This window comes from Lutra lutra, chromosome 5 (genome assembly GCF_902655055.1).
Source record: "Lutra lutra chromosome 5, mLutLut1.2, whole genome shotgun sequence".
Classification (NCBI taxonomy): Eukaryota; Metazoa; Chordata; class Mammalia; order Carnivora; family Mustelidae; genus Lutra; species Lutra lutra.
Genome location: NC_062282.1, coordinates 148,244,256 through 148,316,344, shown reverse-complemented (window position 1 = coordinate 148,316,344; position 72,089 = coordinate 148,244,256). Strand labels below are relative to the sequence as shown.

The window sequence follows — 72,089 nt, the reverse complement described above, 5'->3', positions numbered from 1 at the left end:
AAAAAAAGTTAAATTAAAAACTTCAGAGTAACTCACTCTTTCTCCTTCACCTGCACCAAGAAGGCAAGCAACCAGATTTTTTTAAGTTACTATGAGCTCAAAAAGTAGAAACATTAGTTATGGACTAAACCAAAATGATGTCACAACTATTATAGATTTAACCAAAAATTGTAGAATCACTGTAGGAAGGACTGAGAAGGAAGATGGTAGAAGGAAACCAGAGCTGAAACTCCTGTTCTGGGAGTCTGTGGACAAGGTTAAATTGATATGTTCAAAAATATCGGTACACCTGAAACTAAGAGAACACTGCAGGTTAACTAACTGGAATTAAAATAAAAACTTAATATCAAAACAAAACAAATGAAAAGAGCAATAAATGTGTATCAACGATACTTCAGTAAAAAGGTTGTAAAAAGTACACTGAAATTAAAATAGCAGTAAAAACTTAGTATTTATAAATATGGAGACAAATATCAAAAGAAACTATTAGAAGAGTAGAATGTAATGGTCTCTAGGTTGAGTCCAGGAGATGGTGAAGGATGGGAAACTGATTTTTTTTTTTTTAAGGATTCATTTATTTGAGAGAGAGAGAGAGAACGTGCAGGCACACACATGCAAGAGGGAGAGGGAGAAGCAGACTCCCCACCAAGCAGGGAGCCCAATGTGGGGCTCAATCCGAAGACCCCAGGATCATAACCTGAGCAAAAGGCAGACACCTAACCGACTGGGCTGCCCAGAGACCCTGATCTTTTTCTTTATAAAACTGACTGTACTATATTATTCTTTTTTTAAAATTAACACATAACGTATTATTTGTTTCAATGGTACAGGTCTGTACCATATTATTCTTAAGTTATGTGCACATGTTACTCTGGTAAGTATTTTTTCAAGGTTTTTTTTTTGTTTTTTGTTTTTTGTTTTTTGTTTTGAGAGAGAGTGCACCAGCAGAGGGAGGAGCAGGGCTCAGGGCGGGGCGGAGGGCGGGGAGGCTGGCGAGACTCCCCACCTAGCAGAGAGTCACAAGGACACAGGGCTCATTTTCATGACCCTGAAATCACGACCAAAGAGTCAGTTGCTTAACCAAGTGAGCCAGCCAGGCACCCCTGATAAATATTTTTAAAACTGAAATAGACAAGGAATGGAGGGGGGATTTAAAAAAAAAATAAAATAGATAAGGAGTTTCAATGTGGAGAGACAAAGGTCTGGAGATGGACAGTGGTGATGGTTGTCCAAAAATGTGAGCGTACTTAATGACGCTGTGTTTATCCCTATTACCTAAAAATGGTTAAAAAGATTAATTTCAGGGATGCCTGGGTGGCTCAGTGGGTTAAGCTGCTGCCTTTGGCTTGGGTAATGATACCAGGGTCCTGGGATCGGGCCCCACATCGGGCTCTTGGCTCAGCAGGGAACCTGCTTCCCACCCCCCACCGCCCGACTCTCTGCCTACTTGTGATCTCTCTCTCTGTCAAATAAATTAAATATATAAATAAATAGATTAACTTTAGGTTTTGTATGTTTTCCCACAATAAAAAAAAATTTTTTAATCAAAATAGCATTTAGCAATGATATCGGGGATCACTAAAGAGTCAACCATGAGTAGCCACGTATCCTGTGTGACAAGGCAAAGTGGTTTCTCTTCTATCCATAGACTCACAGGTTCAAGCTGGTGATCAATAACGTTTGTTAATTTCACTCAAACGTTGTCCCATGATGGGACACGTCCAGAACCGAAAATGACAAGGGCAACAGAACACGATTTTGATCTCAGAGAGTGTTGAACTAAACAGAGACGGAAAGGATATCAAGGATTCAGATGGAAGAATCTAAAAGAGTGTGAGAACACATGTAGGCGGTGCCTTATAGCGACCGCTCCCCAAGTGCTTGTCCAGGCTGAGTCAGAACAGCAAGCCGATAACCACTCTGGTCTGAGTGGCTCACGATTCATGCAAGCTCAATTCACCCAAAGCACAGGAGCAGACCCTCCCAAGAAGATGCCTTTTTTTTTTTTATATAAACATATATTTTTATCCCCAGGGGTACAGGTCTGCGATCGCCAGGTTTACACAATTCACAGCCCTCACCATAGCACATACCCTCCCCAATGTCCATAACCCCACCACCGATCTCCCAACCCCCCTTCCCCCAGCAACCCTCAGTTTGTTTTGTGAGATTAAGAGTCACTTATGGTTTGTCTCCCTCCCAATCCCATCTTGTTTCATTTACTCTTCTCCTACCCCCTTAACCCCCCATGTTGCATCTCCTCTCCCTCATATCAGGGAGATCATATGATAGTTGTCTTTCTCCGATTGACTTATTTCGCTAAGCATGATACCCTCTAGTTCCATCCACGTCGTCGCAAATGGCAAGATTTCATTTCTTTTGATGGCTGCATAGTATTCCATTGTGTATATATACCACATCTTCTTTATCCATTCGTCTGTTGATGGACATCTAGGTTCTTTCCATAGTTTGGCTATTGTGGACATTGCTGCTATAAACATTCGGGTGCACGTGCCCCTTCGGATCACTACGTTTGTATCTTTAGGGTAAATACCCAGCAGTGCAATTGCTGGGTCATAGGGTAGTTCTATTTTCAACATTTTGAGGAACCTCCATGCTGTTTTCCAGAGTGGTTGCACCAGCTTGCATTCCCACCAACAGTGTAGGAGGGTTCCCCTTTCTCCGCATCCTCGCCAGCATCTGTCATTTCCTGACTTGTTAATTTTAGCCATTCTGACTTGTGTGAGGTGATATCTCATGGTGGTTTTGATTTGTATTTCCCTGATGCCGAGTGATGTGGAGCACTTTTTCATGTGTCTGTTGACCATCTGGATGTCTTCTTTGCAGAAATGTCTGTTCATGTCTTCTGCCCATTTCTTGATTGGATTATTTGTTCTTTGGGTGTTGAGTTTGCTAAGTTCTTTATAGATTTTGGACACTAGCCCTTTATCTGATATGTCGTTTGCAAATATCTTCTCCCATTCTGTCAGTTGTCTTTTGGTTTTGTTAACTGTTCCCTTTGCTGTGCAAAAGCTTTTGATCTTGATGAAATCCCAATAGTTCATTTTTGCCCTTGCTTCCCTTGCCTTTGGCGATGTTCCTAGGAAGATGTTGCTGCGGCTGAGGTCGAAGAGGTTGCTGCCTGTGTTCTCCTCAAGGATTTTGATGGATTCCTTTCTCACATTGAGGTCCTTCATCCATTTTGAGTCTATTTTCGTGTGTGGTGTAAGGAAATGGTCCAATTTCATTTTTCTGCACATGGCTGTCCAATTTTCCCAACACCATTTATTGAAGAGGCTGTCTTTTTTCCATTGGACATTCTTTCCTGCTTTGTCGAAGATGAGTTGACCATAGAGTTGAGGGTCTATTTCTGGGCTCTCTATTCTGTTCCATTGATCTATGTGTCTGTTTTTGTGCCAGTACCATGCTTTCTTGATGATGACAGCTTTGTAATAGAGCTTGAAGTCTGGAATTGTGATGCCACCAACTCTGGCTTTCTTTTTCAATATTCCTTTGGCTATTCGAGGTCTTTTCTGGTTCCATATAAATTTTAGGATTATTTGTTCCATTTCTTTGAAAAAAATGGATGGTCCTTTGATAGGAATTACATTAAATGTGTAGATTGCTTTAGGTAGCATAGACATTTTCACAATATTTATTCTTCCAATCCAGGAGCATGGAACATTTTTCCATTTCTTTGTGTCTTCCTCAATTTCTTTCATGAGTACTTTATAGTTTTCTGTATATAGATTCTTAGCCTCTTTGGTTAGGTTTATTCCTAGGTATCTTATAGTTTTGGGTGCAATTGTAAATGGGATGGACTCCTTAATTTCTCTTTCTTCTGTCTTGTTGTTGGTGTAGAGAAATGCAACTGATTTCTGTGCATTGATTTTATATCCTGACACTTTACTGAATTCCTGTACAAGTTCTAGCAGTTTTGGAGTGGAGTCTTTTGGGTTTTCCACATATAGTATCATATCATCTGTGAAGAGTGATAGTTTGACTTCTTCTTTGCCGATTTGGATGCCTTTAATTTCCTTTTGTTGTCTGATTGCTGAGGCTAGGACTTCTAGTACTATGTTGAATAGCAGTGGTGATAACGGACATCCCTGCCATGCTCCTGACCTTAGCGGAAAAGCTTTCAGTTTTTCTCCATTGAGAATGATATTTGCGGTGGGTTTTTCATAGATGGCTTTGATAATATTGAGGTATGTGCCGTCTATCCCTACACTTTGAAGAGTTTTGATCAGGAAGGGATGCTGTACTTTGTCAAATGCTTTTTCAGCATCTATGGAGAGCATCATATGGTTCTTGTTCTTTCTTTTATTAATGTGTTGTATCACATTGATTGATTTGTGGATGTTGAACCAACCTTGCAGCCCTGGAATAAATCCCACTTGGTCATGGTGAATAATCCTTTTAATGTACTGTTGGATCCTATTGGCTAGTATTTTGGTGAGAATTTTTGCATCTGTGTTCATCAAGGATATTGGTCTGTAGTTCTCTTTTTTGATGGGATCTTTGTCTGGTTTTGGGATCAAGGTGATGCTGGCCTCATAAAATGAGTTTGGAAGTTTTCCTTCTATTTCTATTTTTTGGAACAGTTTCAGGAGAATAGGAATTAGTTCTTCTTTAAATGTTTGGTAGAATTCCCCCGGGAAGCCGTCTGGCCCTGGGCTAGACAGAGATCACAGGCAGGCAGAGAGGCAGGCAGAGAGAGAGAGAGAGAGGAAGGGAAGCAGGCTCCCTGCTGAGCAGAGAGCCTGATGTGGGGCTCGATCCCAGGACCCTGAGATCATGACCTGAGCTGAAGGCAGAGGCTTTAACCCACTGAGCCACCCAGGTGCCCATATTTACCAGCTTTTTGAAATTCGTAAGTTGCACCATTCATTTTCTCATCCCAAACACTTCTTTCCATGCCTACTTTTGCTTCCTAATTTGATATTCATTTTCCTACAGAGGCTACCCCACCCAAAAAACAAAACAAGCAAACAAACAAACAAAAAAACCTATAGAAGCTTCAGGTCCACAATGTCCACACCAGGCCTGAATGGAGGGCATGAAAGCCAGAATGGATCACGTTCAAGAAACAGCGGGGAGAACCAAGGAAATAGCAAGTATGGGAGCTCCTTAGTGGCTTGTTCTAGAATTAAGAGTAAGGGTGGAAAAGTTCAATCAAAGAGGGGCACGGGAAATCCAGAGCATGTTTCCCATAACTGTCTGCACATCCTCGGCTGTCCCATCTGGCAGGATTCTGTGATGGGTGAGGCAGCAGTGAGGAGCTTGGGAAACGCACCAAATACGACGGAACCACACAGAGGAACTTGTGTCTCAGCATCTCTTCCCGTGCCAGCCTTCCACTCTGCCCCCACATGGGCACCAGAGATAAAGAGAGGTTTGCATTTTTTTTAAGATGTATTTATTTATTTTAAGAGAGAGAAAGAGAGCACGAGCAGGAGGAGCAGAGGGAGAGAGAATCCCAAGCAGACTCCGGACTGAGCATGGAGCCCGACTCAGGACTCAATCTCAGGACCTTGAGATCAGGACCCTGAGATCAGAACCTGAGCCAAAGCCAAGAGCTGGGGGCTTATGTGAGGGTGCCAGCCAGGGTTTCTGAGGGAGGTTTGCATTTTAATGACCTATTCACCTATATGCTTTCCGTTAAATGACATTTGTCTTTTAGGTGGAAGAGACTGTTCAATCAAAATCCAATTGGCATACCCAGTGTGTATCACAGATACATACCTAGATTTGGTGTCTAGGGAGAGCTGGTTCCTGGTTCCTAAACAGCCCAGCTGTGTCTTCCCATGAAGGAGAGAGGGAGCTGGGGCAGCAGGGGTGGCGGGTCGGGGGGTTACGGCGGGTATTTCTTCAATGAAAGCACTCCTATCATCCATGAAGTTTCTGTCCTCATGACCTAGTCACCTCCCAAAGGCTCTCCCTGCTCATCTGCTAATACCATCATCAACAATGCATCTTCGGGGGTGGGGGGAGACCACAAATTCAGTCTAGAGCAATCCCTTTCCTACATCATGCCCTCCAGCCTTAGTGAAGTCATCATCCCCCAAATAATTTTAATTTCCTACACCTCCTATGTCTTCCCCACTTCCCAAAGAGTCTCCCACACCCTGTCTCCGCCAGGGGACTCCCATGGCCAAGGTTACTGATTCATCTCGGGGGCTCTTCTCCCCATGAACTAGGAGGTAGATATCCCAGAATGCTTTATTCACAGTGTGTCCTCAGTCCCCAGCACCCACAGCTTAGCAGCGACAAGGACAGTGGTTATATTGGCAGATAGTGGATCCCTCTGAATGCTCTGTACTTTTTTTTAAAGATTTTATTTATTTGACAGACAGAGATCACAAGTAGGCATAGAGGCAGGCAGAGAGAGAGAGGAGGAAGCAGGCTCCCCGCTGAGCAGAGAGCCCGATGTGGGGCTCGATTCCAGGACCCTGGGATCATGACCTAAGCCGAAGGCAGAGGCTTTAACCCACTGAGCCACCCAGGTGCCCCAATGCTCTGTACTTTTGAAAGGCATAGAAAACATTGTGGGTCTGTAGCCAACTTATGGACTCAGGAATCCCAACCACTGCCCAGTCGACCACCCGCACCACCAAGAGAGAAAGGGAGCTGTGTTTTGCCTTTGCCTGCTGACACAGTGTGAAAGTCTGTCAGTAGAGGGCGTGGGAGGAACGCTGGCTGAGGCAGAGTTTTCTTCCAGGCTCCTCAGTGCTCCCCAGCAATCTCCTTAATGGACCCACAGATGCCAGGACTCCCTGCTCAGGGGGCATAGGGGGCAGGGGGCAGGCAGACAGCAGCAGCTCCCTGTCGGCTTCCTTAGACACCCTCTTTGGTTGGCAAGCAAGGCACCTCCTTTGGAACAGCTTCTCTGAGCACCCCCAGAAGACCTATTTCTAGCAAGTTCCACCAAGGTGGCCCTTCAATGATTTCTCCACCAGGGAATGGGTCATAGCTGCACACTCTCCGATGAGGTCTGGAACTCTGCCCAGAGACCAGACAAAGAGCGGGGTCGGGTGGGGGGCTTGGGGGCAGGGGAGTCTCTTTGATTTGCTCTCTCCTTGAGTGTTCTCTCAGCCCTGGCAGCACCGGCTGGTCCCTAGAGCTGCTTTTCCTGTATCCTTTAACATTTTCTTTAGTCCTACTAGCCAAGTTCCCTGTTACCTTGGTCCCTGGGAAGAGTTAATATTTAGGCTTAACATTTCCTTTTCAAATTACTGTCTCCTGGTCTCCTGGTTGGACCCTGACTGATAAGATGAAGCCCTTTTAACACACTCCCTCTTCCTGTTAATAAAACCCAGATACACCTTTTGTCTGCCTTGTTTGCCAAGTTAAAAACACTGAATTCAATATCCTGAGCTTGTATACAGAATAGAACACCAACGATATTTAATACAAGGAACATAAAGATTATAAGATTATCTTCCAAGAAGGACAAAAGGTTCTAAATTCTAGAGGCAAGATTCACACAGCCATCAACCACTTATCCCAAAAGTGGAAAAAAAAAAAAATCCTGTGAGTCAAAACTTGTCACGGAAATGAGCGGCTACATCTAAAGGTGCCCCCATCTCCACCTTATACTTACAGAAAATTACAGTCCCTGGAACCACTCATGTTTGCTTTCCAACCAGTACCCAAAAGGGCAAGTTACTGTTAACTGCAGGTTTCTATGATACTGTGTAACTACCATTAATTCTTTTAAGAACCCACAAACAGATGGCACATCAGGGCAAGAGTCTAGCTCTTCTGGTCAAAATGTTCAACTGAGGTTCTAAGCTGGGACATGCTCCTGGCTAAGCTACATTCCAGCACCGGGGGGCGATGTCCTCATTGAGAATCTACTTGCCACGGACTCATAACCAATTGTTGCTGGTGCTCTAGTCCTCCCGATGACATCTGCCCCCTTAAAGAAAAGAATCCAAAGAGTACATAAAAGAAACTGACATGCCATTTGGAATTAATCTGGGCACTGCATGCGAAGGACCTGCTCTCCAACTGTCTTAAAAACCCCAGGAATAGTCACTTAATTAATCTGCTTTTTTACCTGCACTTTTAAAACTCGCGATTTCCCATGTGAAGGACTCTGGAAGCAAAAAACCCGAGGTCCCTATCAGCCTCTGCTGTCACTGGCTGATCACCTAACCATTAAAACAAAACTGGTTTGGGGCACCTGGGTGGCTCAGTGGGTTAAAGCCTCTGCCTTCGGCTCAGGTCATGATCCCAGGGTCCTGGGATCGAGCCCCACATCGGGCTCTCTGCTCAGCGGGGAGCCTGCTTCCTCCTCTCTCTCTCTGCCTGCCTCTCTGCTTACTTGTAATCTCTGTCTGTCAAATAAATAAATAAAATCTTAAAAAAAAAAAAAAAAAACTGGTTTGCTTTTTACCCCCAAGCCCAGGCACTGTGAATTCAAAAACTGAGTGAAGTGAAATTTCTCCCTGACTTCATTAAATAGAATCACTCCACAGTACAGAAGGATGGAAGTCAGGGAGTTTATTAACTAAGCTTCGTTACAGTAACTGCAAATCAAGTAAACCTACATGCCCCCATTGTTTGGGGAACACGTTCCCCTTTCTCTGGAGCAGCGGACCCTCCCTCAGGTCTAAAACTGCATAAAATACGGGTTTCTGGGCACACTACTGACCAAGGCAAGGTCGCTCTTGAGGAAACCTCTATCTTCAAGACTGATTACGACATTCATGGAAAAGGCAAAAATTCATGATACCAGGATCTACCCAGTTCTCCAGTAAAATGATTAACGTTTCTTCAGCATTTATGTTTCTGCAAAACGTGTCACTCATTTTACTGTCAAAGCAACCCGAAATTCCTGGACGTAGTAACTTGCTCAAGGTCCATTCGAGGGAAGGGAGTAGAGCTAAGCCTGCCACCCAAACTCGCATGTTGATCTCTGTATTGGGCTCCCATCAGGACGTCTTAAGAGTCAGAGAATTTTCCAAGAAGAGCTTTAGGGTGTCACCCTGCCCGGTGGAAAACCATGTCTTCAAATGAATTCTCATACAGAATTATATATATATATATATATATATATATATATATATATATATACACATTTTTAAAGATTTTATTTATTTATTTATTTATTTATTTGACAGAGAGAGTGAGCGAGAGACGAGAGAGCACAAGCCAGGGGAGGGGCAGAGCAGGGAGCCAGATGCAGGGCCTGATTCCAGGACATCAAGATCATGACCAGAGCTGAAGGCAGATACTTAGCTGACTGAGCCACCCAGGCACCCCTAGAATTCTGTATTTTAGAAAAAATTTGGAAGGTAATGTGGGGTGATGTGGGGTGAAGTGAGTGGGTTGGGAGGGGTGGACTTCAGCATGGCCCCAACCTCATCACGTCCCATCCTGCTAACAGGAGCACCCTCATTCCCACACAGCAAAGTACACGCACACAGGTCCAGTTCCACTCTGATTTGAAAGATGAGGAAACTGTGGGGCCCCAGGGTGGCTTTGTTAAGCATCCAACTCTTGGTTTCGGCTCAGGTCATGATTTGGGGGTCATGAGATAGAGTCCCATGAGGGCTCTGCTCTCAACAGGGAGTCTGCTTGACAGTCTCTCTCCCTCTGCCTCTGCCCCTCCCCTCTATGTGCTCTCTAAATAAATAAATATTTAAAAAAAAAAAAAAAGGAGGAAACTGAAAAACAGAGAACTGCTATTCACATCCTCCAGATCCAACTTGGAGACCGAAGCCAGGGATCAGAAGGATCCCCATTCATCACTCTTTCCAATAACACTGTATTTTAAAACACAGTAGGAGGGGCACCTGGCTGGCTCGGTCAGTAGAGCACGTGAGTCTCGATCTTGGAGTTCTAAGTTTGAGCCCCACATTGGGTGGTTATTGAAATTTTTTTTTTTTTAAATACCACCGCAGTAGGGTCAAGCAAAGATGCTTCCTGTGGGTGGTGTAAAAAAACTTCTCTGGGGACACCTGGATGGCTCAATTGGTTAAGTGCCTTCCTCAGGCCATGGTCCCAGGGTCCCAGAATCAAGTCCCCTGTCGGGGTCCTTCCCCAGTGGGGAGCCTGCTTCTCCCTCTCCCTCTGCCTGCTGCTCCCCTGCTTGTGCTCGCTCGCTCTCTCTCTCTCTCCCCCCATCTGGCAAATAAAATCTTTTAAAAAATTTAAAGTTAAAAAACTTCTTGGGCTGGGGGGGCACCGTTAGTTAAGCATCTGCCTTGGGTTCAGGTCATGATTCCGGGTTCCTGGGATCAAGCCCCCCATCGGGATTCTTGCTCAGCAGGTGTCTCCTTGACTCTCTCTCTCTTCCCACCCCTGCTTGTCAGCATGCTCTCTCAAATCTTTTTTTCAAAAATATAAAAAAATAAAATAAAAGAATTAAAACTCAAAGAGGAGAGTTGAGCTCTGCTCAGGGGCTGCCTAGCTTGTTTTTCCAGAGGACAGGGATTTGGGTCTGCATTGTGGCAGTCACAGGAAACATCTACTGCATGCCAACCGCCAAGTTGGGGGCAGAGTTCCCCAACTTATCTACAGAAGAGCAGTACTCAGCGCCAGGGGGTGAGGTGGGGCCAGAACTCAGCCACTGAGTATACGTGACACACAGTATGATGCCAGTTTGGGGCACACAGCACTGGGACTCAGCATTTCTAGATGTGACAAAGTGATCATCACAGTAGTTCGTTACCAGCGGTCAGCACATGAAGTCGTTACAATATGAACTATATTCCCCAGGCTGCCTCATGCATCCCGTCTTATTTATTTTATAACTAAAAATTTGTATGTTTTAATCCCCTTCCCCTGTTTCACCCATCCCTGCTCCCCCCTCCCCCCACGCCTCTTCCTAAATCAACACAATGCCGCCATTGCTCACCGGGCTGGGTACCCTGCCCAGGCAGGGTCTGTGAGGAGGATGCCTTTTCTCACTCACACAAAAGCACCACATGGGCGAGCTGAGCCCTGGCGGTGAACATGAATTATACATGGCTTATCTTGTTTAATCCTCATTTAATCTCTCCCACCCTGTGGGGTGACTCCTGTCATGCCCACTTTACGGCTGAGGAAACTGTCTACTTCCAGAATACCCTTATCACGCAGCCAGTGGATGTTAAAGAAGGAACCCAACTGGGACGCCTGGGTGGCTGAGTCATTAAGCATCTGCCTCCAGCTCAGGTCATGAGGTCATGATCTCAGGGTTCTGGGATTGAACCCCACATCTGGCTCCCTGCTCAGCAGGAAGTCTGCTTCTCCCTCTGCCTCTGCTGCTCTGCCTGCTTGTCCTCTCTCTCTGTCCCCACCTGTACCTTTCTCTCACCTGTGCTCCAAAATAAGGATATAAAAAGGAAACCAAATAAACTCGAAGACTGTTACGTTAGTTCTTTCGCTATGAAATATTACCTATGAGAAACACACATAAAACAGAAGTACAGTTTAAGGAGTGAACTCAAGGGGGCGCTCCTAAAACCACCACCCCCTTGGAGAAATTTCCAGCCCTTCCGAAGACACCTCCCCTGCCATCCCTTCCCCCTCCTTTCTCCCTCCTCCCTGCAGGGAACCCTCTCCCGACGTTTATGGTAATGGTTCCTCTGTATCTTTTGTAACCACATATGTATCCCTACACAACAAAGTCAAGGTTATTCAATACTCACTAGCATCTAATATGTGCTCCTCTCTGTTCTAAGCCCTTGGAAAAACAGTAATAAAGATCCTTCCCCTCATGTAGTTATGTTCTGGTAAATGCAGGTTGAATCTGGTTTTGAACTTGATACAAACGCCAGACAGACAGAGCACCATATTTCTTTGGCCCAACGTTGTACGATTCACTTACTTTGTTGTATGTAGTTGAAGTTAATTTCCACGACTCTCTGTAGTATTCCATTGTACAAATGTTTCATTATTTTTTTTAAGATTTTTATTTATTTGACAGAGATCACAAGTAGGCAGAGAGGCAGGCAGAGGGGGCGGGGGGACGCAGGCTCCCTGCTGAACAGAGAGCCTGATGTGGGGCTCGATCCCAGTACTTTGGGATCATGACCTGAGCCAAAGGCAGAGGCTTAACCCACTGAGTCACCCAGGCGCCCCAATGTTTCATTATTTATTTATTCTGCTCCTGAGGAAAATCTGGGTTGTTTCCAGGTCAGGATGATGAGCTTTGTTTTTTGTTTTTTGGGGTTTTTTGAAGATTTATTTATTTATTTGAGAGAGAAAGAGCTTGCGCATGTGTGGGGGAGGAGCAGAGGGAGAGGGAGAATCTCAAGCAGACGCCCCACTGGGCACAGAGCCCCACATGGGGACTGATCCCAGGACGCGGAGATCATGACCTGAGCTGAAACCAAGAGTCAGACGCTTAACCAATTGAGCCACCCAGGCGCCCCACGATGAGCTTTCCAGTACCTGTATCCCGATGGACATGAGCATGAAATCTCTAGGACATATACCTATGAGGAGAACAGCTAGGTTGTTGGATACACAGATCTTCAGATTATTATCCACAAAAGGTTGTACCAATTTGCCCTCCCACTAGCTATGTACAAGTTCCTACTGGTCCATAGACTTGCAAATACTTTTTATTATCAGGCTTTTTTTTTTAAGATTTTATTTATTTATTGGACAGAGAGAGAGAGCTCAAGCAGAGAGAGGCAGAGGGAGAAGGAGAAACAGAATCTCTGCAAGTAAGGAGCCCAACACGGGACTCGATCCCAGGACCCTAGGATCATGACCTCAGCCAAAGGCAGATGCTTAACCGACTAAGCCCCCCAGGTGTCCCTATTATCAGACTTCAAGTTTTTGGTCAATCTAATGTGTGATATATCAATGTTGTTTTTCCCTATCCCCAAATACGTACGGGTCTTTTGGATTTTCTCTCTCATGTCTATTCAAGTCTTCCTTGCACTGACAGCAGAGGGAGTTTGGGATACAAGTGTACCCAAACCTGATCCTGAGTCTCTGTCTGATACTTTCGGAGGCTGCCAGGCTCTAAGTCTGGAGTTGCTGCCATGCAGATGTTAACATGAGCATGGGGATCTGACCAGGCCGGGAATTTGCTGAGCACCTACTGTATGCCCATGCCAGGCAAGCTATGGAAGGAACTCATCTCAACACGTCCTTCAAGGCCACTGTTTGTAAAAGCAAGACAGCAATCTAAGAGTGACTTTCTACTACCCCATCCCATAGACTGGTCCAGCTCAAAAAATAAAATGGTTCAATGACCAGAAGAAAATCCTTTTTATCCTTCAAACATATTCTCTATTAACACAACACTTAGCACCAGACAAGAAGCGAAACAGGAGGAGGAAAAAAAAATCTTATTTCCCAAACCTACCAAGATCAAAGAAACGCCCGTGTCACTGAATAGAGCTGAGACGTAAATTCTGCTGGGTGACAGAATTGGAAAGAATCTTCTAGAGAAACTGGGGCTTTGTGAAGCTAACATTCATCAAGTACTTACATACACTAGGCAGACATTACTTCAAAACCCTACCCATTTTTGGATGAGGAATCCAGCTTTGAGGGGTCATGAAATTGTGCCAAGGTCACCCCCGGGTGGCAACATGTCTGCTGTTTGAGCTCAAGCTTCCCTCACTCCAGACAGGATCCCCAGGGGGTGGATCCAAAAAGTGCATCAAATGAAAACACAGTTGGCAAAAATCCAGGAGAGCGACTGAGGCAGGAATTAAGTGGCACTGAGTGAGGAGGGTGGAGAGAATTTACCAGAGAAGCCATCAACCTTTATCTATAACTTATGAGGCTTCCAGAAGTGGTATAGAGATTTGCTGACAAAAGCTTCTGGTGCACTTGGGAAGAGGGATTGAAGACAGCAAATGGATGTTCTAGATAAGCTCTCTGCTACACTCTTTTTTTTTTTTTTTTAAGATTTTATTCATTCACTTGACAGAGAGAGACAGAGCGTGCACAAGCAGAGGGAACCGCATGAGGAGAGAGAAAAGCTGAGCAGAGAGCTGGACATGGGGCTCGATCCCAGAACCCGGGACCATGACCTGAGCCAGACACTTAACCAACTGAGGCACCCAGGCACCCCTGCACTATTCTATCTTGTAAAAGATTTGTAATAGGGGCACCTGGGTGGCTCAGTCAGCCAAGCCTCCAACTCTTGATCTCAGCTCAGGTCTTGATCCCAGGAATGTAAGGTCAAGCCCCCAAATTGGGCCCTGCATTGGAGCCTACTTAATAATAAAAGATTTTTTTATAGCTTATCTTTTGATAAGAATCGCCTACTTGGCATGGGTTAAAAGCCCTGAGATAATGCACTTTGTGAGGTCCCACTGAGCCACACACATGTCCTTGAAATGGTCTACACCCAATTCCAGTGTGGGGGGAGGGGCTCTTCACACATCCAAGAGATTCTCTGGATAATAGCTGGGTGTCCCCCAATTCGACTCAATTTTGACACTACCCCCCAGACAAAGCATCAAATTCCAGAGCTGAAAGAGTTAAAAACAAAACAATAAAGATTAAAAAAAAAAAAAAACCCAGAGGCCCAAAGTGGTGTCACTTAGACCCGAGTTCCCATAATGTAATTGCATTTTTTACCTCCCCCAGAAATGTAGTCTTAATGTGCCCGAGTCAGGAATTATCTTTAACTAGTGTCAATGAGTCTGCCACTCAGGCCCTCTCCATGCCCCCAAAGAAGAGAAGAGGCCATCTGTGGGGGCAGGAGCCCCTGCTCCTCCCCCTAGAATCTTTCCCCTAGAAAGCAGCCTCACCTAGAACATTCCTTCTCTTCTGTGAATAATTTCCATGCCTCATGCTCCTTCCATAAAACCTTCCCATTCTGTGGGTGCCTGAGTGGCTCCATGAGTTAAAGCCTCTGCCTTAGGCTCAGGTCATGATCCCAGGGTCCTGGGATCAAGCCCTGCATCGGGCTCTCTGCTCAGCAGGGAGCCTGCTTCCCTTCTTCTCTCTCTTTGCCTGCTTCTGTCTACTTGTGATCTGTCAAATAAATAAATAAAAATATGTAAAAACCTTCCCATTCTGTACAGCTCCTCAGAGCTCCCCTCCACTTGCTGGGTGGGATGTCTCCTGATTTGTGAATCATTCAGTCAAGCTAATTAGATCTTCGAATGTGCTTGGCTGAATTTTTTAATTTAACAAAGGGCTCAGTCCTGGAAGGCTGCCTCCTCCCCATTTCGGAGGCCCATCGCAAGTCCAGGCAGTCTCCTGTGGTTCTGACCCACTTGGCTATCCAGCAGAGATTCCCACGACCCCCTCCTTGGGATGATGAATTTGCTAGAGCAGCTCACAGAACTCAGAGAAACATTATACTTACTGGATCACAGGTTTGTTCCAAAAAGAGAGAACTCAGGAACAGCCAGATGGACGAGATGCATAGGGCATGGTACAGGGAAAGGGGCACGGAGCTTCCAAGCTCTCTGAACATGTCACTCTCTCCAAAGTCCCATGTGTTCACCAACTTAGAAGCTCTCCAACCCCCTCCTTTTGGGTTCTTATGAATTCTTCATTACATTGACATGTTTGATTAAATCACTGGCCACTGGTGGTTTAACTCAATTTCCAGCCCTTCTTCCCTCCCTAGAGGTGGGTTGGGGAGGGGCTCAAAGTTCCAACCCTCTCATTACCTGGCTGGGTCCACTGGCAACCACCTCCCATCCTCGGGGAGAATCCCAAAGTCACCTCATTGACCTAATGGAGGGCATCTTTGGTGAGCTCTTCCCTTAGGAAGTTCCAAAGGTTTAAGAGCTCCATACCAGGACCAGGGACAAAGACCCAATGTGTACTTATCATAAACAACAGTGTCACACCACGCCAAACGGGTGGTTGTATAAATGGGGGTTGGGTCTCAGGGGTCTAGGCTGGAGACAGACTATGGAACCCTTGGCCAAGAGGTGGTTACTGAAGTCAAGTGCCAAGATGAGAAGATCTAAGGGCTGGGATAATGTGAGTTAGAGCTCCATTAGGTCGATAATGGAACTGCTGAATCCTGAAACCCTAGGAGCAAGTACAGATGGTCTAAAATTACTCAAAATTCTTTCCCAGAATGTCAGCATGAGGGAAAAAAAAAAAAGAAACGATCTAGATTCTCTTAGCCTTTCTCTAAAGACTCAGCTCATCTGTGATCTGACCTGTAACACATTTCCTAACATGGGCCATCCAAGCTCCCTAGTAAAGACCAGGATGGTCAGCCTAATTTCAGGTGCTATTTTTACAGCACATATAAGTACTTACTGCTTCAGTCTGAGCTTGTCATCGGCACCCACCTCTTCTATTCATGTAAGAGCAGATTCCCCAGCTGTCTAGGTCCAAATGCATGGTCACCTGAAAGCCAAAGGTAGCCTATTGTCCTTATATCACAGAGAAGACTTAGAAAAATGACCAGTTGAAGAACAAACTGGGGAAGTGGGTGGGGGGATGGGTGAAACAGATGATGGGTACTAAGGAGGACACTTGTGATGAGCACTGGGGGTTTGACGTAAGTGATGAATCACTAAATTTTGCTCCTGAAACCAGCATTACACGTTATGTTAACTACCTAGAATTTAAAAAAAATTTTTTTTAAAAGTCCAGTTTGGAGAAAAGAGTCAATATCATGGATCACCATAATCTAAGAATATTAAAGCCCATAAATTAAGTCTATGTCAGTGAACTACATTCCTAGATTAATTGGGAACTTATATAATGGACTCAAATAATTGAACTTTATTTCATGTATCTCTTTCATCAAAACATTTTGGACTAGGGAAGCTGGCTGACTCAGTGTGTAGAGCATGTGAATCTCAAGCTCAGGGTTCTGAGTTCAAGCCCCATGTTGGGTGCAGTGATTACTTAAAAATAAAATCTTAAGATTTTTTGGACCATGTTCAATGTGATGATTTTTTCCTATGGCCCCTAAATCACTTATGGAGGTTAATACAGACTTTCTCATTTCCATAAATAACCTTCTCAATTATCAAGTAACGTCAGCGGTCAAACTACTTACAAATGAACTGTGGATAGGTTGAAAACGTGAAGAGAGGTTTTTGTGTTTTGGGGATGAATTAAAATGGATGAAGCAAAAAAAAATTTGCAGGAAGAGATTTCTCCAACAGAGCTCCGATTAGACTATTTGAGATAGGCAAGCTGAAAAGACTCCATTTTAGAGAGGTTCTATGTCCGCTGTTTTCCTGGTAGACCAGTGTACTCCTGATCCGTATTCTGCCTCTGAATAAGCCAAAGAAGCTATCAAGAAAGTTAGTCATGGTCTGAGTTTCATCCAAGGTCCCAAGCACCTGATAACACCTCAGAAGAGCCAGATGTCCAAATATGTTCCAGAACATTCCCTCCAAATTGTGGCTTGACTGGCATCAAGACCCCTACCTTCAGTAATGTACCAAGTAACCCCCATTGTTCACCTGACACTCACCTGTGACCAGCACTTACCCTGACTTCCTGAAGGAATGCATTTCCTGGACCCTTTTCTAATATAAACCCCCTAACCCCGGGCTATGATAACACTTAGTCTTCTCTTGGTTCCCGAGTACCCCAGACACTGCCTATTCTCTCTCCCGCCATTAGATAAACTCCATTTTCCCTTTTCTGGTTCATGTTGGAGTTCTACCCTGGGGGAAGCCAAGGAGCTCTTGGCTGGTTCTGTGGGACTGTCCCCTGGTTCCCCGTCCTGCCTGCCTCATTAATTCACACATAAAAATCTTTTTCAAAGAGGGCTTCAACCACCTCCCTTTAGACTCAGACTTTTTTTTTTTGTTGTTTGTTTTGGTTTTTTTAATTTTATTTTATTTAACCTCAGATTTTCTAATGGATTAAGGTCTTCTTTCCAGCTTATCTCTTATCTCTGCCTAAAGACCCTGCCGGTGAGGCATACCCTGATGGGAACAAAACTCCTCCCACAAGCACTTAGGACTGTCCTGAGCCAGCAAGACCCCGCGTGACACACTCTAAGACGAGGGTTGAAGTGACCTTCACAACACACCCGCATGCACCTGACCTTTTTTTCTTTTTTTGAAGGGGGGAGCAGAAGCAGGAGCAGCAGCAGACTCCCAGCTCAGCAGGGAACCCAATCTGAAACTCGATCTCGGATCCTGGGATCATGACCTAAGCCACCCAGGAGTCTCATGCACCTGATCTTTGTCCCACATTTTCCTTATATAAACCTTGTAGTATTCTCAGCGCTTTGCACACTGTCCTAGAGAGGTCACCCGCCGTCTTCCTCTTTTTGGTGTTGACCTCATTGCAATAAATTCCTTTGTTTCCCCACCACTCCTCTCTTTCGTCAGCAGCTAGCAGCGTTTTTCCCTTTTCTTTCTTTTTTAAGCAAGCGCTATCCCCAACATGGGACTCAGAATCCCAACCGGAGATTCAAGAGTCATGTGCTCTACCCAGCCAGGCGCCCCCTGGCGACACTTTCCAGAGCACTTTATATTTGAGGGAAAAGGAAAAGCATGAATTAAAACAGATTTGGGGACAACATCACCAAAGTACACACATCTCTGCTACCTAACAGTAATTCTAGGTAAAAAACAAAAAAACACAAAAGAACGAAAAAACAAAAAACCCATAACTCCATCCATTTCAGAATCCATCATCTAGATCTGAAAATGGCCTATGAGTATTTCTTACCACCCAAAATCCTCGACAAATCACTCACATTATCAATCTGAGTACTGGTTTCCTTTGAAAATACTTAATATGCTGAGCCCACTAAAGAACTTGAAAAAACTGAGAATTTCTCATCTTCCCATGTCACTATACCTCCCTTTCGAAACTCCGAGCCCTGGGACGCCCGCCTGGCTCTGTCGGTGGCACAGGAGACTCCCCACCTTGGGGTCGTGAGTTTGAGCCCCACACTGGGTTCAGAGCTTATTTAAAAAACAAACCTGTGAGCCTTGAAAACCTCAAAGTCTTTCGGAGGCAGGGCAAATAATAATGGCGTGACAAAGAAAACCATTCAAGTTTTCCTTGTTGTTTTGTATGACACTGATATTTGTACACACAAGGAAACACATGCAGACACATTCCTCCTGGAAGTGGCCACTCTGAAACCCCTCTACTTTGGTCACATTATAAAAGGAGGGGCGCTGTATGGCTCAGTCGGTAAGCGTCTGCCTTTGGCTCAGGTCATGATCTCAGGGTCCCCACGACGTGGGGAAAACAGGCAAAAGAAAAATTAATAAAATTAATTCCCTTACTACCTACAGCCCATTGACAGGACCCTGAACAGGCAGAGTGACATTCCTCTAGGGACTCAACTGCCTTAAGGTTGACACTTTGCTTAGAGCAAAAGGCAATCCTGGTCGGACCCTCCCTGCCTCCCAGATTCTTTAAGTCTACTTTAATGTATAAAAATGCCTCTGGGAACTTCCTTTATCTCTACCACCACCAGCACCACCACCACCCTCCCACCCAGAATAGTGTTGGCGATCCTCCCCCCAAGCATATGACCCATTGTTATACATCTGAAGGGTCTCGTGACTAAGGTTTTATTAGTTGGTAATAAACGACCTTTTCCCAACAGCAGCTTGCCCCAAGGTCCTGGAAACCTTGCTTCCAAAATTCCTTAGAGACTCACTCTACCCCTAAGCCCCTCCCAACTTGAAAGTGTATAATGGGGCACTCCTCAGGACCCCAGTGTAGCTCTTTCTGCCAGGGATCCTGTCCCCGTGCTTTAATAAAACCACCTTTGTGCACCAAAGACATCTCAAGAATTCTTTCTGGGCTGGGGGCTTCGAATCCTAAAGTTCTTTCCTACATCAGTGGGATGGAGCCCCGCATCCCATCGGGCTCCCTGCTCAGTGAGGAGTCAGCTTCTCCCTCTCGCCCCCCACCCCGCCTCCCACCGCCCCCCAGCCTCCCTGGCTTTAACCCCGTTTCTCTTAAATGAATAAAGAATCTTAAAAAAAAAAAAAGTATAAGACTAGAAAATCTATCCATTCAACAGTGAAATTCTATGCTGTCCTTAAAAACTTTTTTATTTAATGATGGAAATGATAGTTTCCGTTGTCATTTTAAGGGGCTTAATACCCAGTGAAACTGCTTTTCAGCCTACTCCAGAAAGGTCTTACCCCATCAGTCAGTCAGGAATGCTTCAATCAATGCCTGAGAGTCTGCCATTCAGGGGGTTCCTCCCCAACCCCCCAAAGGATGATGAGGTCATCTACGTGACAAGACCTCTTGCTTTCCTCCCCTATGGGAAAGCAGTCCTACTGGTAAAAACCCTTTTCTTCCGCTAGAAACTTTCTCAGCCAGCCTTCCTGCTATAAAAGCCTCCTATTACCCACCATCAGGCTCACCCAAACCCCCACACCCCCCTCCCCTCCAAAACCCTCATTGCAGGGAGCACTAGGTGTGGTGCATAAACAATGAATCTTGAACACTGAAAAAATTAAATTAAAAATAAAAGCCTTCTATTGTTTGATAAAAGCTGCGATCCCCAAACTTACTCAGCTGGATTTTGTTCATTTTTTGTTTTTTGTTTTTTCAAGATTTTATTTGTCAGAGAGCACAAGCAGGGGGGGCGACAGACAAAGGGAGAAGCAGGCTCTCCGCTGAGCAGAAAGCCTGATGCAGGACTCCATCCCAGGACCCCAGGATCATGACCTGAGCTAAAGGCAGAAGCTTAACTGACTGAGCCCCCCAGGTGCCCCTGGATTTTGTTAACAAGGGATACACTCTCCTTAGCCATGTTGGGAGAATCCAAATAAGGTCTCCGATATGCAATTAGCCGTTTCTGGAGCATAGCAGTCAATACACGGCAAACTTCTGGAATCACTGATGCTTATCTAGGCAAGTCTTTTAGCTGTGGGTATGTTTTGCAACTAACACCTTCTAATATCATGGGGGACCACGGGTCAAATCAAGCAAATTCTACTCACGTTTCTCAAAGATACCTGCTGCGAGTGGCTGATTTCCTTAAATGGCTGGCGACCCCTACAGCTTCCGTATTCTTTTGGAAGCCTCAACATGGAATACCATTCGACACAGTATCTGGGGAGTTTCAATTAAGTGTTTGTCTAAATGCGCAAGCTTTCAAAATGGCATTAAAAGAAAAAGTGGACCTTACCTGTAAATCTCAGGAGGCCCACCTCGGAGTACGGCTCCCATTCCAGTCGAGCCGGCCACGTTTTCACTGCAAACTAGTCCTGTCTTGGTGCCTCACATCCCAGAACCCTCTGGTGTCTGTAAGCCCAGCTGATGCCTCCATTGTGCCCGTGAGCCTGAGCCCTGGATCAGCCCTTGGCCTCGCCTGGAAGCTGGTTAGCAATGCACACTCCCCAGTCCCCACTCAGCCCTACTCAATTAAAATCTGCATTTTAGCAAGATCCCCAGGTGAGTCGCATGCCTTTTCACACCTGCTGAGTGGCTTTTTAATTAGTCCTCCACTCCTGGAGCGCCAGAGAAATCTAGCCTGAGCTAAGTGTCCCCAAGAAGCCCAAGCTTGACTCGGACTACCAGACACTACCCAAGACCTTTTCCTCTGCGTTTCAGGAGCGGGGGTTCCTTGTGAAGTGATAACAAAGACAGATGCCTGGGCTGTCGGATCTTGATGGCTCAGAATCGAGACTTAATTTTTATTTGTCTGAATTCTACCCCAAGGGATTCATCTACCTCTTTCTAGGTTCACTCTGGGCGTCAGACGCAATTAAGAGCAGGTGAACAGACTACTTATGACTCCCCTAGTACCATCGTGTATTTGAGGGTGTTCTGATCATTCGTAAAAGTATTACAGAGTTAAATACCATTTTTGGGAATGCTGCGGAAAAGCAGAACATGGGAGTGTCTGCCTTGGGCTCAGATCATGATCCCAGGGTTTGGCGATCGAGCCCCACAGTGGGCTCCCTGCTCAGCGGGGAGCCTGCTTCTCCCTCTCTCTCTCAACTAAATAATTAAAAAATGAAAAAAATAAAATCACACAGGTATTAAATGACAAAACTCACGTATGAATCCAAAACTCACCACTGCTTTGGACACGTGTTCCACAGAATCACACGGAATAAATGCCGTGAGAATTCCTGGCGTCAAATATAAAACATCTAACATAACAAGCTAGCACGCCAACTTACTCTCTTTTCCTTCAACTTATAAACTGCGGCTAGATCACTGCTTAGGCTCCTACTACAACGTACTGACCTCTACAGCATTTCATGAATGTCTTCATGCTTCCTCATCACCCAACAATGTGAAGGAATTACGCACATTTAAGAAGGAATTCAAATGTCACACGTGAGGGGCACCTGGTGGGCTCAGTCTGCGACTTTTTTTCTTTTAAAGATTTTATTTATTTGACAGACAGAGATCACAAGCAGGCAGAGAGGCAGGCAGAGAGAGGGGGAAGCAGGCTCCCTGCTGAGCAGAGAGCCCGATGCGGGGCTTGATCCCAGAAATGACCTGAGCTGAAGGCAGAGGCTTAACCCACTGAGCCACCCAGGTGCCCCAGTCTGTGACTCTTGATCTCAGGGTTTGGAGTTCAAGCCCCATCTTGGGGGTAGGAATTTCACATGTTAAAGTTACTGACAACTCAGAACTGACAACTCAAGAAATTTTACCAAGAAGATCATTTCTGGGCTACACATAGTTTCTGATCGTCAGACGTGCTTTACCTGAAAGTGGAGAGATCATTTAAGGCAAACAAAATCGAAATGGGGAAACAAATTAAGGATGACAAAGTATCTTAAAACTCTCAAATCTCAAATCATATTGAATCTACTCACCATATACAATAAAAGTTCAATTTATAAGAGATTTTCCAAGACAGTGTCCTTAGCCGAGCACATACACATTACAACTCCATTACGAAAAAAACACAAAAACTTGTGTTGTAAAATTAAGATCTGAAAAAAATACTCACTTTATGATCCATCATTGCAAAAATACTTTTTCTAGTTCCAAGATGGCCTTTTCCTCTTGAAAATCGTACCCCCTCCCAAAGGAAAAAACCATCCTAAAACAAAAATACACAGGAAACTGAAAAGCCTACTCCAAGAGCTACCAGTTGACCTGTGTAACCGTTAACGACACGGACATGAGAGCAGATGGAGGGGTGGTAAATGACCTGGTGGAGGAAAAGTCAAATCGGAAAGCTTGTACTGGGAAGACCCCACAAGCTGCATTTACCCTCGCCAATCTCCAGGCAGGCTCAGAAACCACAGGGACCATGTAAGGGAAAGCAACAGAGGGTCCTAGGGCTGGTAAGCAGGAGAGATTCAATGTGCTGGGATCCAGAAGTGATAAAAACTGGGTACCTCTCCTTTCTTGGGGGCGCTAATATTTTAGAAAATGCAGACAAAAGTGAAATGTCTAAGAGCGTCAAGCAAACAACTCAAGCAGGGAAATGGGGAGTACGTTGTGTTGCGGGGTGGGAAGACACAATTTAAAGAGGAGTTATGGACACCTGAGTGTCTCCAACCCAGGAAGATCATCTTCACTGTCTACATCTCGAGAGAGCCTTTGCTGGGTGGTGGCCAGTAGGGTTTGGCCAATAAGTAGCACCAACAGATCCAGTGAAGGATGTTTCTACTCTCTCCGTGTCCTGGCACCAGTCTCAATGGTCAGGTGAGCCCAACTCCCAGCAAGCAACCCTTCCTTAATGTCTCTCTGCCCCCAACATCTTGGAACACAATTTCCCCTTGCCTTCCTTGCTCTAGACACAGCAATGGCTTTGAGTGGTGACTCGTCTTTCCAGGGCCTCACCAGTTTCTCCAGGGTGGCTCACATCTCTAAGTAATCTTTTCATTACCGTTTCAATGGGCCCTTCTATTGTGAAGGCTACTTCCTGCCAGAACCCAGGCTTCACCAGTTTGCCATCTCAAAGCCTTCTTGAGCTCCCTTATTCTCTACACAGCATGCTCATCACTTAGCTCTTTGTAGGACCAGCTCATTCGGGGTGAGGTGTCAAACTTCTAAAGGGGTGTCCCTGGCCGCCCAGTCTAACAGACCCTTCCTCGATCACTCTTCTAGCACTTTCCTCAAAAGGAAGCTCCTAAGAGCAGGAACCTGGCTGGGCGGTCTTGGTCACCTTATAACCAGTACACAGCTCCATGTCTCAGAAAGAGCGGGAGTCAAGTCCCAGAAGAAACTTCAATTCTTAGGATATTCATCACCGTGAACAAGCTGGTGAAGTTCTTCTAAAATGAAGGCAGGCCTGTCTTGTCTTTAACATTTGGTTCTCCAGTTTCTGTAGCCATGCCAGGATTGATGGTATTCCCACACGGGACACACTCTAATCCAATGATGACCGGAGTGTGTTCAATGCCTAGGAGATAGCTCTGACTCCTCTTACTTTTCTGAAAGCAACTGCAACTATGAGAATTAAATTATACAGGATCATGGGAATAGCCTGGAATCAACTTTAAAAAAAAAAAAAAAAAAAAAAGGAAGACCCATCAAGCAAGAACAATGTGTTGTGACCCACAACCAGAGCCCAATGACCCTAGAGTATGAATATGAACTGAAGAGTCTTCTGATCAAAATCTGATTACAGAGCAGAAAAGGAGCTGTCTCCTGACAATCTGATCAATTAGCTGAAGTAAACTAGTTTCACGTTAAGCTTTTCCAATGACCGCTTCAACAAGAATTAGAGCTAGTAAGTACATGCCCAAAAACCTTACATAAAACCTTAGCTCTAAGTTAATATACTCAGCTGAACTTCTCTTATCAGTGATTTGTTTCCATTTTCCATGTAAACAGACTGAGGATTCCCAGGATGTGGTCCAACAGTTACACGTATTTCAGTTTTTATTGAAAATGAAAAAATCCAGGAGAATGATTCTTATACAACTCTATAAGGTTTTATGCACCTTTCCTATTCCTCTTAAAGCTTTTAAAATGTCTACACAGTAGGGGTGCCTGGGTGGCTCAGTGGGTTAAAGCCTCTGCCTTCGGCTCAGGTCATGATCCCAGGGTCTGGGATCGAGCCCCGCATCGGGCTCTCTGCTCAGCTGGGAGCCTGCTTCCCTTCCTCTCTCTGCCTGCCTCTCTGCCTACCTGTGATCTCTGTCAAATAAATAAATAAATAATCTAAAAAAAAAAAAAAATGTCTACATGGTATGAGCTTACACAGGCTTGAGACTCAAACCTTACCACACACAGGGCTTTAGCAGCCTGGATGCACAATGACCCACAAACACTGCGGAAATTTAGTTAGCCTACGTCGTAAAGTGCTATTCATCGGTGGGAATGGAACAAGGCCTGCTCAATGCTGAACTTCACTGTGAGAGCTCCCACTTGCGCTGGTGACGAATAAAGCTAATTTGATGCTACCCACCTGAGGGACAGATTCCCATTTAAAAATATGTATTAAAAACAAACAAACAAGGAAACCAGGTAAGGCCAAAGATTTGGGTTGGTCTATCAAAATAGGTCAAGAGCATTTCAAAACCATGAGTGCTAAAGTGTACAACAGTCTAGCTTCTGAATATTTTAATGTCTAAAAAATACACAGTTTAAATAAAAAAAGCATCTAGGTAAGAGACAGCTTTTAAAAATGAACATAAAATTTCAATTAAAATATTAATTCTTCAAACAAGAGCTGTTAAAAGGGTACACAGTCACTATGATTTTTGTTATTACTCCTAAACAACCAGATTTGTCTTTTACTGACTTTTACAGATGCTTACTGCTAAACGGCCACAGAAAACAACATCCAACTGACCAGTTACTTCACATTTTAGAATAATTTAATGACTTTAAAAATAAGTCGTGAACTTTCCAAACATGTAAACATAAACCAGGACAATCTAATATACAGTATTGGTGCCAAAAAGAAGAAAATCATAAAATCACAGGACACGATAGGAGGGCAAAAGAACCAATATGCTAAATATCAGTGAATCTTCACTAATATTTGTAAATAATAAATTATTTGATAGCACTCATTTCATAGAGTAAGAAAAACTGAAGACAAATTTTACATGAAGTGACAAGTTTCAAGTGTTAGCCAAGAACTTTGTGTTTCCTTCAAACAAACAAACAATGTTTAACTACACACGAAGGTGGGGCATTACAGCTAAAGGAACTCTTTAAAATATCCTTAAAAATACAATTTTTAATCTTAAAAGAAAAAAAAGCAGTATTCATCTTGCAGGGAATATACTCTGAAAATCCGTTATACACCTCAAAATACATAATTTTCCATTTAAATATACTACCATTTCTCTGACCTTTTTAACCTATCTATACTTTTGTTCTCCTATGAAAAACATGTAAGACACAAGCTAAGTACTAATTTCCACCCATAAGGCATCTAAAAAATATCTTAAGACATGAACATGATACAAAATGAAAAAAATCAAACACCAAAGAAATGTAATAATAAATACTTTTGTATCCCTTCCCTCCCCCCAAAGAAAGAAATGTAAGTATCAGCAACAGGGCTGACATAAATAAATTAGATTTCCTGTTCATAAAAAAAGACAGACAATCCAGTTAGAGAGTTAACCATTTCAGAGTTAATTAACCAGGAGTGTCTTTACTCCCATGGCTTGTGAAAGGCAGGACAATGACAGGGAAGAGGCAGAACTGTTTCGGTTTTCCAACTTAAGAGGAAACACGCACAAAAACCACTGTGATTACAGACTACTTAGATGATATGTAATTAGATACGAAGGTTAACACCAAGGCATTATTCTGCTCCCCGTTCTACCCTAAGTCACGTCAGATGCTTAAACTACATGTGCTCTTGGTATTCTAGGTATTTTGCCGTGATGGGTTCCTCCAGCTGGACTCCCCCGCTGCCCATTAAGGCAAATGCTGGGTACATGGTGTGCGAGCAGTCCACCTGGCGCTCGTAAAGGCATTTCATGTGATCCATGTCATAGAAAGCCACTCTGCCTTTGTCGTAGTCAAGGAAAATCCCTATACTCGTGGGCATGGGGAGAACTCTGTTCTCAGGCTCGTTGGCAGAAGTGGCTGACTTGGGTATGAAAAACTTCTTCATGCCGATGGTGACCAGTGTGAATGGCTGTGAGGAGTCAAAGCAGGCGTCTTCACTTCCGCTGTCATGGCCACTGTCTTGCTCGTATCTGGAACACAACGCATGGAGTCTTAACTGGGGCGCCAAGCCACAGGCCTTCGGGGGGCCTCCAAACGGTTTCACGCAATGATATACATCGCTTTCAAATTAAACAGTACATCAAAAGCTTTTAAGACACAAATCAGTTAAAAACATGACGACTACACATGGCCATTTAGAGTGATACCAGAGACTCAGCCTGAAATTCTTTGTCATGAACTATCATAAAATGTCTATATATATACCTGCAGATGAGAATAGTAATAAAACCCTATACAATAGTTCAGGACTCTGGCCTCTCAGAACTGAAGTGGAGGAGGGGTGCCTAGCTGGCTCAGACTTTTGTTTCCGGCTCCTGAGTTCAAGCCCCACACTGGGTGTAGAGATTGCTTAAAATAAGTAATAATAACGGAAGGAAAAAACGGAAGGGAACGGTCAGATTAAATATTCATGGCACATAATCACACATAAAAAATACATATATATATAAAACCAAGATGTGTGCCCTAACGCAAGGAATTGGCAAATTCAAGTAAAGTACACGGGTAGTGCAAAGCAATGCAGGAGAAAAAGTCATGTTTCATGGTCCTAAGAACCCTCATTCTGGACTGGGATTTCTACACGGTTCTATGAGGCAAGCAAACAAGAATGAGGGTTTTTCCCCCCAACAAATATAGAACAGTAGCAGCTTATATAAATTTTGGATACAAAAGTCCTTCCATTTTCTTCCCGGGCAGAGTTCACTTCTTACATATTTGTGATTATGGTACATTGACACTTTTAATCGGATTTTTTCACTTCTAATATTTCTGATGTTATAAGCTTTTTAAACATTATGAATGCCAATTTTCTATCAATATTCTAGGTCTATGGCATTATGTTTAACTGACCATGTCCCAATTACTGTTTTCATCGTTTTGTCTTTTTTTCACCCTTGAGCAAAAAGCTCTTCCTATCAACTCCAGCTATTAATTTGGGATTCTGTTCACACAAGTGATCAAAAATGGACTGTGTGGGCTAATAGACCTTATCCCATCTAAAACAACAAAACCATACAATCTTGGTTCAATCACCCATCTCTTAAGAAACTGGAAGTCTCTGAGATGGAAACCCATGTCCCATCACTCAATGTTGTAAAATCCTTACAGGGGACTTTGAAGAAAATTTGTGCCCCATAACAAAAGAACGACTTCCTATCTGTTCTGAAGTATGGCCATCAGAAGCACTTCACCATGCACTTGAGTAGCACTGACCACAGAAGCAAAGCAGCAAGGGAGCGGAGATGAAAACCTTTTGAAATTTCAAAGTGCAAAGCACAGTCAAGAGGTATCCAGAACAGACTCACTTCCTCACAGCACCAAAAGGAACTGCTGAATTGCAATTCTCACTGTGGAAATACAAGACAACCCAACGCCTTTCCTCAGCCAGCCATCTACCCACAGCCAAAGCACCAGGGTCTAAGGAAAGCACTCGGACCGCGGTAAGTAAACCCAGGCAGACTTCCTGGCTTGCCTTGCACATGACAAGGCTGTTTACCTGCAGAAGGATTCTCAAGTCCTAGACCGGTAAGACAACCTACCTTGGACTAACTGCATCCCGGGGAGAACGGAGCCATTCCTGCAGTTTATCACTGGAAGCGACGCCTGCCTTGACCAGGTAGGAATATGGCTCCACACGGAAGGCCCAGAAGTGCTTCCCCTTGGTAATTCCAACGTCTCCAATGATGTAGTCCAGGCTCGTGTAATAACCCACTTGGATGCGATCTGCCGCGAGCAGGAGATTAAACCCGGCTCGGCTCTCCACGCGGTCTCTCTTCAAGTTCAGCAGGAGGTGTTCATTATTGTAGCCACATTTTTCATCAAAGAGGAAACTGAATACTGTGGAGAGAGCTTGGAATTAGTCTGATGACTATGTGTTAGGGTTTCTGTAATTGGCAGTTCGATCTGGTCTTGAACCAGAAAGGACTGAAATGAGCCAAGAGAGGGGATAGTTCACACTGCCCTCGACAAACTGGGACAAACCAACGTCCTGACCGGGAGATCACCTCCAGGAGAATCCCTCCATCCAAACGTGCTCAGAAATGTCAGACGGCAGGGGCGCCTGGGTGGCTCAGTGGGTTAAAGCCTCTGCCTTTGGCTCAGGTCATGATCCCAGGGTCCTGGGATCGAGCCCCACATCAGGCTCTCTGCTCAGCAGGGAGCCTGCTTCCCTTCCTCCCTCTCTCTCTGGCTGCCTCTCTGCCTACCTGTGATCTCTGTCTGTCAAATAAATAAATAAAATTTAAAAAAAAAAAAAGAAAGAAATGTCGGACGGCAGAAGCAAACATTTTAAGTGTATGAGAAAACCTACCGATGGGGTTCCTTGCAACAGACAGAGCAGATCTCTTCTGAATGTTTTACACTACTAGATCTGTCCCTTTGCTCAAAATAAGGGACTGCTCATTTTCATAATTATCTGTACATGCATTCCACGTTCTATAGATTTGGAAAACATTACCTATTCTACTGGGGGCTTCTCCTTATCAATCAACATGGTAGAGATGAGACACAGGGCATGATGTTTAAAAAAAAAAAAGGCAAAGGTCTGTGGTTTAGAGAGATGAGTTTTAATTCCTGCTTAAGGATTTAAACCTTTGATTTCCTCCAATAAGGGATGGACATAATGCCACTCTTCTAAGTTTCTATCAACTCAAATAAATGAAGCAGGACATTGGCTGTTAGCCCCGAAGTAGAAATGACTCAAATGTCCAACAACACAGGAATGGATAAAGAAAATGTGGTCTATCCATACAATGGAATAGTATTCCACCTAAAAAAAAAAAAAAGCAAGGAAATTCTGCTACGTGCTGCAACACAGATGAAGACCCAAATACACCAGGAACAGAAGGATTAGATCATTCACTTCTGTGAGGTACAGGCAAATTCACAGAGGCAGAGAGTGGAAAAGAGGTTCCCAGGCTCTGTGGGAAGAAGGAATGGCAAGTTGGTGTTTAATGAGCAGAATTCTGTGTGGAAAAAAATAAAGCTGTTCTAGAGCCGTGAGTGGTGGTGGCCACCCAACAGGGTAATGTACTTAGTGTCACTGATCTGTACCCTTAAAAATGGTTAAAATGGTCATTTTTAACTATATCACATACCATAATTTTTAAAAAAATGTCTACTAGCAAGCTAAAGCCGTTCTCCGTTTACAGGCTGACCAATCTTCCTGGTAATGCTTACTGTCCTGCCGTGACCATTCCTGCTTCCGGTCCATCTCAAGTGTCTCCTGGTTTACAAAAAAATGTATTTGATTGGTCACCCCATTCACACGGCTTCTCTCAGAGAAAAGCAAGTCAGCTTTGGGAGCACCCAGCTGGCTCAGTTAGCAGAGCATGTGACTCTCAATTTGAGAGTTCAAACCCCACACTGGGTGTCGATATTACTTAAAAACAAAATTAAAAGGGCGTCTGGGTGGCTCAGTGGGTTAATACCTCTGTCTTTGGCTCAGGTCATAATCTCAGGGTTCTGGGATTGAACCCACATCTCCCTCTCTCTCTGCTTGCCTCTCTGCCTGTGATCTCTGTCAAATAAATAAATTTTTAATTAAAAAAAAAAAGAAGGTAAGTTGGAACATGTCGTTTCTTCCTTCCCTGTCCACCACATATGTTCCCCCAAAATAGCAGCTACTTCCAGGTTTCTAATTCCACTTTCAGTCAGAGAGCAGAGAAAAGAAAGGGGAAACTACATATGGTAAAATATCACTTAGTACTTACAAATCCATCCTCAAACTCTCTTATTGGATTTTATTCAAATTCAAGATGAACAATGTTAGCCAACCCTGATCTGTATTTGAATTCTAATTTCTTTTTTTTATAAACTGGCCACAATGGGGGGCGCCTGGGTGGCTCAGCGGGTTAAAGCCTCTGCCTTCGGCTCAGGTTATGATTCCAGGGTCCTGGGATCGAGCCCCATATCGGGCTCTCTGCTCGGCGGGGAGCCTGCTTTCCTCTCTCTCTCTGCCTGCCTCTCTGCCTGCTTGTGATCTCTGTCAAGTAAATAAATAAATAAATAAAACTTTAAAAATAAATAAACTGGCCACAATGGGCATGAAAAACACGCAGTGGAGTGTACACTTTGGACAAAAGAGGAAGGAAAGACAAGGGTGTATGAAATACGGACTCGTGAGCCACTGAACTGGGGCGGGGGGGCAGCGGGGTCTAAAAACCAACTGGAGGAAGCTCCAAGGCAGCGACCAACAGGCCAAAATGTTCTCCTGCTATGCACAAGAGCACAACTTTGCTCCTGGATCACTGGTCCATGGAGATGCTGCAGGCGGCACTGGACCTGGTGATTCTCATTCTGGAAAAATCTACAGGTGCTCCATGAGCTGCAACAGTTCTGACTCTGAAGGTGGGGGAGGGGGCTGCAAAAGGGGAGCTTTTGGGGGGGCAGGGGGTTGGGGCAGCTTCCACTTGGTTCTAACATTTGTCCTCCAATCCCGTGCATGCAGGGAATCATGGAGTTACTGAGGAAAAATCCGGAGGCCCCTGGGTGGCTCAGTGGGTTAAGCGTCTGCCTTCAGCTCAGGTCATGATCCCAGAGTCCTGGGATCAAGCCCCGCATCAGGCTCTCTGCTCAGCAGGGGAGCCTGCTTCCTCTCCCTCCAACCCCCCCCGGCCCCACCCACCTCTCTACCTGCTTGTGATTTCTGTCAAAATAAATAAATAAAATCTTAAAAAAAAAAAGAAAAGAAAAAATCCGGACAAGTCAGAAGGAGCTTAATCACAACAATATTTCATAACAATTTTTTAAAAAAATCTACCTAGATCTATGTTGTAGAGATTCCTATATACTCACCAAAAATACAGAACTCTACTACTTAAAACTCATGAGGCAGCATCTGTGTGCTTTTAATCTCAAATTAGTAGCCCTGCTCACTCGAAGTTCTTCATGTTCTCTATCTATGTCAGGCCAAATTCTAATCCTGTTCCCAGCCTACCTGGTGAAATTCAAGCATGCGGTTTCTTCCTAAACCTACCTGGGGATAGAATCAGTTTTCTAGAATTTTTTTTTTTTTTAAACAAACGAATGCTGGTTTTAGTGTGGATCTAGACAGAGAGCTGGTGCGGTTATTTTTTATTCAGGTCTCCTCGGACTCCAAGGCTTTCTGATCCCCCACATTCACACTACCTGGAGCTGGCGGGGTATGAAGAATCAGCTCCCTGCTGCAAGGACTGCAGATGGAGCCCTTGTAGGCTCTCACTCTGAAAGCATAGTTACAATTGCTTTCCAGGTCTGAGATCACTTTGCTGGTGCCACAGACTTCTATCTCGTTCCAAGACAGCATTTCTTCATCTCTATTAATCTTCCGATACTCAAGGACGTAGCTATCCGCTTTATCCTTTTCGGGATGGTACCAGTTGATCAGAACATTGTTATACACTTTGCTCTGTTCCTCATTGATCTCTGGCACGTCTATGCCTGAAAGCAGCAAGATACGAAACATGGTAAAATCACGGTGTTTCACAACCTGCATGCCCCTCCGTAAAAATGATATACCGACAAATAACTTCAATCGTTTCTGCATGGTCCGAGAATTTTCCTTTTTTTCTAAGCTTTTATTTTTTGGTCAGCAGGCGAGGGAGAGAGCACAACCAGGGGGAGTGGCAGGCAAAGGGAGAATAAGGCTCCCTGCTGAGCAGGGAGCCGCATGCGAACCCATCCCAGGATCCTGGGATCGAGACCAGAGCCAAAGTCAGATGCTTACCCAGGTGCCCTGGTCCAAGAATTTTCTGAATCTGTAATGCTGTGTATAAGAAAAGGACCAATTCCGGCAATGTATGACAACAGGGACAGGCCCTGTGGACATGCAAACTGAAATAGGCCAGACACAGAGACCTACGCTGACCACACGATCCCACTTCTATGAGGAATCTCAAAGAGCCCAATTCACAAAATCAAAGACTGGAATGCAGACTGCGGGGTCTGGAGGAAGGAGCAAGCAGTTATTAATCAAGAGGCACAAATTATCAGTCAAGCAAGACGAAGATGCTCTAGAGAGAACTCAGTACAACATCGTACTCAGTCAATGACGCTGTGTTCCACACTTCAAACTTGTTAAAATAACAGATCTCAAGATATGTGCTCTTACCACAAAATTGAAAATGAAAAAGAATAAGCACAAAAGACTTTTAAAGGTATATCTAGGTTTATACTTGAAAGGAAGGACAACGACAGAGAAGACGAAAAAAGGTTCAGTAGCAGCTTTACATGTCACATTCATTCTGAAAGACCATAAATTCAAGTTTTTTAACCATCTGCATTTCCATTTCCACCTACTAAGGAACAACACTGGACTTGAAATTGTTAATCTATGTCCTCCTGGAATTATTTTAATAAATACTTTTAACTCTAAGTTTGGCCAGTCTGACGAAGTTCAATGAACTTCCATGATTTTCTTCCAGATTGTGTTCCAAAGAGTTGCAAAGTGATTTAATTTTTCTTGGCATAAACATCATAGTTATTTTTTATTTAAAAAATCAGGAACTATATATAACACACTTGAAGTAACTCAAAGATAATCAGTGTAATATTTTTGTGCAGATCCTGTGCAGATTCTCCCACTGGCATCCCACGCCATGGCTGTATCAATATGTAACAATGATCAGAACTCGGTTTCTAGTTTTTCATGAAAAATATGATACAAAAGTATCACAGCTAAACCTTCATGCATATGCAGGATCCCTTCCATAGAAGAATTCCAGTAAGCTTAACAGCTTAGGATAAGCTAACAAAGTCTCTCTCTCTCTCTCTCTCTCTGTCTCTCTCTCACACACACACACACACACACACACCCCACACACATTTCTATCAAATCAGAGCCTCTCCCAGAAACATATGAGCAATGCAGAAGCCCGTCTGGGTATGGAACGTTCGTGCAACCGGAAGTTACAGAGCCATAATGAGATCTGTAAAGTCATTCAAAATACATTTGGGGGGGGCAAAATAACATGAGTAGTACATACCCATAACCCCCCCCCTTTTTTTTGAACCATTGCTTACTAAAAAACATGTGCATGCAGAAAACAATGAGACCACTGAGTAGTCAGGGGCTGGGGAATGACTTTCCCGTCACCCATCCACTACCCCCTGGTTCTTTGTCATACACTGGTCCAACCCAAGATTGCCAACCATCAACATCCTCTTTCTAAGGACTGTTTTGGGACCCCTAGGGCAGAGAGAACCTAGTTCTCCTAAGTAAACCAGCTCGTGTATGAAAAACAATTCAAGTCTACCTTCTGGAAAAAGGGAGACTACAGTACCTGAAGCAGAATTAGCATTTGAAAGAGTAACAAATATGTATTTAAAAAAAGAAGAGCCTTATAATAAAAATAAACACATATCCAGGGTGCCTGGGGATCTCAGTCAGTTGAGTGTCTGACTCTTGATTTTGGCTCAAATCATGGTCTCAGGGTCCTGGGATCAAGCCCTGCGTCGGGCTCCACACACAGCAAAAAGTCTACTTGAGGGTTCTTTCTCTCTCCCTCTCCTGTCCCCCGCCAACCCCCACTTACAAGTGCTCTAAATAAATCTTAAAAAAAAAAAAAAAGATAAGCACATATCTGAAAGGAGATTCAAATATAGATTTGAAAGAAATGAGGTCAGAGTAATCATCCTTCAGTTTTTAACTTTAAAACTTTTTCTCTTTTAGGTAGGCTCCATGCCCAGTGTAAGGCTTGAACTCACAACTCTGAAGTGAAGACCTAAGTTCAAGAGCCAGATGCCCTACTGACTAAGCCACCCACCCAGGCACCCGTAGAATTTCTAACTTTTTTTTTTTAAGATTTTTTTTTGTTATTTATTTGACAGAGAAAGAGAGATCACAAGTAGGCAGAAAGGTGGGCAGAGAGAGAGAGAGGGAAGCCAGCTCCCCACTGAGCAGGGAGCTCTCTGCGGTGCTCGATCCCAGGACCCTGAGATCATGACCTGAGCCAAAGGCAGAGGCCCAACCTACTGAGCCACCATACGCCCCTAGAATTTGTAACTTTAAACATGACAAACTTCCTTCAGGTGACTGTCCAAATCCACACATCTGTAACTACACAGTCATCAACCTGTAAGTATTCCGCTGTAGGGACCGTAACTGTTCACCGTCACTAGAAGAGAGATCGTGGGGGAGACATGAACAAGGTAAGAAGGGGAAAGGAAAGGAAGACCTCCCCACTGGAGAACAACACCATCATGAGAGTGTGTTACAGCCTCAAAATGTGGATGCCCCAGTTCTAATCCCCAGTACTTCAGAATGTGACTTTATTTGGAGAAAGAGTCTTTATAGAAGTAATTAAGTTAAAGTGAAGTCATGAAGATGGGAACTAATCCACCAGGACCAGCATGACTGGAGTCGTTATGGGCAGAAATTGAGACAGACGCGTAACGAAGACAGCGGAAGGCCACCATCAGCAAGCCCAGGAGAGCAGCCTCAGAAGGAACCAACTCTGCCAACACCTTGACCTCCGACTCCAAGCCTCCAGAACTGAAGAAAATACCTTTCTGCTGTTCAAGGCACGCAGTCCATGCTGTTTTGTTTCAGCAGCCCTCATGAGCTGATATGGCCAGGTAAATACTTAAAAAATCTGAGTCCGTTTTCACCTGGAGACATCATTTCTAGGTTTCTGCCCTAGAGAAACTCATACAGGTGTGCACAAGTGAACATGACAAAGACGTTCAACACAGCAACAGGGAAAAAAACAAATGGTCTCTCGGTAGGGAAATGATTTCTATAATGAAATACTATGAGCAGCTAAAATACAGCTTTAAACCAGAACTCTTTGAGCATCAAACATCTTAAACTTCATTTTTTGGAAAAACAACTCACAAAAAGGATACACATGCAATCTGATGCCATTTATTCAATGTGTTGTTTTTTTTTAAATTTTTATTGATTTATTTGAGAGAGCACGCACGCACACAAGCTTCAGAGGGAGGAGAGGCAGAGGAAAAGGGAGAAGCAGACTCCCCGCTGAGCAGGGAGCCAGTCGCGGAACTCGAACCCAGGACCCCCAGCTCACAACCTGAGCCAAAGGCAGACGCTTCACTGACTGAGCCACCCAGGTGCCCCATACGATGTTTAAAAACCACACAAACCGAAAGAATACACTCTGTGCATTAAAAACACGGTTCTTCCAAACCGGAGAGCGGGTTTTTCCCGTGTACTGCGAATTCCCATGACAAGAGTAAGCAGCTTTGGCCGTCACTGAAACTTACCGCTAGAGAAAAAGGACAATTCTCCAAGAAGTTCTGTTTGTTTCGATGTGTTCACAACATAGTCTTCAAAGGACGTCTGAGCCGCGGGTCTAAAGCTCTTCAGAGATTCCGTGGCTTTCTGTATCCTGCAGGCAGATAGTTTATACAAAAACAACTCCGTAAAAGGTCCATCAGACTAAACACGAGCGATGTGATTAGCCAAAAAAAGGCCGGTCAGTGTTTGGGTCTTAAGAGTGCGGTGAGGGTGTCTGCACAGAGCACGGCATTAGGAAGCCCCGGGAGTTCCAGCTGGAACAGAGCAGCCATGAAGGCCACTGCCAAGGAGATTCTAAACTCAAACATACCTGAGGTGGAGCTGTTTGGCCGTCTGTACAAAACAGGACTGATCCGTCTCCTTAAGCACTTCTTGGGCGTAGCCTACAAGCCCATTGTTCTCTAGAAGTCCCTGGTATTCCTCCACTTGAGTCTGAAATTTGTCTAATCTTAGTTTCTTAGATGCATCAATCGCTTTCAAAACAGATGATTTCCTCTCTTCTAGAATTTCAAAGAGCTTTTCAAAATGTGTGACTGCTTCTTCTTTGGCTCTCTCTCCATTACACTATTATAAAACAGGCACAAGGTTATATTACCTCACCTGCTAAATCCACATGTCTTTTCTCCAAATAACCAAAATTTAATCTGGTCTGACTCTGGTATTTTCAGAACAATAGTCTGGCATTGAACGCACTGCGCAAGGAACTATCGCCAACTTTTGGTGAGACGTACTTTGTAACTGCATGACACTTTTCCCCAGCTTTCATCTCCCTAGTGCACCAATCAACAATTAAATAAGGAAACAACCTTCAACATGGACACAGAGGAACCTGAGGCAGGAATTAACTGATTTAACCCAAGACAATGTACCACACAATTCTGGAGTTTTTCATTCATTTCTAATTTGGGCAACGTTTGACCCTTTCTACCCTCTTCCAATTTTTTTAAGAAAACTTAAATTGCAGCATGAAACTCAGAAAAATGACATCTTTTACTAAGATACAAAAATGTAACTCTTCTCTTCAAATTAATGTAACTTAATTAGAATTAAATCCTTTGTGACTTTAGGCAAATTATTTAACTTCTGTTATGTCTTGAGTTTTTCTCTTCTGAAAGCTGGGGATAAGAGGATCCACTCGGGTTTTTTTAAGATTGGTAAAGATTATTTACATAAAATGCCAACAACAAGGGCATAGACTCTGTACACAGAATGATTATACTCACTGCACACACAGCCCTTCGTCTACTTGGTCATAAAATGGTCCTATCTGTAGAGCTTATGGAACATTTCTGAACATCCATAAATCAGAGACCAACACGATTTTGAAAATGGGACCAGCAGAGCACACACACGCATTCATCATTACAGACCCATAAGCAGCAGCCAAGAGGAAAAAAAAAATGTCTTCAAACACATTCTTAAAAGCTGACAACATATGGAAGAAGAGCATTGTGTACTTTCCAATGGCTTCTGGCCAACATTTCTAATGAAAGGCAATTTTTTGCAGACTCCCCTCTGTTTCCTAAACCCAACAGGCAGAAATTTTTGTAAAGGGTGGGCAGGAGGGAAGAAAGAAGGGGGACAGAGGTTGGTGACATTTTGGTAGTATTTCAGTAATAAATTACAGCATTAAACTCAAAAGACCATTACATGTAGGTAAAAGGGGGGGATTTTTTTTTTCCAGCTAAGCGTAATTATAGAATAAAAGGATAGTGTGACAGTCCTCACGGAGTCAAAGTCAAGAATGCAGACCATTTCTCCCAAGTATAGGAGATTCGTGCTGATAAGCTCACAAATGTAGCTTCAGAGAAAAGGACACAAAGAAGCTAAGTACTTTCTCCAGGATCCCAAGGATCATGTCTGCATGAACAGCTCATGTGAATCACCAGCTCTTGCAACCAGTCCTGGGGCTCCCTTATTTCAGAGGTCAGGGCAGCACGACTGAGGACCAGGAGTGAAACAAACCTTCAATGACCCAAGATACGATCCCCTGAAGCAGCGGATGATACCGCCCTGATAGAGTGGGTCATCAGACAAAAATGAGAAAAACAAAATCATGCTTTTCAAGCACATGGATAAACAACTTACTTAGGGTGGTTAATGCAATCAGTGAGTATCAGAAAAAGAGTAAAACAAAAGCAGTGCTGGTGATCTGGTGCTAATTTGCAGAACATCTCAATTTCTTTACCCCATTTTGGAAAATGAAATTAATTTCTTGAAATAAAATTTCAAAAAAGTCTCTTACTAGCCCAGATACTTTTCTATTTCATTGTAACTTCTTAAAAGTGATCAGGAGTAATGGCTCTTCAATTTATTTCCAACAGAGAAGAGAAATCACACGTCCTAATCAATGAAGAGTATTTTTAATTTTAAAACAACCCAGTCCTATCATCTTCTACCTCATTTTTAAAAATGCTATCAATTTTCTCCCTTTTTTTAACTGAAGTATAATATACACACAGAAAAATGTATATGTGAGTGTGGAGACGGACTAATCTTTGCAAACACACACCACGTAACCTGCATCCAGATTAAGGCAAAGGAATATTACCCAGATTGCAGACACCAACCTTTCCAGACACCCATCTTTGCCCTCCCTAGCCTTCAGTGACACGTGTCCTGAACTCTAAGCAGAAGCCCGTTCCACCTTTGTTGGTACTTTTCATAAAGGAGATCACAGAGTTCGAGCTCCTTTGCTTGGCATCTTTCTTTCAACATTCACCCAAGATTTAGCTACACTGTTGCCCCTTTGCAGATTATCATTCTTAAATGATTATATTCTGGGGCTCAGGGATAGCTGGGTAGTTTCCACTCCATGGCTATTAGATTCCAGCCATGAACATTCTAATATGTATCTTTTGGTGACCCTGTCTCAGGTATATTCTTGAGAACAGCGCATTTTAAGTCAACACCTAGTACATACTTCAAAGGAAATCTGTTAATCTCATAGGAGAGAGGTAATTGTCAAGAATTCCAAACTTTACCTGATGTTACTACTTCTGAGATCCATACGCCCAGGTAAAGGGCCAGTCATTCTTTCCCCTGTGCTTCCACAGCATTTCATCACCACCTCTCCTGGGCACAGATCACACATTATAGCTTAAACCTCTGGTTTCTCTAAGCCAGGAGAAGCAGGGGCGAAACCTACCCCAACTTCGTCCTCCGAGCTCATTTACTGCCCTCCGGATGTTATGAGTGAATGAATTCCTTAGATGGAGAAATAAAAGCATGCAAACCAGCTCATCACTTACCTCTGTTTCTTTCATTAACAAGTTTAGTTCAGAAATTTGGCTCTTCACCTGGCTCTCCTTGCCAATAAGGTAATCAATATCCTTTGAAAGCTTTTCCTGTCAGAACATACCGGTAACACAAATGAGAAGTATAACAAAGGCCTTGCAGATCTACCTTCCTTCCTCTTTTATCTTTTTACACACAATTCTTTAGCCCATGAGGAACACGCAGTAAAGTCAACCCTGACCACTCTCGTTATTAACCCAGGGTACACAGTTACTGGCCTTGAGCACAGGGCCCCACGGATCTATAAGAGACAAGAAGCAGGCCGTGATGCTTAGATTAACCAAAAAGCCAGAATACGTAAGTAATACATTTTTGCTGTCTCTTCATCATTCCCAGGTCTTCCGCTTCAAGTTTCTAAGTAACCTCAAGGACGGCGATTCAAATAGGATTGTCTTCCATCAGATTTTATAATATTTTCTCGCCTTTGCTCTCTCTCTCTCTCTGCTTCTCTCTCTCTCTCTCTCTCACACACACACACACACACACCCTCAAAGAGCAAGCAACTCTTCCAAAATGACCTTCACAGCCTAGCCCGGACTAGATATCCATTAAATAATTACACCTACATAATAACAAATAGATTTATACAAACACAGCTCATTAAGCTCCCAGAGTGTACTGAAGGAAGAAATTCAGTAGATACTGAAGTAATTAATACCTCCATCAGGAGATATTTATGAAGTAGTTACTTTGATTGGTCTCCTTACCATAGAGGTAACATCGTTAGGTTTTGGGGAGAGCCCCAGTTTAACCCAGAGAAAAACAGTATGTATGACAAGTATATTCAAAAGCTAACAAACCAACCCTTGAAGCCCCACAGGGTACGAAGTTGTAAGAGACAAACGTACGCAGAGTCTAAGTAAGAGGGATGTCATCCAGAAAATGCCACCCCAGCCAGAGCAGTGACAAGAGGATCTGAGCATTTCTCAGTCGCCGATGCTGCCCTGAATGAGGCTGGGTATGAAAAGAGGACCAGGACCTGCAGCCAAGTCAAGAAGTCAGTCTCCTGCCTGTATCATTTGCCCCTTTTCTCACTTAGACCATGTAACAGGGTAAGAGAACGTATGTTGAAATTAATATGGGAGGCCCCATCTCTGATTCTCCAGAGCATCCAGCCAACAGACACACTGAGTTTCCTTGAGGGCTCACTAGAGGGACAGAAGGATGGCTCATGAGCTAGAGGAGTAAGATTTCGGAGAGTTGAGGAGGATGGGACCAGAAAGAATCCACAGGGAGTCAAGGACAGACATGAAATGTGTCTTGACCCAACGTTTTACAGATCAGGAAACCGAAGCTCACTGACAGCAAATATCACAGCGTCAGTGCTGAGCTAGAAGCTTCCTCACTGCCCAGTACGCTGACCACGATTCCACAGGCTGTCAGGCGCTTCCTCAGCACCAAGCTGCAATGGAGAGAAGAGCTCCTCCAGTGCCGATCCGTCAGGCCTGTGCTGGGACCACACAGGAGGGGTGCAGGTGGTCACACTCCTTGTCGCTACAGTGGCGACATTTTCATGGACGTGGGGCTTCGTGGTAAGACCGCTTACACTGGGATGCAAAACAGGCTGGAGGAGAAAGGATGACAGAATTTAGGAACCCAGTGGCAAGTCAGAGAGCACCAGGCTTCGCTCCCAGGGAGGACTGCTCAGCCACAGTCTCTAGCCAACTACAGCCTTTATCTCCCGTCCTCTCGGGCCCCTCACAACAAGGCAGTCTGGGTTAAGATGACGTGCGTGTGTCCATTTTTTCACAGGCCTCCAAAAAGTGTAAGCATCAGACACTCATCCTAGACGCTGAAAAGTGCAATGTAAGAAGACATGGCTCCTACCCTCAGCAAAGACATCTAATGGGGGAATACGTTTTAAATCCTTTAGCTACATTAGGGCCCCAGTTCTCTAGGAACTGACCAGAGGCTAAGTGCTCAAGGATGCCGAATTTGCTCCAAAGGTTTCCCCTTGACCAGTGGTTCTCAAAAGCTGATGTGCATCAGGCTCCAGAGGGCTGAGACACACCACGGAGCCCCTCAAGGAGGACAGGCTTTGCCCTCTGCAGTTTTAAACTAAGTGTTCCAGGTGATTCTAACACCCATGCAAGTTTGAGAACCACTGCATCTGGCCTTTAATCAGGTCACAGGTCAAAGGTACCCAGAGAAACATGAGTCCACAAAACAAGGGAGAAGGGAGAGAAAAAGGGAGAGAAATTCATTCAACAATCACACTGAGTTTCTTTCATGGGAGCAGGCTAGGAGAATAATATATAACCAATGTTTCCTGCCCCCTTAGGGCTTATCATTTAAAAGGTGTTCTCAGCTTTGCCCCATGTCTGAAAATGTAGGATAAAATGATGGGAAGAAAAACCATAGAAAGATACATTTTAGTCAACTTCCAAATGACTTCAGAGAACAGGGCATTGTGTTCTCCACAAATTTCACATACCCCCAAAATATAGAAACCGTATTACCTTCTCATTCAACAGGGACTCGTTACAGGGATGTGTACATTTTCTATTTTAAGTCCTATTTCCAGTCATTTCAATTATGATTAAAAATCACAAAGCCACCCCTTAGAGAAGACATAACTGCACATGAACAAGATCACTAACCTTCTTCTAGAAATTTATGGAAATAAAGAAAGTAGGAAAAAGTCCTCAGGAAACAGTCCTCAGAAAACCATCCAACTATAAGAAAGTGGACAAGTGAAGAAAGATGAGCTAACAACCAACCCTCCTTTAAAAAAAAAAAAAAAAAAGATTCATTTTTTTATTTATTTAAGAGAAAGAGAGTGTGGGCGCAAGAAAGACAATGAGCGGGGGGGAGGGGCAGAGAGCGAGGGAGAAGCAGACTCCCTGCCAAGCAGTGAGCCTGACGTGGGGCTCAATCCCAGGACCCTGGGATTATGACCTGAGCCAAAGGCAGACACTTAACCCACTGAGCCACCCAGGTGCCCCTCAACAAACCCTCCCTTAATGAGAAACTGTACTGCTATGTGGAAGCTGAGAAAGTTTTAGAAAACCCACTAACACCCACAGTTGGGAGAAGAAGGCTGTTGAGATGAGGCCAGAGTGAGGGAAAGACAATGAACACCCAACTGTGGGGCCTTGTTCAGGGCAAAGTAGGATTCTGAAGCTTTAGCAGTCCAAACTGGCCAGAGGAGAGCGTAAACATGGTTTCCTGTGTTGGAAGGTGGGAAGGACTCCGTATTGCTGGGAAAGCGAGGTCACTAAACAAAGGCAAGTAACAGGAGATGAAACAAGGCAGGTGTCTTTCTGTCCAGGGATAAACAGGAGTGAGGTTATGTGGAAGCAAAAACAAGACAAAAAAAACATATCTCACCCCAACAGTAGAAGAAAGGACTGCCAGGAACAGATGAGCCCATCTCTATTATTCACTATTTAGGCCAGTTCACCTGAAAGCACTAGCGAAGCACTTTCCTCCAGCGGAAGGGCTCCCTCAATTCCAAGGACAGGTCAGACACTCCAACACAGCCCACTGGTATCAGAAGCCAGATCGAACAGGGGCAGACGGGAAGCCTGGCCTCAGCTTCAGCCATCTCAACAAAGAGCAGTAATGAGATGGACAAGGTCACACCACCATGATGCTCATTTTTCTTCTGTCTTTGCAATACTTGAGTGTGTAAAAATGAAAATAGTAGAGGGGCCCCTCGGTGGTGTAGCTGGTCAGGCATCCATCTCTTGGTTTCAGCTCAGGAAGCGATCTTAAGATCATGAGATCAAGCCCTGTGTCCGGCTCCACACACACTGAGGAACCAGCTTGAGTTTCTCTCTCTCTCCCTTTGCCCCTCCCCCCCATGTTCTCCCTCCCAAATAAATGCATCTTTTAAAAAATGGAAATAGGGCGCCTGGGTGGCTCAGTGGGGTTAAAGCCTCTGCCTTCGGCTCAGGTCATGATCCCAGGGTCCTGGGATCGAGCCCCGCATCGGGCTCTCTGCTCTGCAGGGAGCCTGCTTCCTCCTCTCTCTCTCTCTGCCTGCCTCTCTGCCTACTTGTGATCTCTCTCTGTCAAATAAATAAATAAAATCTTTAAAAAATAAATAAATAAATAAATAAAATAAAAAATAAAAAATGGAAATAATATAAACTCGTATCACGTAGCCCTCCTGCTTAAAGCCCAAAAGTAAGTAAAAAGAAAGATCTAAGGAGATCTGTTTGCTATTTTTGGCAAAGGGGTCAATCTAAAGTTTATCCTCATTAAAAAGTGAGTAAATTGAAAAACCCATGATGGGAGTCTATTGGAAGAAAAAAAGAGTCTGAAACACTAGAAGAGTTAACAATGGAGCGAAAAAGTTAACTTAAAGGGATTCTACTATCAAAGATTTATTCCAGGTTACAGAAAAAATTTTTGGACAGCTTGCATAAGACCAAACCACTAAGAAACAAAAAAAAAAGAGGTGTCAAAAGTTAAATTTAGGGGCGCCTGGGTGGCTCAGTTGGTTGAGCAGCTGCCTTCGGCTCAGGTCATGATCCCGGACTTCCGGGATCGAGTCCCGCATCGGGCTCCCAGCTCCTTGGGGAGTCTGCTTCTCCCTCTGACCTTCTTCTCTCTCATGCTCTCTCTCACTCATTCTCTCTCAAATGAATAAATAAAATCTTTAAAAAAAAAAAAGTTAAATTTAGGGGCACCTGGATGGCTCAGGCAGTTAAGCATCTTTGGCTCAGGTCATGATCCTAGGGTCCTGGGACTGAGCCCCACATCGGGCTCCCTGCTCAGCGGGGAGTCTGCTTCTCCCTCCCCCACCACCCCTGACTGTGCTCTCTCGCCATCAATCTGTCAAATAAATAAATAAAATCTTTTTTAAAAAGTTAAATTTAATTAGCAAACAATGGTAATGCCACTGGGGGGCACAAATGAGTAACAAAGACTGGATCTACTGTCCCACCTGGGAAAAAAAAAAAACTTGAAACCTAACAGAGTATTTGAAATGGCTCTCAAGACACTGGACATCAAGAAAGAAAGTCCTGTGAGAGGGAAACAAGACGGACCCATGTCTGTGCCCACCATCCTGTCTAGACCCAGCATCCTCCAAGGCCAAGGGCAGAGGGGAACTCAGGGGACCAGGGTCTCCCAGGAGATGAAGAGACAAAGCTGAGAAGTCCAGGGAGACCAGAGCCTGTAAAGCAAAATCCTCAAGAACAGAAAGTGCCAGAAAGAACTCTGGAGTGTACCAAGGGTCCCTGTGGCTTATTCAGCAGAATACTGACCAATTTCCATGTGCCAGGAAACTTTCAGAGGCCAGGGAAAGGATCACCTAAAAGGATGACAAAGAACAACTCCAGGAGCTCATACCCTGCTGGAAATAGTGCCTGTGATGCACCGAACAAATTAAACAACAAATCAAAAACCCCTCGAAACTCAAAATCCAAAAGGCACTGAGAAGAGTAAAGGAGAAGAGAAGTCTGGTAAAATCGGCCCCAGAACTGAATGGTGCTCTGTCCTAACTTAAAGCAAGATCCAAAAGCAGCCAACTGTTCTGAGGGAAATTAATCACACGTTAGAAGAAAACTCAAGAATGTCTATAGGTCATGAAGTATCCACTGCCCAACAAGGTAAAATTTACAAAACTGACCAGCAATGACAGATGACAGAATCAGTAGACCAAGACAATAAAACGGTTACGCCTGTAATCCACACAGTCAAAGCAGGAGGAGGACTGAGCATGATAGACATATCAAATGCAGAAGAGAAAGCCATGTGGTAAGTTAGAATTTGATCTAGGCCCCAAAAGGCATGTAGATACCATTAAAGGTAGAAAGGAAACTCACTAAAATGAGTGGTGGATTTATGAATGATGATCTCATTTTAAAAGAAAAAAAGAATAAAACAAACAAAAAATAGCATTATACCACTGCCTCCCTTGCTGTAGCTTATCAAACAAGCCTGAAAGTTTTCAAAGGTCCATGTATAAGGTTCCGATAGAGAGACAGGAAGTGACTCAGTTTTATGTGGTAAGGGTTCCAACCAGACCCTTACTATAAATGAAGTTTCCACTATTTCTACAGGGAAGCAACAGGAATTAAGGGCCTTAACATAGCTACCGTCCCTCAAGGTGTGGCAATCCCACACACACACTCAACATGCATGTCATTTCCACACACACTCAACAGGTGTGGCATTCCCACACACACACTCAACAGGCCTATCTTTTATACACACTCACACATATTCAACAGATGTGGCATTTCCACACATGGACTCAACAGGCACATCTTTTACACACACACATACACACTCAACAGGAGTGGCATTCCCACATACATATTCAACAGGTGTGCCATTTCCACACACACTCAACAGGTGTGGCATTCCCTCATACATACTCAACAGGCATATCTTTTCCACACACACACAGACACACATTCAACAGGCTTGGCATTTCCAAACACACTCAACAGGAGTGCCATTTCCAAACACTCAACAGGTGTGGCATTCCCACACACACATTCAACAGGTTTGTCATTTCCACCTACACACACATACACCCTCAAAAGGGTTGTTAGTTCCACACACACTCAACAAGAGTGTCATTTCTACACACACTCAACCACAAGCGCTGGGCTCATGTGGGGATCGTCATGGGGTGGTCTTCACCCCCTCCTTCTCCAGAACCAGCCCATCAACATAACCAAGGACTGCCAAGTCAAACACGCTAATAACCTCACATTACATCACTGAGGGACGCTCTACACTGATGACTCACTGCAGTAAAACGAAACCATACTTCAGCCATGATTTTATAGAGAAAAAGCTAAAGGCATAAAGTAAAACCGACGTTGTAAAAGACTCAACACTTAGTTCCCCAAATGCACAAATCCTACCTTTAAGGTTTTGTAGGCGCTGCTCATGGTGGTCACCCGGTGATTAGAATGATTACCGCCCAACTTACAGAGATGACACACCGGCCTCCGACACAACTCACAGTACATGTTTATTCTCTCCGTCTCGTGTTCTGGGCACATTAAAATCTATTGAGTGCAGAACAAAGGTGTAATTACGGGTTTTCAGAGCTTCCAGGATACTCGAAGTCCCCAAACACAAAGACATGCTTTGCAAAAATCACTAAATAAAACCACGAAAAAAAATACAATAAAAGTGTAAAAGCATTTGGTGTTTTAGAATTACTATTTCTCAATTTGAGGGTTCAAATGGTCAGTTAAATCTGTAGATGCCCTTGCCCCTAAATTTGGCAGTTAAGGTGGTGGAAATTTTACTATCAGGCTTTCTCGCTGAATCCAGCCAGAAGGGCTCTGGGCTGCACTGACCAGGCAACCCTGAATGACACGACCGGTATTTTTGCAAGGTACCACAGCAAATAACTGATGGGAACCCAGGTCCTCACCGTCCTAGTAAGAGATCAGCTACTAAGGAAGGGGGCACCTGGATGGCTCAGTCCACCAAGCTTGTGAGCTGGGGGTTGTGAGCTTGAGCCACACATGGGGCAGAGAAATTACTTAAAAATAAAACAAACAAACAATAAAAAAGCAACCTGGTATTAAGGAGCCTTGGAACACTTTCCGATACATGGTTCCAGATGTTTGCTTTTACATATTAAACATGCACACAATGGCCAAATTTAGAACTGTTGTGTTGTTGTTGTTGTTGTTGTTGTTTTCCAAACTCTGTTTTTCTCATCTAAGTTGCTACCTTATTTACTCTGTAAACTATCACCATAGGTGTGTCTGAAATTGTACACGAAGTAACAAGAGAAGGTTACTTTAGACTAATGTGTCCATGAAATCAAAAAGCTGTCTGTGGCTCCTAGAGTTCCCATTTTCATCAATGGCTGGTTTGATAGTATCAAGACACAAAGAAACATTCAATATGAAAACAACTACACCAACGGGTAGGACCAGGAGAAAAACAACTGGAAACAAATTTAAAATCTCCAGCATGTCCAACCTCCTCCATTTTCAAAACCACTACATGTACTTGTTATTACTGCTTTAATTCCAGCATAGTTAACACACAATGTTGCATTAAGTTTTCAAAACCAGTTATGTTTTAAGCATAAATATAAAATCTGGCTCTCTACAAGGATGGATGATAAGAACTCCCAAGTCATAGGCAAATATTCTATAAGGGGCAACTTTGTAGAATTTTACTATATGGCATAACACTGTAATTTAAGGAAAACAAAATTTTCCTCAATATAACCTATCCTACCTCTTCAGCTCTCTCTTACCAATCTTCTACTGTATTTGTTAAGTAGAGTTAAGTCTGCAATGTAGACTAAAAGAATTTTACTTGAGATTTCATGTGTTTTAAATTACAACAACCCAAGTCTAATATAATTCATTTAATCATCATAGGTTCTTTCATAATGGAACAGTATTAATCAATTTAATTAATCTTCTAAAAGAGGCATTAAAGCACCAAGTTGGGGACGCCTGGGTGGCTCAGTTGGTTAAGCAGCTGCCTTCGGCTCAGGTCATGATCCCAGCGTCCTGGGATCGAGTCCCACATCGGGCTCCTTGCTTGGCGGGGAGCCTGCTTCTCCCTCTGCCTCTGCCTGCCATTCTGTCTGCCTGTGCTCGCTCGCTCTCCTCTCTCTCTCTGACAAATAAATAAAATCTTTAAAAAAAAAAAAAAAAAAAAAGCACCAAGTTGAAGTCATAAATTGTTAAGAGTCTGTGACCTGGCGTATTTAAAATGAGATAAAGAACAGAAAAGGGGATTAAAAACTCTTTGGTCAATCTACTGCCACATGGACAGTTTTGAAAACAGAGTCAAAGGGTGGAAGCCCAGATTGCTTTTGTTTAACCGACCAGCCCTGCCCCACAGAGAATGATGTCAGAGGGGTGCCCAGATGGCTCAGTCAGGAGACCACGTGACCCGTGAGCTCATGCTTAGTGAGTCTGAGCCCCACAATGGGCACAGAGCTTACTTTACAAAAAAATTTCCCATATAGATATATGATGTTAGACATACTCAGCTCATAGTTTCAAGATAACTTCAGGATTTTTTTGTCCCATTTTTTTTTTAATTTTTTTAAGTAGGCTCCACACCCATCATGGAGCCCAATGCAGGGCTCAAACTCATGACCCTGCAGTCAAGACCTGGGCTGAGATCAAGGGTCAGACGCTTAACCAACTGAGTCACCCAGGCGTGCCCCATTTTTCTACTATAAATTATTGTGAGGGCAAAGTTTTATGCTCAAGAATGTAAATAGATTTTCACACACAAGTTACTAAGGTAGAAGGAATAAGAACTTTAATCAAAAGAATTTATTAGGTTTTTTCTTTCTAAATCTATCTCAATCAGAAAGCAGTACAAATGAGGATATCCAAACATCATTCTGCTTTTCAATCACTGAGCAGGGCAAACAACAATGCGTAAGGGTCCTGTGAGCATTATCAGAGAAATTACCCAGAATATTTAAGAAATGCCAATTCCATTTCAGATTATTACATGAACAAGCTTCAGAACCTTAGGCTGTACTTACTGTCATTCATCCCTAGCACAAGTTTAGCTAATTGAAAGCATCAGAAAAATGCTTCCCAATCAAATGTTTTAGACAACTAGGGGTTTATCACTTAAAGCACAAAAAACCTTTGAACTTCACACCCTTCTCAATCTCAGAGTACCTCTGAGACAACGCAGCCTTTCCTGTTTGCAGAGGTATCATGACGAACATTCGAACATCATGCTCCATTACTTTGGGTTGTGACATGGAGATCCAGAATTCTGCCTTCAGGCTGTGTGGAGGCGTTTAGCCACCTACGAAAGACCTCCAGATACCAGGCCTCAATTTCTTGTACAGGCTTTTTGTGTTTGTGTGTGTGTGTGTGTGCTCATTTTTTTTAACATACAGGTTTCTATGTTCATGAACACTATCTTATTTCTAGCTAGCTCTTTATAGTAAGCTCTACGCTCCACGTGGGGCTTGAACTCACAATCCCAAGATCGAGTCACACACTCTACCAACCAGGCCAGCCGGGCGCCCCTCTCATTTTAAGCTCTTCCCATTCTTGTTGTCAAGCTCTGGACGCGTTACAATTCCTTTTGCAATACTAATATTCTAACGCAGAGAAAACTGCTCTTACCTTGGGCCTGAAGTTGGTAGTTGGACCCACATACTCGTGCTGAGCTTTCACCGTACCCCACGGGTGGTAGATTTTGAAGCACTCATTGCAGTAGCTCGCGCTACAGTCCATGCAACTCTTGGTGGACTCCTGGGGTGGTGGCTTACAGAGGTCACACATGATGGCCGTGGCCGCCCTCGCTGCCTGCCGGTACCTCTCCACGATAGTTTCCAAAGTGAAATTGCGAAACAGACCACTGATTCCTCGTTCTCCGAGATCCACGTCGTGCTCACAGCCGGGGCAAGGGAAAGTGGTTGTCCTAGGGGTCAGGGAACCGCGCTTCCAGCCTGTGTGATTGGAAGTCCTTGTTTAGTTACGTCAGTAGGAAAACGAACAGAATGAAGAAGAAAGGAGTGATGATTTGGAAAGAGACAGATCTACATACATAGCTCCTTCACCCCCCACTCTCTCCCTCCTGCCCAGAAATAATACTCAAAGTGACTCCACTGGAATCAGTATTCTAAAAAGGCTTAATGCTTGTTTTTGTATACAAAAGACAAGCCCCACTTACTAGACCCATATCAAAGAGGAAAGGAAAAGCTATAGTAAACCCCATAAAAAAGCCACATCAAACCAGATATATGGACTAAACACAGAATACAATACTACACAGGGTCACAATTTTTTAATTATATCATTAATATTTGTAGTTATTTCTGTATCTCATATCCACTAATTTGGTTTTCATTTAAGTGAATACAGCCTTGGCTGACAGATAAAATGAGTTCATATGTAAATGACAGGAGTCCCTAACCCGTGCCCCATGGATAGGCTCCAAAAAGATCCAAACAGTTCCGTACACTATTTGAAACTGTATGCAAAATTTTCCATCTATATATCTATGGTTATTTTCCAGTTCAACAACCCATAGCTTTGATCGGATTCACAAAACAGTTAAGAACCGCTGTGAGAGAGTTTCCCAGGGTAGTATTGTTTTATCTGGCAGGCTAAGTCATTCGTTAACTGAGTACAAGCTCTCAAAGAATGAAAAGCTCATCCATAGACCTAGACTCTAGTGACTTTAAGAGGGACCAACCATTTAGTATCTTCTTATGACCTGCAAAAAAGAATCATTAAAATTACTTAATTCAGTAAGCCACAAGTTGACCCAGAAAGTATTATAAACAATTTTCCAATTGTTTATAATACAGTCAATGACCATACATAGCACACTTCTGTTCAATATTACCCCGATTTTAACAGGGCAAGAAATCAAGACGTGACCGTCCTTACCTACATGTTCACAGGAATCTGGGGCTGTCCCTTTAGCCTAAGTACATGCCTATCACATTCACTGCTCTCTTTCATGAATCTACCCTGTAAGGACGAGTCTTGGTTGCCCACCAAGTTAACTACCTAATTTATAAACACAAAACTTCTTCACCTAAAGCCTTCCTTCATTCTGCCAGGGATCCAGTACCAAAAAGGAATGGCTGAAGTTAGCGTACCACATTTAGAAAAGGTCTTTCAACAGCTACATTAATAGTGCCTTGGCACATTACCGTCATCACTGAACAGACGGTCTTCAAATAGGTCTGGCATGATGTCACTGAAGGTACAATTCAGCCATCAGCCCAGAATATTGTTCATCTGAAGTGACTCTACAGCATGCTAAGGGGCCCTGGGTCCCCAAAACTACTTGTGCAGAAAACATGCAGAGTATTGTTAAGATCTTCGTTTACCTTGACATTTCTAAACCTATAAAAAAAAAAAAAAGCATGACCAAAAAAACTGCCCCATAAAAATGAGAAAACTCTACATAAAATGTATTCTTATAATAATTCTCAAAACATGCAACGCAAGTCCAAGATATTTCACAACATGGCAGGCATAGAACAAAATAAGCCGCAAAGCCACTTTTCAGACACATGCCAATAAACGTTTCATTCCATGAAAAGACAAGCCGAGAATTCTGGAAGTGACGGAGTGCAGTGGTCAAGTTGAAACAAATGGAAAGTCACATTTCACTGCATGCTTCCCCACATGACCCAGATGATAGAAATCAAAATGGAGATTATTTTTAAAAAAAATGGGTTATTACTGGTTTTATTCATTGAAGGTGGTGATCAATTTAAGGAACAGGATCAAACCAAACTAAATCACGACAACAAAGTCATGCTTTACTATATACTGGTGACACCCAGATTGTGGCCTTCAGGTTCAGAAATTTGAAAAAAAGACAGTTCGTCCCTTTTCTGTAAACCTCTTTTATTTTTGTTCCAAAAATAAGGTGTAAAGCATCTCACTAGCTTAATGAGACAAAATATTAAGACAATATACCTTAGCTGTTTTCCTAAACAGATCTCTAAAAAAAAAAGTGTCCCAATTTTCTACAAATGCCAAAGCATTTATGTTTTTTAGTTCATCTGTCTTAGACTTCCATCACTGCTTTCAAAAGCAAACGACAGAGTGTATATTCTGGGCAATAAGGAAACAGAAGAGACCTAAGGATATTCAAGATGGTGGAACTAAGAATGAAACACAACAGAGTCAACTTTTTACTCCCTGTAGCTTTGCTGTCCACTATAGTAACCACCAGCCAAATGTCACTATCTAAATTTAATTTAAAGATTCAGTTCCTTGGTCGCACTAGCCACATTTCAAATTCTCAAGAGCCACCTGTGACCAATGACTCCCATATTCTAGAACACAGGGTCAAACAAACATTTCCATGATCACAGAATGTTCCACTGGGTGATACTATTCTATAGTATGACATAATGAGAAAGAAATGTAATGACGACTGTGGAAGGTAAGGAAGCAATGCGGGCCAAGCAATGCAACTGTTACGTTAAACTGCATTTATGGGGCCATTAATATGGGGCCGAAACTGTCACCTTGCAGCATCAGTTCTTTTCCCCCATATTCCCTGACCTCAAAGACAGATTAAACAAGTGTAACTCATGATACAATTTTAAAAATGAAGGCTCCGGAAAAAAATCTTCCAATTGGTTTATAGCAAATCTCCCCGCAAAATGAGCTTTCAGGCATTATTAAGTTCTGTCGTTTACATATCAATCAAGTATTTCAAAACCGAGTCAGTTCAGAACGGGTTCAACACCTCAGATAGCTCCATCCTCCCCCATATTCTGACTACAAGCTACTTCCCCTCTGTTACCTCCCAGGCAGAGGTGAGTGTCTCCCCGATTACTGGATATTCAGGTCGGGCTTCTAGGTGCCTGGCAATGGGCTAATGCCTCTTTTAGACCAGCATGACTGCCCAATGCCTAAAAGTTACTATTACCTTCGAGTACTATGGTCATATTCAACCTGCAAACCCTTTTTCTCAACTACCATCTGAATAAAAAAATCGGAAACAAGAAATGAACGTTTTTAAAGCCAACTGCTCCTATGTTTCCTCCTATTTACTAAATCTCAACGCTGGAAATTCTCAGGGATTCGCTAAAGCCTGTGAGCGAAAGGATGACACGTGGCTTTTAGAACCATAAAGATGTGTAAACTGAGGCACACAGAGAGGAAGGTAAGGAAGACAGAAAAGGGATAACATTTCAGGTGTTTATTTTCTCCATTAAAATATAAGGTATCACCAGCATTCTACAAAAAAGTAGCCAATTTTACTTTAAAGGTCAACTGGAATATTAAAAAAAAAAAAAATTCCTTTTAATAAGATAGGGTTGGTCCATCATTTGCCAGGAGTCAAATACTCTGGAAAGCCTGAAAAAGCAGTGTACATTCTTTACCCACAGACCTCAGTGTTAAAACTCAAACACTTTAGACCATTAACAGAGGAAAGACACCTTATGCACAAAACAAGTGAAGGGCATTCCTACTAAATACAAAAAAACTGCCAATGCCTTTAGGCCCATTTTTAAATGCAGAACAAAGTCCTGGCTCATTTAACCTCCCCAAGGTAGCAAGATGGCTGTGGATAGAAGCTTTGTTCCACTAAGGAAATGAAAAGGATTTTTAAGGTTATTTTTAAAAAAGCTCCCAACATGGGTATGTCAATTTTCTTCAAAAATACCTTGTCATGTGGATGGACAAAAGGGAAGCATTCCTGATCGGAGCCCCCTTTAAAAACCACCAGCCCTAAAAAAAAACAAAAAACAAAACAAAACAAAACAAAAACCGTACCAGCCCTCGCTTGGAATTTAGTCCTGTTGACCTTTAAGTCATTCAGCCAATTTGTCCCCTTTCGAGAAAATTTTGAACACTTGACCACTGATGTTTAAGAACTTTATGATAAACAAGGTTATTAGAGTCAACTCTAATACTATGCTGCCTGCGGCCACACGAGCAATGAAGCATTTTCTACCTCTCCACCCCAAAGATCTCCGTTGTGACGCTGTGAACAATGAACAGAAAGCTGGATTTAGAATTTAATTTCAAAGAGCAGATTCACAACTTGTTAACAAAAGATAAAGCAGCAACTGTGTCCTGTGCACAATTCTTGAGTTAACAGTAAGAAAATGGTTTTTTTTCCCCCCAGCACATGTGGTTATTTATGAAACCCTCGCTGTAAAGCATTCATGGAGCAGACCTTGGCGCTCAAAATTAATCATTGTTGGGGCAGCCCATTAGAGGCCCAAACCCTATCTTATAGATTCGTATTTTTAAACAGTCGTATCTCCAGTAACTGTTGAAAATACACAGCCACAGCAAGCATCTTTTGTTTGATTTTTTTTTCTTTTTCTTTTTTTTTTTTTACTGACATGTATCAGCCTTGTAAATAAACGTTGCTAAAATGGGCTGTTATCTTCCTGACAAAAAGAAACACAAAATGGGGGGAAAGCTTGCATAGGTGACCCAAAATGCACAGTTAAGATGGCTATTTTTCTGTAACTGAATGTGTTACTGTGTTGTACACACAAACCCTACCCGCCTTTCCAGGCACCCTTTTATTGTAAAAAATCTGTCAAATCTCCCAGGCAATGATATTCAAAAAAAAGGGCTGTGTGAGCCAACAGCGTCAGCCACATCTGCCATTTTCAATTTCCCAGGAGCCAGATTAATGAAAAGGAAACAAGTGAAATTAATTTTAATAACAGCTGTTATTTCTTTAACCATCTCCAAAATACCATCACCTCAAAAGGTAAGAGAGTTACAAACTACTGGAGGTAGTTCCTAGTTGATCATCATTCTAAGTGTCTGGAATTCGGGGGGTGTTTTATGCTACCCAGCACATCTCAGCTCAGACGAGCACATCTCAACTGCTCAAGAACCACAGTGGCTGGCTAGTGGCGACTGTTCTGGGCAGTCCTGGTCTAATCAATCCCTTTATTAAACCAGTGGCAAAACTAATTTTTAGAATTCTACTCCTCCCACACCAATTGCTCAGAATAGGACTTCCTTCCCAAGTGCGTCTAAATGAGGAAAAATAGAAAAAGAAACCTGCCAAGAGAAAAAGGGGGGGGGCATTACTTCCCTATGAATTTCTTTTTCAATCTCTGCAAAGAAAAATCAGAGGCAAATGCCCCATACATGGAGGGCAGCGTCGTATCTGTCATGTTATCACCTCTACTCATCATTTAAAGCTGTTTTCACAAGGAGGAGGGCAATCCTAAAATCCATCTTCATTTGATAAAAGTCTCCAGGAATGATTACTACACTTAGGGCCTCCCCACCCTCTGACTGCTTTCTTTGTACTCGTTCATTTGCTCCCTATGCTCTTTTTAATGAATGACTGGGTTCTAACTATGAGGTTCCATACAGGGTCAGGCTATATGCTTCTCAGAAGGGAGGGGCAGATTGATCTTGTTCATTCCCCTTCAGCATTTAGCAGCATCCGGCAATCAGCAGGTCAATGACATGTGTGTTGACTGAATGAATGCAAATGAACACAAGGTAAGGAACTTCAGAGTGGGAGAAGATAGAGCACCTGACATACAAGGACGGACCACCCAAGACAGAAATCCCCTCTACGATGTCTGCAAATGACGGTCACTCGTCCACTGCTTAAAACAAGGACTTCAAACTTGGGCGGCCCCAATGCTGGGTCTTAGTCAAAGACTAATACATCTTTGTCTTAGTCAAAGAAAGATGTATTTTGGCTGCCCTATCCTGTGCTGAGCCGGCATGGAGTTTTTGAATAACTGGAATTAACTGCCAAGGTTTAAGACAGATGACACATCAAAAACTGTCAGGGTTTTTTTTGTGGGGGGGGGGGGGTAGTAATCTGACAATCTGGCACCTCCATACCCCTATGATAATGAAATAGTGCCAAGTGCCCCCTGCCTGGTGAGACAAGGCGTCCATTCTAGTCCACAGAACCAGGGGCCGCTGTCTCTTAACAGGGGAGGCCTGGAGTCAGCTGGCTGCTGCTACCTGGGCTGCTGGTTTTCTTATGGCAGCTGACTTAGTGGGAAAATCAACTATTTACAGTCTCTGTACCGAGGAAGTACGACAAAAGAGGTTCCTGTATTTACTATGCCTGGGGCCGGCTTCCTCAATGTATCTGGTCCCTGCAGCATCATAAATCTGAGCCCGCACTGGAACACTTTACAGACAGGGGGCTAACAGTCTCATCTTAGGAAAGCCTGTCATGTTTGCTTTCTTTTCCCCGCTGAGCCTGAGATCTGCATTCCTCCTTCACTCACTGATCTGGAACCTCTGCTGTGGAGACACCCAGTTTACTTTCTCTTTCTCTAGACAGCCTTCATGTTCTGCAGTCTCTCCCTGTCCAAATAAGAGAGTAAATATACTCTCTTATTTCCTGTAACTGCCCTTCGAAGTTTTCTAACTCCCTACCCTCTCAGGACATGATACAACTTGACAGGGTTCTTCCTGAAGGAGAGACAGGACTTCTCAGTAATTGCATTTCTGATCTTGAAGGTGTAAAGTGCGGTGGAATGGATCTCTTGTTCTTGGGGAGGAAAAAGGCCACTATTACTGAGTAAAAGCCATCCGAGTAGGCTTTATAGAAATCTTGTAGCTGAGGTCTGTCATACAACCACCACTCCACATGTATTTACTAAACATCCACCAGGCACTATCTAGGTGAGCTCCTAAATTAATTATTCATCTGTATTTCACCCAAACTCCATAAGGATCACACATAAACACCAACCAAATGTTAAGATTAGAAGCCCACGTAAGATACAAGATTTCACAGAATTATAGAAATATTAGTACATAACTAAAATTCCTTTGAACGCTCTGTGCCTAATGTTAATATACAAAAAGGGAATTTCCTTGGTCAACCAACTGGGGTTCTGTCCCTAACTAGCCAATGAGGATCTACCAACAGATTATCTGTTTTCTCTGGAAGGCAATTTCAAGCTATTGAAACCTGTCTTTCCCCCTCCTCCCAGTGACAGCTAGCTCCTAGCAGGGAGGGAAACCTGCAAGTGATGACTTCATAATAACCATGACCCTCTCTGACCTCATACTCCCTGCATCCGCAGTCACTTAACGCTTTTTTTTTTTAATATATGCTTGTAATTTTTTATACATGCAAAACAGCTTCTAAGTGATTCATGTACCATTTAAAGAAAAATACGTATTTTTAAAATAGTGTAATACTCTTAGATCAAATCCACTCTTATCCACTGTCTGAGGGAGCACAAAGACAAGATTCCATGTCACAGCGGGGACCAAGAGAGACAGCATTGGCTAAATGCAAATGAGGGGAAGGAGATTCTAACAGGTTTTTTTTTTACATGTAAGATTAAAAATTTATTCCTGTGCTACAACAGGGAGAAATAAACAGAGTGGCCTAAAGGATCAAGCTTAAAACCTCCAAGCCCAAACTGGGCAGAAATGAAGGCCTGAAGTCTGGGGCTTATGGCCACTCGTGTCCTCTCCTAATATCCCTAACATGACACTGAGATATTTCTACCCAAACCTCTGCCTCCCTTTGATCCTCACTGATGCTGTTGGCCATGAAATTCCCAGTGGCCCTCTTCCCTGGGATTTCAATTCATTTTACTCTATCTAACTCCTACAGTGGATATCCAGAAAGAAGAAACTAATATCACCCCAACCGCAAACAATTTAAACTCTAGCTGTATAAGGTACAGGGTGGGGCGCCTGGGTGGCTCAGTGGGTTAAACCTCTGTCTTTGGCTCAGGTCATGATCTCAGGGTCCTGGGATGGAGCCCTGCATCAGGCTCTCTGCTCAGCAGGGAGCCTGCTTCCTCCCTCATCTCTGCCTGCTGTTCTTCCTACTTGTGATCTCTCTCTCTCTGTCAAATAAATAAAATCTTAAAAAAAGAAAGAAAGGTACAGTGTATGTGCTCTACATGTGGAACTACTCCCATCACTCCAGAATTCTACCCCTACAGAATATTCTACACAATATTCAAAATCCTGATTTCAAACAATGGATTTAAAGTGGCTGGAAGAAGAAAAAATCCTCAGGTAGAACAAAATGACACCAAATAACTCATTCTCAAAAGCCTTCTACGAATAGTCATTATGGCATATTCATTTACACAGTACCATAGACAGAGGATTCCCTAGTAAGTATTTCTGTGGTCCATTATTTCATCCGTCATATAAAGGACCCCAGAGGATCAGAACACTCCCTAAGATACAGACGATTATTAAAGGGTCTAACACAAAGCTGGTGTTCAATAACCCACTTTAACTGCATACCAGGAGACAAGAAAAGTTCATTTTGACATGGGAAAAAAGGGAAGGGCTCCTTTACAACTAGTTTTAACTTATCCACCCAGAAAGACCAATCCACATAATGGCAAAAATAATTTCCCCTCCACAGATATCCCTGAAACTCCCAGGCCCCAAGCTTCTACCACATACCTGGTCTGCTAATTCTGTCAATTTTGTCCATGCTAGGGGACGGGAGCCGAAGTCGAGGACTGCTCTGATTGGAGTTGTCCGATCCCACGTCATTGAATGAGTCATCATGGGTCAGTAAGAGTTCTTTTACACACTTATGACAGAGACTGTGTTGACAAGGGAGAATCAGCGGGTGGGTGAACAGCTCCTTGCATGCTGGGCAAATGAGCTCTCTTTCGATATTCTTAATGGTAACCTTGAAGAAAAGAAATCGAATCAAAAGCTCTTAGTGGGGGGAATATATTAACACGCTTATACCTCTTGGTAAGTACGTGTGTGTACCATGCCAAAACGAATGAAGAAACAGTGCATAATCTGAAATTCCTTTCCGGTAATGAAATTCCCAGACCACTGGCCCCCCTCAACACCCACAGCCTAGAACTCAAGGGACACAGACATGGGAAACACTGAAGTCAGAGAAAAATCAGCATGAAATATGAGGGGACCGTAATATTCCACCAATTACGAAGTTACTCAAATCATCGTGAACTCACTAATTTAGGACATCTGAGACATCCAAAAAGTAGATTACTTCAGTAAGAGTTAAGAAGCCAGCACACTAAGGATGAGACCATGTTCCTTCCGGGCACAGTTAACTCTGTGCCCAGACAAGAGGGGGCAAAAACTGGGTTAGCCAGAATGTTCATAGAAGCCTCCTTGAAATCTATTTACAAGCTGAATCATCAGCAATCTACATTAAATGTGACCAATTTTCATACGCTGCAACTGTAATGTAGCTAAAACACTTGAGGTTCTCTTGCTGCCTAGCAAAGTGGTTATCTTAAAAGCACTTGATGAATATTGAAAAGGATGGAGAGAACTGGAAAGCACCATTTTAAGGGCTCTCAGTACTACCGGCTTGCATTATTTTCCAGGAGAAACACTCAGTCTCTTGTAACAACCAAAAAGGTTTGATGACCTCATACTCCTTTACCACCCTTTCCATATGCAGTTCCCCAGCCCCAACCCCAAAAGGCAGGTGTTATGAATCTATATTCAGCCTTCTTGTAGCTTTACAGTCCGATTTTAAAGTACTCCTAACCCTGTACAATCATTTCAATTACTGGAGCTCCACAGAAAATTAGAATTGAATTAATTCACTTATTTTAATTAAATAAAAATGTATGCTCTTCTATTCCCCCTCCAGTGACACTAAGGGCTTTAATAATCCTTGACAACAGCACTACATCCAACTAGCTTTTCTCACGGTCCATGGTCTTTCCTGTGTTTCTTGCTGCATCATCCAATAAATATTTCATAGAAGCCCGCATCATCTCAGGATTTTATTAAATTTGGAAGACCGCCACGCTTCACAATTCACGGCAAAGAAAATAGAATGTTCACATCCCATCTCGTTTCACCAAGAATCTGACACCTGATTCAAAAGAAAAAATATCCTTCTGAAGGTCCAAAATAGGTTCAAAGAAAAATTCTGTTCTGAAGGTCCGAGACAGATTCCCATTTGACGGAAGGTGTACCTCCCAGAGGAAGATCCCGAGTCATTTCCACCTCTCTGGTACACAGGAGGAGGGCATACGCTTTCTAACCACAGCAGACACGAAGTAATTCTGGCCCAAAGGAAAAATGAGGTTTCATTTCAGAGCCATGTAAGAGAAAGGGAAGGCGGCGGCTCCCACAATCAGGCTGTCTCAGAATCCACGGGGTTCGACGGCAAACGAGCAACTCGGTAAGAACCGCAGATGGGAGCCTTTCCAACAAAACCCCTTGCACCCGGACAGCGGCCAGGGCCCGCCCGCCTCCCGCGCGCGAGCCGGGGAAGCCAGGGAGGAGCCTGCGCTCGCGGCGACGGCCGGCCGGGCTGGGCCGCGCCCGCGGGGGTGCGAGCGAGACCCCAGCGCCCGCCCCACGACGCTTCCGGACAAAGGGGAGACCGGACGCGCGCCCCCAGCCGCGACGGGCTGCAGACTCCCCGAGCCGAGGCAATCCGACAGCACCGACCCCACGCAAGAGCCCCGCCCCGACGCCCCGAGGTGCTCAGGTGAGCGATAGCCGCCCCCGGTCGGCGACCCCTCGCGGGCCCAGGGGCCCCGGGGTCCAACCCTCTGAGAGGCGGAGAGGGGGCGCCCGGATTTGCGGAACCCGGGGCGCGGAAGGCGAAGAGGAAGCGGGGCCACCACACGCCCGCGCCCTCGCTCCTCCGAAGAAGAGGCTCCGTCCGGATCAGGGCGGAGGAGCGCGCGCGGGGGGCCCCCGGGGAGGCGCCATGGGAGCGTGAGGCGGCGGCCCCCGTCGCCCACTCACTCACCAGCGAGTCGGAACCGTCCCCTTCCATGGTAGCCTTCTGCCAGGTGTCATCAACTGCGGGGTCCGAACAGGCGGCCGTGCGGCCCGGGCAGGGTCCGGTGGGCGGGTCCCCGCGGCGGCTGTGGAGCCTGGGCTCGGAGCTGGTGAGCCGGACCCGGCCAGCGGACCGACGCGGCGAGGAGCGGGGCGGACGAAACACTGGCGCGGAGAGCCGAGCGCGCTCCCTGCGACGGCCCCGGAATCCCGCCCCGCGGCCGGCTGCGGCGGCGGCTCCTGCGGACTGCGGCTGGGCGGGCGGCCGCGCAGAGAGACCCGGGCGCCGACGCCGCGGAGGGGCGGGGCCTGGGCGGGGCGGCGCCGTCGCCCGGGCAACAGCGCCCACCGCACAAAGGGGGCGGGGCGGCGCGCGGCGACCGGGCGAGCGGGCGGGGCGACGACGCGCGCGCTAGGGTCCCGGCTCTCGCCACCGCCGCCGCCCGGGCCCCGCCCCCTCCGCCGCCGCGGTCACCGCCCGCCGCCGCTGGCAGCCTCGGAGGTGCGGAAGCGAGGGGGCAGGGAAGCGGAGGGCGGTGCCGGGGCGGGACCGGGGTGGAGCGGCCCGCAGGGCTGCGGCTGACTGCGGCGCTGGCGGCCGGCCCGGCGCTGCCCCTCTGCCCGTCGTCTGGCTTTCCCTGCGCTTCGGCCAAGCATCCCCTTCCAGCCGCATTTCCTGACTCTAGACGGCCGGCGGGGCCAGGAGAGCCGCGCGCATGGGAGGCGAGGACCGGCGCGAGACCCCGCCCGCCGCACCCCCTCCCGTGCCGGGGCTTCCCCTAGCAGGTCCCCGTCTCCGCCCGGCTCTTCCTCCTCCTCCTCCTCCAGCTCAGTGCGTCGGGAGAATTTCACGTCCCTAACGGATCCCCAACCACTCGTATTCGGTTCCTGCTTTGACACCCCAGGGCGCGGCGCTGTCACGCACGACACGTTCTCGCCAGGTGGCGCGGGCTTGGGGACCCGAGCCGGCCACGCGGGAGCGCCCTCTCCGCCCCGCCCCCTCCAGCCGGGACAGCCGCCCTGAGGTGCCCCCTTGGGGACGGAGGGCGCGGGGCCAAGGGGCGCCGCGGGTCCTGGGCTGCTGCGACACCCGCGCACCCACGCGGTGCTTGGCGGGCTCCGGGACCAGCTGCGCCAGATGCACCTGCCGCGACTCAAGCATCTTTCTTGTGTCTCGTTTCACCGCGACCCGAAAACAAATCACCAGGGACGGCTGGACGCCTAATATGGGACCCCGCCACTGCCTTCCCCGCTGGCTGACTCCACCCTTCCCCAGAGACGGAGAAAACGGGAGCTCTCAGCAGCCGGGGGAAGGGACCTCACGGCAGCCCAGGAATCCCGGTCAGGTGTGAAACACTGCCCACTTTTATGTTCTACTTGGGAGACGTGTGTCGCAGGGAAAAGTTCCCACCGTCTTCCCACAGCACGGTCAGCCCGGTAGCCTCTTCTCCAACCTGGCAGTGAAGGGACCATGGCAATGGTCTTGAACGGAATGCCCTCTGTTCACCCGGGAGGTGTAGAGAGGACGTCCGTGCGCCTTGCCGAGCATGGACTGGACTATTCTGATCCGGATTAATGCCCGCTCTGCGGACCCACATGCTGGAGTTGAGGCTGTTTCCTCCCCACGGGTTCAGAAACATCCTAATCTAGAGGGAAATGGTAAAAATAATGCCTGCATCATTTGGTTACCTGTATTACGTACCACACCATGTTCCCATATAGTTAAGAGACTCAACCATTAAAAAGCATATATCAGTCTTTGTTTTTTAAATTTATTTAATTTCATGGTTTTTTTTATTAACATAAAATGTATTATTTGTTCCCAGGGTACAAGTCTGTGATTCATCAGTCTTACACAATTTACAGCGCTCACCATAGCACATACGCTCCCCAGTGTCCATCACCCAGCCACCCCATCCATCCCACACCCACTGCCCCTCCAGCAACCCTCAGTTTGTTCCCAAGAACAAATAGAAGACATTAAGTCTTCTATGGTTTATTTCCCTCTCTGGTTTCGTCTTGCTACATTTTCCCCCTCCCTTCTCCTGTGATCTTCTGTCTTGTTTCCCAAATTCCTCTTATCAGTGAGATCATATAACAATTGTGTTTCTCAGGCTGACTGACTTCGTTCAGCATAATACCCTCTAGTTCATCCCATCGTTGCAAATGGCAAGATTTCAAATTTTGATGGCTGCATAATATTCCATTGTGTATGTATACCACATCTTTATTCATCTGTGGATGGACTTCTAGGCTCTTTCCATAGTTTGGCTATTGTGGATATTGCTGCTATAAACATTCGGGTGCATGTGCCCCTTTGGATCACTACATTTGTATCTTTGGTATAAATACCCAGTAGTGCAATTACTGGGTTGTAGGGTAACTCTATTTTCAACTTTTTGAGGAACCTCCATGCTGTTTTCCAGAGTGGCTGCACAAGCTTGCATTCTCTCCAACAGTGTAGGAGGGTTCCCCTTTCTCCACATCCTTGCCAATGCCCATTGTCTCTTGACTTGTTAATTTTAGCCATTCTGACTGGTGTGAGGTATCTCATTGTGGTTTTGATTTGTATTTCCCTGATGCCAAGTGATGTGGAGCACTTTTTCCTGTGTCGGTTCGCCATCTGGAGGTCTTCTCTGCAGAAATGTCTGTTCAGGTTTTCTGCCCATTTCTTGATTGGATTATTTGTTCTTTGGGTGTTGAATTTGATAAGTTCTTTATCGATTTTGGATACTAACCCTTTCTTTATCTGAAATGTTATTTGCAAATATCTTCTCCCATTCTGTCTGTTGTCTTTACACGGAAAACCCAAAACACTCCACCCCAAAACTGTTAGAACTTACACAGGAATTCGGTAAAGTGTCAGGATATAAAATCAATGCACAGAAATCAATTGCATTTCTATACAACAACGAGACAGAAGAAAGAGAAATTAAGGAGTTGATCCCATTTACAACTGCACCCAAAACCGTAAGATACCTAAATCTAACCAAAGAAGCAAAGAATCTGTACTCAAAAAAACTATAAAGTCCTCATGAAAGAAATTGAGGAAGACACAAAGAAATGGAAAAACGCTCTGTGCTCATGGATTGGAAGAACAAATATTGTGAAAATGTCTACGCTACCTAGAGCAACCTACACATTCAATGCAATCCTTATCAAAATACCATCAACTTTTTTTTTCAAAGAAATGGAACAAATAATCCTAAAATTTATATGAAACCAGAAAGGACCGCGAATAGCCCAGAAGAACAATGAAAAAGAAAACCAAAGCTGACGGCATCACAATTCCAGATTTCAAGCTCTATTACAAAGCTGTCATCATCAAGAGAGTATGGTACTGGCACAGAAACAGACACACAAGTCAATGGAACAGAATAGCCCAGAAATGGACCCTCAACTCTATGGTGAACTAATCTTCCACAAAACAGGAAAGAATGTCCAGTGGAAAAAAGACAGTCTCTTCAACAAATGGTGTTGGGAAAATTGGACAGCCACACGCAGAAGAATGAAACTGGACCATTTCTCTACTCCACACACAAAAATAAGACTCAAAATGGATGAAAGACCTCAACGTGAGACAGGAATCCATCAAAATCTTTGAGGACACAGGCAGTAACCCCTTCAACCTCGGCTGCAGCAACTTCTTCCTAGAAACATCACCAAAGGCAAGGGAAGCAAGGGCAAAAATGAACTATTGGGACTTCATCAAGATAAAAAGCTTTTGCACAGCAAAGGAAACAGTCAACAAAACCAAAAGGTATCAGTGTTTGTTTTTAATACTGGTCTTTGGGTTAAATTATTCCCCTCTGGCTGTAATCCCGCATCAGCCCACCTGAATAGCACTTTGGTCCAAAACCAACTAGTTAATTGATTAAAAGAGATTAGAAGGCTTCATTAACATGAGCTAAAGATTAAACTTGTATAGACAACATTTGGCTGAAAATAATTTCCAAAGCCGTCCTTCCATTATGCAAATCAGATGTCACTGAGATACCATTTTCCACCTGATTCTCCAGGTTCAAAAAGTATCTTAACACACTTGGCCAGAACGTGGGGAACTAGGCACATTCAAGCTTTTTCGCAACACTGTAGCTTGGTAGAGCTAATTGGAAGGGAAATTTTGCAAATCCTAAACTTTAAATGGTGTACCTTTGACTAAGCACTTCCACTTCTAAGAATTCTCCTACTGAAAGGCTTGCATGTGTGCACAAAAACCTGTACAAAGATCTTCTTGGGACCTTATTTATAGAAACGATCATCCATGATGTCCAACCATACCATGAAATACTGTGCAGCAGTTAAAATGAATGTACTGATGAGTAAGGATTTTTAAAACATCATGTTAGAAAGGGTAAAAAGCCATAGATTCTCCGTGTTACCACTTTGGCCAAAAAATCATGAGACAAGCATATTAGCTTATATAGGAAAATTAGTAAATAAAATAACTCTCCAACATAGAACACAAAAAAAATAGCAATAGGGCTATAGAGAAAGGGCTGGAATCAGGTGTGGAAGACACTTTTCACTCACACTTTCTTGCATCGTGTGTACTTTATATGTGCATGTTTTCCTTCTGGAACATTTTTAATGCAATTTACATAGTTAATCCATAAATGCTTTAATACACGGTCATTTAAACTCTTAACCCATGAAGTTTTAAAAGCAAAAGGGGGAGGGGCATATTGCTAGGAAGAGAGCAAAATGTGTAAATCACCATTCTTAACCATTTTGCCACCTCTAGTCATTTCTACCTCACCCTCCGCCGCCCTCCCCCACCCCTTTGGTTATGAGGGTTGGAGTCATCTCATCAACTTCTCTCAGCTTGCATACAGACCAGCTTCCCAGTTAGCAAAGATACCAAGATCTTTCCCAGTTCCTCAAGTTAAAATCCTGTGGGTTTGGGTTTTTTGGTTTTGGGGAGTTTTTTGCTGTTTTTTGTTTTTAATGCTCCTCTCTCCTTCCCCTATACCTCTGGCTAGTCTTCAGATCCTATCCTTTCTCATCCTTACAGCTAATTCCCCTACTCAGGTCCACTCCCCGTGCCTAGATTACAAGAACAGCCTACCAATTGGGTATTAACAAATGACTTTCCATATGGGTATCACTATCCCTGTAGCTCTATTTGCGACAGGGGCAGGGTAAGCTAAGGTCCTAGACTACAAGGAGCTTAGTGTGGGGCAATAGTAGAGAGGGCTCTACGTGCATGTGAATGACTGTATCTGAATGCTGGCATGTTGGGCGGCAAGAGACAGAAGGGGTGAACTCTGAGTAACAGAATGAGTCTCGGATAGTACTGAGGGCCTGGAATGCCACGCTTCTCTTCTTAAGACTTGAGGAAGCTTCTGAAGGCTTTTAAGTGGGAATGATGTGAGCGATCTGTATTGTTGGGTTTCTTAAATCCTTATTCTCCCAATCTGCATTGCTAGGTACCCAGGGATATCACCCTGGATACCTGGGTGATATCCCTGGGTACCTACCTGGTACCTATTCCTAGTTTGGAGTATCCTAGCATCTCCTCTTCCAAGACTTTCTTTTTAAAAATATGGGTCAAGGGGGGTGCCTGGATGGCTCAGTGGATTAAGCCACTGCCTTTAGCTCAGGTCATGGTCTCAGGGTCCTCGGATCGTGCCCCACATCGGGCTCTCTGCTCGGCGGGGAGCCTGCTTCCCCCTCTCTCTCTGCCTGCCTCTCTGCCTACTTGTGATCTCTCTCTCTGTCAAATAAATAAATAAATCTTTTAAAAAAATAAAACAAGGTTCAACACAAGGAAGCCTAACTCCACACCTGCGAGCGCTCCCGGCAGGTCCATGACCTTCAGCACGCTTGCCTACATTATCTCATGCCCTTTTTGCTTAATTGCTCCTCCCTCATCAGGGAGGCCTGAGCTGGCTTGCATCTGTCTATCTCATCAAGTCCAAAAGGTCAGGGAAGGATGTTGTCAATTTCCCCCTACTTCAACTGCCAACAACCGGCCACTCCCCCGACACACACACACACACACACACACACACACACACACACACAGACACACACACACACACACACACACACACACTCTCTCTCTCTCTCTCTCTCTCTCTCTCCACCCCCCCATCCCCCACCCATTCAGGTTTGGTAAAGGAATGGCTCACTAAGTGTTCTGTACCAGACATTTAAAATGTAAGCCTGTTACCCTTTAGGCTACCCACTATTCACTAAACTGACCTGGTCTCTTTTCATACTGACTCCTGATACCACCAAGTGACTAAGTTCCTGGCAAAGTCAGCTCCTCCCAAGCATGATACATTATTTCAGTCTCTGCTTGGCACCACCACTGGCTCTTAATCTGTTTCGTCTGAGATCAAACAGCCAGGGTACCTTTCTGTGGGTATGTCCTCAATAAGAAGTCACAACAAGGGGACGGGGCCACATCCTCCTACATGTTGCCCCCTGCTGGGGAGTCCTAGTCATTGGACAGCCCAGGGACAAAATGAAGAGAGCCCTTGGAGTTAGGGGGAACAAGGGAGCCAGAAAGGAAATCAATCACAGGATTCCCCAGCAGATTGGCACAGGCGCTGTCTACACGCTGGGCATCAGGAGGTCAGAGGTGAAGGACAAGGAATGGCAGTTATCAGTTATTGACCCAAACCTCCAACAGTTCAAGCTTACCTGTCATAAAGTGTTTCTATGGAACCACCTCAGGGGAGAGTCCGGCGAGGCAGTTAGTTCAGATGTCCATTGCCTCACCAAAGCCTACTCATCTTCCAGACCTAGGGCCTCCTCCCTCATCGGTCTTGTTTTCACTGATGAGCTCCCCTGACTCTGAACTCCTTGGGCACTTGGAGTCTTTCCGCTCAGTTGAACACGATTACATACTCTCATTTCGTACATGAATGTTTGATGTCTTGTAAGCCTTACCTTCCCAGCCACTGAAGCTTTTGTTTGTTTGTTTGTTTAAGAGAAAATCTGGGACACCTGGGTAGCTCAGTTGTTAAGGGTCTGCTTTTAGCTCTGGTCATGATCCCTGGGGCCTGGGATCCAGCCCTGCATTGGGTTCCCTGCTGGGCAGGAAGCCTGTTTCTCCTCTCCCACTCCCCCTGATTGCATTCCCTCTCTTGCTGTGTCTCTGTCAAATAAATAAATAAAATCTTTTTTTTAAAAAGAGAGTGAGTGAGAAATCTGATAGACATTTACTTACTAAACAGCACCATAAGACTGGTAATTTGAAATCTGATGAGAAGAACACAGTACTGCTCTAGCAGACATTTTTCTATTAATGGCAGGAATGTACTGGTTTTATCACTGGTGGCAAAGGGGTCCCTTGTCCAGCTTGAGGTGATCCACAGTGGCAATATTTAGATATTGTCTGTGGGTCCCCTTTGACTACATTATTCCTTCACTTGGGGTTGCTAGGTTTAGCAAAAACACAGGACGCCCAGATAAGTCTGAATTTCAGACACATCATGAATTTTTTTTAGTATAAGTATGCCCCACACCTGCACCCCAATGTTTATAGCAGCAATGTCTACCATAGCCAAACTATGGAAAGAGCCTAGATGCCTATCAACAGATGAATGGATAAAGAAGATGTGGGATATATATATACAATGGAATATTACGCAGCCATCAGAAAATGAAATCTTACCATTTGCAATGACGTGGATGGAACTAGAGGGTATTATGCTAAGTGAAATAAGTCAATCAGAGGAAAACAATTATCATATGGTTTCACTGATAGGAGGAATTTAAGAAACAAGACAGAGGAGCAGAGGAGAAGGGAGGGAAAAATAAAACAAGATGAAATCAGAGAGGGAGACAAACCATGAGAGACTCTTAAGCACAGAAACAATGGAGGGTTGCTGGAGGAGAGGGGGTGGAGGGATGGGGTAACAGGGTGATGGGCATTAAGAAGGGCACTGGATGGAATGAGCACTGGCTGTTCTCTGCAACTGATTAATCACTGAACTCTCCCCCTGAAACTAGTAATACACTCTATGTTAACTAACTGAATTTAAATGAAATGAAATTAAATTTAAAAAGTATGCCCCATGTATTGCAAGGGACCTGCTTACATTAAAACAACTATGTGCTATTTATCTGAAATTCAAATGTAGTTCTACATCCTGTATTTTATCTGGCAACTCTTTATGTCCTCTTGTTAATAATCACAGTTTGTCTCAAAACCTAACACTGTTGTCACAGCAGCTAGATGTAACAACTTTCATGCATTGAGGACCTACTGTGTGCCAATACCAGGATGAGGAACTTTAAATATTCATTTAATCCTGGCAATAACCCTGTGAGTAGGTATGATTCCCTTCAATGGGGCCATGGGCCAACCACAAGGGCTCTCCACCTCTACCCAAAGGTTAAGTAATACCCTCAAGGTCACATGACTAGATACCAAAAAGCCTTGACATTCAAACTTGGGTCTCCCTCCAGCATCCCTATTGCAATGCCTGCCCACAGGTGAAAATACATGTCATTTAGTTACATAAAAAATATGATTTAAGCATTATTTGACTAATTTAAGATACTCTTTTTCAAATTATCTTTTTACAGTATGGTTAAAAAAAAAGTCAGAGGAAAATTATATTTATGAAGCTAGCTAGTTTCAAATGATATTGCTAAAGTCTATATCTTCTGTGCGCCTTTCCTACCCCCCACCACGCACACATTTCACCCAATCCCAAGATATAAAAAAAATATTTTAAAGAATACTTTGCAGTGGACCCAACCTTAGTATTACCACCCAGTTTAGAGTTCAGTTGTGTGAGCAACTACCTATTGAGCCCTCTGAAACAGATCATTTGGTGGTATTTTTGTTTTGGTCCCAGGAGACGCTTAAAGACTTTCCATTAGTCTAGATTTGAGGATCTTCTCAATCTAATTCATTCAGAGTACAAGTATCTTCTTGCTTTACAGTAAATTTTGTTTGTGGAAGTTCTTGAACTTTTTATGCCCCAGAGATGTTCGAAGTTGGACGTAATAATTCACCAGATTATGGAATCACTGCCTGTTTCTCTACCAGAGTTAAAGGAAAACTTTACAAAGACTCTTCTCATTTTGCTCAAATTATTGCACTCCTTGGAGGTGTCCAAACAGTTAACTACTGAACTATGGGGAACAAGTGCTTTCTGGCTATTTTTACATAAATATAAGTATGTTAAATTGTCTAAATGTAAAGGGGTATACTAAATTTAAATTCTTCTATGTCCCTCGTCATCAAATCTTCATTGGATGATTCCAGAGGAGGGTATAATGGTGTGAAGAGAAAAGGCGAATGAAGAGAATTAAAAAAAAAAAATTAATAAGCCAAAACCTTCTAGCGTCCAAAAGTTTGAAAACACAGCTTTCAGTAATCCTAGGTACTGACCACAGATTTGGAAAGGTCTCTTTCAGTCCAAAGAGGTGAGCTACAAAAGAAACAAAACATCCAAAAAGTATCTTCAAGAAATGGTACAAATTTCCCTGATAGGGAAAAACAAGGAAGTCCATTTAGGTTGATTTTTTAAACCACTTGAGAATTACCCTAGGCATTCACTATACTAACAGGGTATTGTCTGAGGAGCAGAAAGACCACAATGGTTGAGATCCCCCTTGGACTTTAAATATTAAAGTTCATCCTCACAATAGAGTAAAAGAAGCTGATCAAGTAGGTTGATCAAGTTTGCCATTTGGGTTTAAGGTTACGCTAAGATGAAAGGCTCACTCCCCACATTCAGAAAACACACAATAAGCTAATTTAATTTGAAATAGACACACACGAGAAAACTGCGGCCACTGGGGAAGGCAGCATTTTGGAGCTGGGAGTAAAACTCCATTTTTTACTCTGTAAGACTTTCTGTAAAGTCTGGCTGTTCTGCAAAAAGCACGTGTTAATTTCGTCAAGTTTTAAAGCCCTCAGAGAAAAGTGAAAAGTCAGGGTGGTCTCCACTTCTAAGGACTTAGAAGGGAGGGGAGCAGAGGAGGGGGGAAGAGAGGACTGGAGGGGAGGGGCGCAGGACGATTCTGGGCTTCTGCTCTCCTAATTTAACTCGGGGGCCTTGGCATCCTTCGAGCTGTTTCACATTATCCTTTATATTACGACCCTGAACTATGGAAGCAGAACCTAACTTCTCAAAGGAAAATAAAGCGAGTCAGTCTCAAAGCTCTGCTACTCCCTAGCTAATACTGGGAGAGGTACTCAGCGTTCAAATCCTGGACACTCACACACACGAGGAGGGTTTTTAAAGGAGTTAGGGCGAAGGTATGAGGAGCGTGGCCAGGGGATAAGCTGGAGCGGAAAGGGTTAGGAGGCTACTCCACATCTCTGGCCCGCACCCCATCAAAAAGGGCAGAGGGAGGAACTCAATTCTTATGGGGAGAGAGCCTACTTTCCAGCCTGAGATTTCAGAGGGACACCTGGCTTTCTCAGCTGACGATGCTCCTGTATTTGCTGTAGGTCCATTGCTGAAGCCCTAGCAAAGTGTGTCTACCCAGCGAGCCCACCAGTGAGTGCGTGTTCAGTGAGAGAAATTCCGCAGAGGAAGCCAGGTGATTCTGCAAATTGTTGTTTCATTACAGTAAGTATATTGCGAACACACTGGTAATTCTGAGAGATCTGGTTTTGGTTTTGTTTACCTGATTTTATCCAAAGTTTTAAGGATTCACTAATGGTTCTGCCCTAGCTGCCCACTTAGTGTTTATGGGAAGTTCATCTGTCTGCTTAATAAAATCACCTGCGGTGAACACTGCTGATGCCTGGATCCCACCCCAGAACCATTCTCAAAGAATTTCAAGTTTTGCCTGTATGGAAGGAAACTCTTAGCCAACTAGTGCAATTCTGACTTACTTTGAAGACTGACGGCTGAACTAGCCTTCCAGTTACCCCATTCCTGGCTCCAGGTAGAGTGGTCCATTTATTATGTAATCAACAAAAGGCATCCTCTTTCCTCCCCAACCCTGCCGCACCCCCCCAGAGCTCCTGGACAGCCAGGGTCCTGCTGATCGCTTTAGAAGGCCTTCCTCTGAACCACCGCTTCCTTCTGGCCTTCTCCTTTCCTCGGGGTCAGTCCTCCCGAGGGTGGACCAGGTTATGGCACGCACCCCAGGCCCGGGGGTGGGGTTGTGGGGGTGGGAAGCTGCTCGGGGCGATGAGGAGCTTGGATGTGGTGGCCCGGGTGTCCCCATGCCTGTGCGATCAGCCCCTCCAGGGTCGGAAGAAAAGTGGTAAGCGGGTCCTCCACGTGTCCTTCTGGTCCCGGGGTGCAAATGGCAGGGGTGGAGCAAAGCACAACCGGCATCTTCGAAGAGCGAAAATAAGCCTTCTATTTCCGCCGAGGGTATCCCGTGTTTGCAGAACAGGAGAGCGCATTCTGGGGGGCGCATGGCTCTCCAGGACACTTGAGTCCGGGAGTGCATTAACCGCT

General features: G+C 44.3%; 1 protein-coding gene across 2 annotated transcripts; it reads right to left on the bottom strand.

Moving 5' to 3' along the window:
- Window positions 1-25,619: 25,619 nt before the first annotated feature.
- TRIM36 (tripartite motif containing 36) lies at window positions 25,620-60,973 on the bottom strand. Of its 2 annotated transcripts, XM_047730624.1 has the most exons (10): window positions 60,665-60,973; window positions 58,360-58,594; window positions 49,600-49,925; window positions 46,375-46,521; window positions 39,499-39,594; window positions 36,558-36,811; window positions 36,214-36,338; window positions 32,140-32,430; window positions 28,551-28,848; window positions 25,620-26,981 (listed from the first exon to the last, which is right to left on the bottom strand). In XM_047730624.1, the coding sequence occupies exons 1-10, from the start codon at window positions 60,689-60,691 to the stop codon at window positions 26,627-26,629; spliced, it is 2,154 nt and encodes a 717-aa protein (XP_047586580.1). In that variant the 5' UTR covers window positions 60,692-60,973; the 3' UTR covers window positions 25,620-26,626. The 2 variants fall into 2 exon arrangements, with proteins under 2 accessions (XP_047586580.1, XP_047586581.1); XM_047730625.1 differs by lacking the exon at window positions 58,360-58,594.
- Between the last annotated feature and the right edge of the window lie 11,116 nt (window positions 60,974-72,089).

Excerpts from the sequence above, each read along its gene's own strand:
- TRIM36 (XM_047730624.1), bottom strand. The coding sequence starts at position 60,691 with ATGGAAGGGGACGGTTCCGACTCGCTG. Across the intron at positions 46,522-49,599 it reads CTACCAACTTCAGGCCCAAG|ATTTTAATGTGCCCAGAACA; the intron begins GTAAGAGCAGTT and ends TGCACTCAATAG. Across the intron at positions 36,812-39,498 it reads TGTTAATGAAAGAAACAGAG|TGTAATGGAGAGAGAGCCAA; the intron begins GTAAGTGATGAG and ends GTTTTATAATAG.